Raw genomic sequence first — 60948 nt, 5'->3', positions numbered from 1 at the left:
GCTCATTTGGGCGCATCAGGCAGGAGCTGCCCGCCACTCTACCCCCCCTGCATGCGTAGAGACCGCTTGTGTGTGCTTTTTTCCTCAGGGCCTGTACACTAATGCATATATATATATATATATATATATATATATATATATATGCATGTGAATTACTAAAACTAGAGTGTGCCACTAATTTCCCCTAGGGGATCATTTGAGTATAGAAAAAATAAATAAATAAAAGATAATAATGATGATATTTATCCCATAAAGGTCTTAAACAAAGTTCTAAATTGCTTTTAATGATAGTACCACGTCCTTTTCACATTTTTAGCTGTTGTGTAAAATGAATGCTCAGATAATGGACTTTGTTGCTGTGTTTTTCTGCTATTGTGTGAATACGCTCTTATGTATATATATTATTTTTTTGCACTACATTGTCTTCTCTGATGATTAACACGATTCACCTCTGCCAGGTACAATACCTCCACTTAGAAATGGAAGAATTTATTTTTGATCTTCAGTACAATGAAATACAAACATTTATTGCAAAAGTAGAGTTAAATAACTTTGGCATACAAAAAAAAATGAAAATTTTTTTTTTTTGACAAACATCCATGAGACAATGCTGATGTAAAATGACTATCAATGAAGCGTGGTGGCTATTGCTACTGTTTAGTGATGAATGTAGCACAAGAGACATTTCAGACCTTGATTTCCCTTTTTTGTTAAACAAATAAATATTTAATATGAACAAAAGAAAGAATCGTGATGCCTGACATTTGTGAAGAGAGTAGATTTGACACTGCTGAGATGGATCAAGTGATGAGCTGTAACGAATAAATCCCACGGATTCTACGTGCGTGACTTTGATTTCCTTGAGCATCTTTGGTAGAAAAGGCATGATAGTACAGAAAAGAAATGTAAATGGTCTATTTACACATAATAGAGTCCCGACAGCCAGGCAATGCAGCGATGCTGCAGTTGTATTTGACCACAGATTAAATCTGTGGTTACAGAAGATGGAAGGGAACTGGTCACGAAGCTCCTTGCTTGCCTTGATGGTATTAATAGAGGGGCAGGGGGAGTAAGGTAGCTGGAGCCAGCTCACTCCTGGACATAAAAAGTACTTCGACAAAGAATCTCCCCATTTTACAGTATCATCCCACGCTGGCTGAACTTTGTAAAAGAAGAGGAGGCAAAAACGCCTCAGTGTCCTTAACACTGAGGAGCAGAAAAATATAGTCTTCAAAGCATATCTGCCCCAGTGTCTTTCTGTCCCTTCTCAAATGCACTCAGAGCACATTATTGGTATTCCACAGCAGACAAATCCATTTGGAAGATTTATTAGATTCCAGTCTGTTCCCCTTTAATCCAATTAGTGAAAGGACAGCGGGATAACGGGAGAATCCTGTTAGCTCCCGATGGAAGTGGATGAAATACGGAACGTTGCAACGGCAGCAGAGGTTCATTTCTAACATCTTGTGTTATTCAAGTGGCAGCTATTAAACGTGTCGGAGGTCAGTCCTGGTCGTCTTTACACACGCAGGCACACTCCTCGTGATGATCCAAGGCCACGTCAGTCATCGACTTTTGTAAGCCTCTGCCGCCACTTCGGTATTTCAATAGCAGAACCTAACAAAAAATAAAAAATAAAAAGAGGAGGATGGTTCAGTGTTTAAATGTTTCATTCAAAGCATGATCGGTTGTTAGGTTCATTTTAATCTGAACAGGTTTGTGCACCTAATGCATGTCAGAAAATATACCATTGACTTTCACAATGTTCTAAGCTTTTAAAATCTACTTTCCCAACCCATGATAATTCTAACTGAACAACCAGGTGCATAAATCTTCATTTCTAAGACATATGGTGACTGGAATTGTATTTCACACATGGTTTTCAGCTCTAGGAAGTAACAGTTGGATATTCTGACACTGGCTTTCAGTGTGCACTGATTGATAAAAGCATCATCAGGTTGACATGCACCTCGTGATACTTCTTGGTGGTCCTGGCAGGAACGCATTGGCAGTCGTAGCAGCGGTGAGAGCAGCAGGCGCAGTTTCCACCGCAGCGCTTCACCAGCAGGCAGCTCGGCCAGAAAATGGCATCCGTTCTCTTTAGCTCTTCACGCACAGATACGGAGAAGTTACGCGGAGTGCAACTGTACAGTCGAACGTCCTCCCGCAGCAGATTGAGATCAGCTCCTCCTCAAAGACACAGAAGAACAGATCAGCTACATGTCCAGTCGAAACAAGGTTTATAATAACATATTAAACACTCTCAAGAGTAATATGATACCTCTGGCTTTTTTATTATGAATGAAGGATTTCCCCAGCACATGCCACGTGGGTTTGTACAGCTCTTCCATATCCACTTGCCATCGCTCCGGCTCCAGGTACTTCATGACCTCCTCTACGGTGCTCAGCCCCGCCACGGCGTCCGACAGGTCCTCAATACCTTGTTGGGATGGAGGGAGAAACGCAGGGGTCTCTGGTTCTGATACTTTCTGTAGAAAAAAATCAACCGGTTGATTGAAAATAATTTATTTGTTCAGAAAATACACCAAAAAAAAGCCTCTAGGGTGCAGTTTTCCATTCTTTTGATGGACGTGCACTTCTTATTTTGTTTTGCCAGGGAGGGTAAGTAACCCCGCTCTAAAGTAGCTTACAAGTCCCAAATTTACCCCGTTGCAACATCCTAAACAGGCCGGCCAATTTCTGTGACATTTAATAGCTTGTAAGCACGATCCAGGATATAAACACTAAAACAGGAAGGACGCTGACAAAAGTAGGAATTCTACACTGTAATTTTACCCTTCATGTCAAAAAAAGGGGTTTGAATTGGATCCAAGCTCATTAAATGCTGCAGTTGACTTAATTTAATCAGAAACAATGGACCAGGCCAGCTGGGTCCCATTCGCAGTCCTTTCCTTAGACCTGGCAATATGTGGAAGAGCTGACATTTTACTCAATATTCCTACATCGGCCAATGCACCAGATGAACATTTTACTACCTGATTCTCTGAACTAATGAAAAATGCAGTATTTATTTGCAGCTGTATTCCCATGGCACGTGTAATCTCAATTTTTTCCTCAATTTTCTTCCAATTGCACTTCCTGACGTCAGGTTTTCCATTGAGAAGATTCACTCAGCGATTGTTATACGGTTCCTTTTTTTGATGACGGCGCTTTTCCCGGCTTGTTCTAGAAGGAGTACCAAACTGGTGCAATAATGATCTTGTTAAAAAAAAAAAAAAAAAAGGACATACTGTACACTGCAGGTTTCTTTCATGACACTTGAATTGACACTCTGTGGTTTGACTCTTATTTACTACTTGTGCTAAAATATTAAATCTTAAAAAAACCAACAACTTCTTTCCATAATAATACACAATCAACCATAATTACAGCCAATAAAAATACAAAGTTAAATGTGATTTCAAACACAACAGACAGGCCATTAATTACAAAAACCCGACTGGAATTTTTATTTTGCATATTAGGTGTAGTTGAGGACTACACCCACACAATTTATTGGTTGTGTAAGCCATGTGTAACACATTCAAAATCTGAGTCCCTTTAGGTGTTGACTTGAAAATGAGATGCCGGTGGTTTGACGTGGCGGCACCACAGGCTGCAACAACACAGCTGATGCGCAACTGTGCTCATTCTGCAGATTTGACTCATTCTAATGAGGCCGCCTTCATAACCACTAAACATATCTTTGGTTTATTTGGCACCCTGAGATAAACAGACACAAATATGAGACCAATATTTTCAGAGAGAGAAAAAAATGGCCTCATAAAATCATGGAAGCATAACTAATATTAAATTGAGCGGTCCTCTCTCCGAGCTGTTTTCAGACTACAAAGAAAAGCTGTGATTCTTATTTTGTCGAACCTTGGCAGCGGCTAACACACTGGACTGGAAACCATTAACAGCTCCCGAGCGCTGACAGTGCAACACCACTACCCCCCCAATTGGCAGTGCTCTGCTAGCTCAGAATCAGAGATAGAGAACCCAAGCGATCCTTCAGAGAAGAGTCTCAACGGTCTTTCATTATGAATGAATGACGCATGAGTCGCTGTATAAATGGTTGAACAGCGATTCTCATCTCATTCTGTGTGCATCTTTGAATATAATAATAAATAGTTTACATGCACACACAAGTATTGGCAAGACATAGTGTTTACGACCGACTATTCTATTGAATAGCAAAGCTTTGCATGTGTTTTTATTCTAACGCAATATGAAAGCCTGAATCGTAGCTCTCATCGCCGGCGATCCCTCTTAACCCCCTACCTCTCGTGAAATAACTCGGTTCCAAAGCTGTGATTACCTCATTTCCAGCTCCCTTTGTTTTTTTTTGTTTTTTTTACACAGGACAACCACATGACCTTATTTCTGTACCTAAAATGACAGGTTTTGCCGACTATGTTGAGATGAACTCTGAAATAGTATCTTTGGAGAATGCTGGAAAACAATATCTTCTCCCTTACACGGCGCTGCAAACCACTTCCTTGCACAACAAGAGCTTCGAGTAAGAAGCGAGGACGGTGTTGTGCGTGAATAAAGCACTTTTTTTATTTGACGATACGCCACACACTGCAATTGAGGTCAGTGTAAAAACAGACCTCAATTTCATCATGGCAGCAGAAAGCCTTTAACTACGCTTTTTATTCCTTACTTTGCATTTCTTTCTCGACTCAGATCTGGATGTAAAAAAACTCTCTCCAGTCAATTAAGATAAACAAAGCCGGTGAGGCTTATGGTAGCGGCGGGGTTTAATTTTGGATGGGGGACCTCACAGAGACAATGATGTATGTTCTGTTTGCTCCTTTAACCCACCACTCAGCGCTCGCCTTGCACCATTAAACAGACTCCTTCTCTTCTATGTTTTAACAACCTTTTCGCCTCGGCCCTCTTTCACTCTTCCTAAAATCTCTTCCTGTGAATTACAGATTATTTTTTCCCCCCCTCTCATCCATGCCATGGAAGTTGTGGGGAGGAGTTATAGCCTGTTTAAATAGAAACTCCAGCGCTGGCTCCTGCGTGGCACAGGGTTCCAGTAGCTACTGGTAGACCACATAGGAAACAGAGTGCTGCTGTTCCAGAGCGCTCCTCCTCCCCCCTCAGAGGAAAGTTCAAAAGGAAGCCTGACGGAACATGCAGAGGCGAGGGGTTTCCACCCCCGCCTCCCTGGTTTCCTCACCTTCCACAGTCGGAATATGAAAGACAAACACAAGCTGTTGTACAGTTTTACAGTTAGTGACAGACGTTAGAACAACACAGGAGTCACAACCGTCTAAATGAGATGAGAGACGATATCATTCTAAGAGTATAATAATCAATTCTGGACGGGAATGAGAATCCAGTACAGTATCTCATCACATGACAGCTTTGAATGCTCGGTTCATTAAAATAAGGCTTTTGAATCCCAAAACCTCAGGCGTGTGTGTGTCGACACTTGACCTGGCGATGAACTGATTGAATTTTTGTTTTTGTTTCAATAGATCATAGTTTGATTTCAGAAAAGAAAAACTTTACTGGCATAACTTTCTCTATGCAAGATGTAATTTGTAACAGTTTATTGACATTATATTGGCAGAATAGAAGCATTCATTAATCATTCATGATTGATTCTCAGTGACTTCCAGGAAAAATATTCTTCATATGTTTGGAATTTATCCACCAAATATTCTATATAGTTTATGACTGTGGTTATTTTATTTCAGTGATTAAAAATGCATGGAAATATTATTATTATTATGTTTTTAGTCGAGGTTTTCCTTATCAAATTCCACTCAGAGTGGAAGATCTTGGAAAAGGTACTAAGGAAAAAAACTGCCTTGTAACAGGCAGAACCCACAGAGCAGACCCCAGATTTCCTGGGTGAAGCACGATGAAATAATGCACGATGAATATAAAGCAACATGGGTGAATTCATTTCCCCATTCATGCTTGTCAGATTTGACCGTGCTACAGGCCATTAGGGAGTCATGAGGAATAGAGCTGTTTACTTAAAGCAGGCGAACAGGACTGAAACATGACAGGTCCAAACACAGCAGTCTCCTCAGTTTACATCCGGGATTATGTCAATGATGAAGGGATTCTCTCTTTCTCTCTCTTGCTTTCTCTATCAGCAAAAGCAAATGATGAATGGAAAGGAGACGGAGGAACACAAACATGGCTGGTTAACACACATTTTTATTTTCTTTGTTAATCGCCTGGTGGCAGAGATGCTTTTAAATTTTGTTACTTTCAAATTATCAAGCAGAAGATCTCTTGTCAGGTTGTTTCTGAAATTGAATCTCAAATTATTTTATTTTTTCACCCTCTTCTCTCAACTTTCATCAACCAATTCAAGTTTTGTACATGGAAACAAGCACACTGGCATCTTCATCCCCAAACCAAGTGGTTAAGTAGAGCTGCACTAGCTGTGGAAAGTGGCTCAGGAAAACTAGCTTTTTACATGACATAGTTATATCTTTTTAGGTTAACTGCTCTTGAAATCCTCTTTGCTGCTTTTGTGTCAACTGAACATAACATCTCCAAGAGGCTTAATTCACTCAGTTTTTTTTATTCAGGGGTGAGAGAACTTAATGACCTATTTTCCTCTCGAGGAGTGAAGAAAAATATTTAATTGTCATGGTAGAGGTCATGACATTACAGTTTGCTCTGACAAATACCATGGCTTTGACTCTACCCATTAATATCTTGTTAGCTCATGTCTTTTGCATCACACATGATCGCACACGTCTTGCACGAGGGGGATCAACGAGTTAACACTTATGCTGGGCATAGGCACTAAATTTTTACTGAATAAGCATTTGCCAAGTGTCTAAAAGGTAAATGGAAACAAAGATTACCGAGGGATGGAAGAAGAAGATTAAAGTCCGTGTTGCATGCAAAGACAAGGGAAAGGGAGAAATAACAGGAAATAGCAGAAAAGGACTGGTTTTGCTTTGTGTGCGGAGAACATTTCAGTCCGGAGAGGAGAGCAAAATAACACAGACCTCTTTGAGAAGTGGGGGGGAGGGGGTTGTGTTAACGCACATAAAAGCGGATATTACTTCTGAAATACTATATGTAGTGATAAAAGCACACAGAGAGCAATGCGACAATTTTCCACACATAAAGCACTTCTATCTCTTAATTCCTACTTTCATTTCAGGGGCTTGAATGAATCCCCCCACCCCACCCCCCAGGGGTCAGTGAACCTCTTTGTGAATGTGAAACTACTTCTTTTCTCCATCTTATTCTCAAGAACCACTGAATGCACCAAGACACCTCTGACTGGTTCTATAAATACATGACAGGTTCAGCACATGGATGGTTTTGGACGGTTCAACGGAAGATAACGGATTGATCGTATATTAATAGAAAAAGAAAATGAGAGAGCCACACAGTTTGAAGCCATTTGAAGAGACTTTAAGAGACTTTTGGGTTTTGTTTGTGTTTAAATCTAGGAGCTTGTGTTTGTCCGCATGACTAAAATAAATCAGACGACGTGAGCCAGATGTTCTGCAGTGGTTTAGATGTAATTTCTCCTCATTGATGCCTCAAACCTCCGGCACACATAAAATAAATGACTGCAAATCAAGACCCCATGTTATGTAACAACCAAACCATGGTAATTGTTGCTTGCATGGAAAGACAGTGCTTCCTGCACTTGGAGATGCATGGTCTTGAACTCCTAAATGCTGATAATTCACCTACCGCAGGCAGAAGGGAGAAGCGGATGCAGAATCCCGGCTTAGAGGGCAAGTACTCATCGGATATGAAACGGATCCGGATCTGACTGCCTTCGGAAGTGTGGCTAGCCGGTACCGACTCCGACCCGCACCAGCGACCCAGGATGGTTTTCTTAGTCAGATCTTCTATCTCCACAAAGTCATACCTGTCGGATGGATGCAGAAAGAAACAAACATTTCAGTTTGTCAGACTCAGTGATTGTAATCTTAATTTCCTTATGTGCCCCAATTTTCAGTTTCTACCAGGTTTGCATCCTTAGATTTATCATTTTACAACCATGTCGCTTCAATATAACTACTTTTGCGTTCCTGTCGTGACACGCTCCTATCCTCTTTGCCCTGCCACCAAGGGAAAATAAAGGTTTCATCTCATTAGAAAAAAATTAATTGTATATCATTAACAGCAGGCTACTGACAGATGAGATTTGTCTGTAATTTACTGCCCGAGTTGAGTGCTTTGAAAAAGTTGCCACCAAATTCAGAACAAATCTCAGCTTGGGTTGACAGCCTGTTTGCACGCCGATTATACGGATGCTGCATGTTGTGACCGAATTATTCTTGAGTTCAATAATTATTAACTCCAAAATAAGTTGTCAACCGTTTAAAAGCCTGTTACAGTTCCATGAGTTGTGTACTTGACAGTTTATGCCTTGTTATTTTTCCAAATAATTATGCAATCAAGCGCTTTTACCTTTTCATTTTTTTTTAATATTGAATATTTAGAATCATCTTTATTTTTTTTTAAAAAATAACCCCTACAACATGTCTGGATGCCAACATTGCAGAAGTTCTCAGTCCCTGAAAATAAATAATGTACTTAAAAAAGATACTATTTAGTTTTTAGCGTGATGTGTTTGAGGTATGTTCAGAATTTCACTCAACAAAATAATAATGCTTGTTGTGGGGATCCATCTTAGTAACGCTGTAATTACATGGCAGTCTTTCCTCTGGCCACCCTGCCAACACATAATAGTGGGAAAAGTTATGAAGAGGAGAGTCATGGATGTTTTCCATGACTCTTTTTGGCGTGCCAAGGATAACATTGAACAAAATCAGCGCTTAAGATACGCAGGTCAGGAGTTCAGTTTTCATTATTTATACCTGCATGTGTAACCAGCGGGTACGATGCGTTCAATGCAGCCTTGTTTCACCGACTCCTCGCAATCTGGAAATAATCACTTTGCCATTTGCGTCAACGGGAACGCTAACCTCTCATTCAGTGCTGCTAAATCGGATATTTGGGTTTCGGGGACATTGTTTACATTTTGCGCTGGCTTGACAGATTCGGTCCAAGCTGGTTTCAATAAAACAACACAGAGAAAAACGTGAACAAAGACTAAAAATGGAGTTTCTGTGATGTTAAATAAACTGAACCGGAGGCGCAGAGGTCGATAAGTTGACTCTGCTGCTTTAGATCTAGAAAATTTACACAAGAAGTTTGCGATCTACACAACCAGATTGGGGAAGGGTGAAACTGGCAATGCAAATGTTGAATACATGAACTATACATTATTTATTCACATAGTTTTAAGACTGGAAAGCCATGAAAAAGACTTGTATAAGATTTTCTGCCCTCCTGATGGAGGTCAGTGAGACTTTTCTCCAAAAAAAAAAAAAAAAAATCAGCATTCAGACGGCTCCTGAGCTTTGACAAGATGGTTCATCAATAATGCAGGACACCCTGATCATTACACACCGCCATGTGTTCAGATTCACCGTGTCGAACAGCAGTTTCTCGCATTTACAAAGACTTTACATGCAACCTGCACACAGTCGCGTTAAAACAGGATCACAACAACAAAGCAATTTTAAATATAGTGCAACCGGGGTGGATTAGTTTGCTGCACATTGCAAAGGAGCTGTTTAATATTCACAGAGCCTTCAAAATACAGCTTTTTCACTTGTGCATTATTAATAGCCACAACATTTACCGCTGTGATCACCGGTTTTCAGTCAGTCTTTCTAAGTGCGAGCCGCCAAAGCACGACTCTGCTGCCATGCCAACCGGCAGAAAGACCAATCCCTCTTCAATATGCCTCTCCTCCAGTGGATTTGGTGAGAACGCTTTTCATCGTGCCACGGACAAACAGAATAGCATATGAGCATCTCGGCTGCACAGCCTCCCCTCTCATCTTATCGGAGACTTCTCGCTCCAGGCTTGGCACCAGAGTCCAACACATCGCCCATTGTTGTGTGTTTTATCCCCTGCCATTGCTGTGAATCGCTGGACAGGAGATTACATTCTTGTCTATTTGCATCACATTGTGCAGCGTCACAAGGGTAAGGGCGGCGTATCATTATCAGTGCAAAAAAAACAAAAACAAAACCCTGAGTGTTTCTTTGCTGTAACGCCAGCGGAACAGAGGTCTAAAAGCAGATTTTTACATTTCTTAACACACATGCAATACAGTGGCTTAGAAAAAGAGTCTTTGAGTGCGTGTGTGTGTGTGTGTGTGTGTGTGTGTGTGTGTGTGTGTGTGTGTGTGTGTGTGTGTGCGTGCGTGTGTGTGTGTGCGTTTGTGTGATACGAATGAAGACGAAGGGGGTTAGAGAACAAACAACAGCTAGACTTTTGTGTCTATTTCTGCTTGGGATTGCTAAAATGTGACAGCCGCAGCCGTAGACGTGGCGATGACTTTCGCGACCTGGGAAAAGGGTGTTGTTATTGTTTCTCGCCCCTCTCCCCCGAGGACACCGACTAGCGCGGTCTTGTTAAGGCAGCAAAGCACAAAAGTTGTCAATCTGCACCCTACCCCACTGTGGAACTTTCCCTCACGGGATTGCAACAAGGACTTTTATATCTTGTCTGCATGAGCTTGATCCGCTTTGGGAGGTAAAACAACTTGCAGGAGAGAAAATAAATAAGATAATAAAATCACTGATCAATACAGTTGAGTGCAAAGGAACAAAAGCATAATGACTTCCCCATGATTTCCTCTAAAGCCATCTAGTCTTGCCATGCCTTACATCTGAACATAAAGGTGTCATTCACCCAGTCTTCCATTGGGGGGCTCTCCAGGAGTGACTAGCGAGGTCACCCTCTCTCGGCTCTCCCAACCTCCCATGGATGGGGTTCCTCCATACTAAGCAGTGGGTTGTGATATATTGACAGCGAGGCACTGAGCATAATGCGCGGGGGGGGGGGAGGGAATCGATCCTTTGGCAGTAATTGAAAGTGGGTTCTCAATAAAACCAGGAACATGTGGTGTACACACACATGTGTGTGTTCGTGTTTGTGTTGCCAGGTGTGTGTCTTTCCAACAGGCACGTGAGCGACTGAAGGTATCGACTGCATCCCGTGAAGTATTGCATCATCATGAGTTCCTGGCTTAAACAAATCACTCCGATGCTGGATGTTCAATATTCACGAGCTGCCGGGGCAGACTAAAGGCAATCTCACAAATGGCCACGAGCTCAGACTCTAAATCTTTGTAAATGTACTACAACATAGGCAAGACACATCTTTGCTCCGGCCCAACACCCATATTGTACGCCTACTGGGGAAGACCTCCCTCCCTCCCTAATGAGAGCTGGTCAATAAAACAGAAATGTAAATGAAAAACATGCATTTCTATCGCTAGCCGCTCACTGAGGTAATCCTTCTCCTCTTGGGTAATGGGCTTCAATTCAGGCAACGAAAGCCAGTTTTTCACTTATCTTTCAAAATTCAACGCATGAATGTGGAATGTGTTTATTTTTTTTTAAAGAGTTTGAGGACATGAACACCGAAAGGAAAATACCCGTGTTTCGATATATTTGGTCCACGCTCACATTTAGCACACATTTGACCAAGATAACAAAAAAGTCTGGTTGTGGAAGAAAGAAAGAAATGATGGGAACATCATTTTGATGTGGTATATTATATCACTAACATAATAATAACAAGGCAGTCAGAGACTGCAACATCCCACGACTTATCCTGACCTACTTTCAGGGTAGATCAGTGTACCCTGAAAGGAGCACCTGACTAAGTAGTGCCTGACTAGTACATAGACTAGTGCATATGGAGAATGCCAGTGTGGTAAGACCATAGATCAAAGCTAGTGGATAGGTAGATCAAAGCACTATGGTCTTACACACACTGGCCTTCTCCTTCGTCTTTCTATCTTATCCGGTTCCTGAGAGTACAAAAGTTGAAAATTTGACCTTGATCTAGCATTCTCAAGGTCGAGGTCATCATCTCATTTTTATCCCCTTTGCTGCCCGAGTAATCTGTTTTTTGTTTCATCTTTCTATCTGCAACGGTTGCAAAGATATTTGGTGGACATAATAAACGGACCAACACTTTGAAGCGGGATGTAATAAGTAAGAGCTACAAGTGTTCTTACTTGCATATGTCATCTTCAGGGTCCTCCAGACCAAACTTCTCATCAAAGGTGAGCTGGATTCTCATGTTGTTGGTCGCCACTAGTCTCCAGACTAACATGGTATTCCTGGGGTAAGTGTATGGAAAGTTTGGGCTCTGGACCATTCCCTCTCCAGACACTGTTATGATCTTCTCCTGATGGGAATCTTGCACTCCTGAAAAAAGAAAACAGAGTGTGATGTATTTTTGCTGCACATTTTATGAAATATAATCATGTCTAGCACCTCGGAAAGACACGCGATGTTCTGTGAAATATTGACAAAGGAGGACCGGATTGACCTCATTGCAGTCCAAACTCAAGCTTGCAGCTGAGTCACATTGAAGGCTTTAAATACAGGAGGTTGAGGGGTCAACACCGGGGGTGTAAGGCAGGTGTGGGCTTACAGCTTAAACAAGGGTGAAAACAGACTGCCTGACAAACAACAAATCAATTAAGTTGAATGGCAAAAATTTCCTCAAAAGAACCATCCGACAGCGTGGGAAACACCAAGATGAAAAATTGTTTTCCAGAAGAAAAGGAAGTCTAACTAAAATGAGGGGGGGGGTTACATTCATACACATACAGGACTACCTTATTCTCTATATTTATAGGTGTTGTGTTTTAACTGTGAGCTGTCATCATTACTACATTCGTCCTCTGGAGGTTGCAGCCTTAATCACAGTGGTAAAACCTGTCATCCAGTTGCCCCTAAGGGGAGGGTTTAAGCTCAGTTACCTCCAGGAAAAAACTTTGGCAGAAGCTTGAGACCTGAGCTGCACTACAATAGCATTGACAACACTCTGGAGTCTTGCTGATTATAGGACTGTATGCAATTTGCCAGGTCAAAAATAATAAATCACATTGATTTTACAATGAAAATCAAAACACAATTCCATCAAGTTATTCATAATATCTCAGCATCAACATCAGGAACCATGGCTATCTCCGTCACTGACGTCACTGTGACATAACATTGAATTATGAAGGGAAATTTAATGCAAATAGTAAAAAGTGTGACTGAACTAGAGCAGCGTAAAAATAGTTATAGTTTGAAGAGCACCAAAATCTGCCGATTGAAGTGGATCATCCATTAGACCGCAAGTCTAGACCAGTTAATGATTTTTATTTCAAGCTAAAAGTTAACTTAATATTAGTAAACCTTAAAGAAATTGTGACTCTTTGTGGTTAGCATTTTCCTGCTTTAGCCACATAGCTAAAGCTAAAACATGCTGGTACGCCATCGCCAGTGGTCTCCAACAGGAGTGTCATTTTGGAAGTCATAGGAGAGCTACCCATTTAGCGGTTTAGGTATGAGGAGGTGTTTAAATACCAGCTGGGAATCGTCCAAAGTGGACAAAATATTTGAAAGCAAAAAAATTCACAGTTCCTCCAGGACTTCTCCCTTTTGTGGGACAATAAATTCTTTCAGTATGTAAGTTAACTTTGGATTTAGTTCAAATATTAAGTCTTGTGCTTCATATTCTACTCAAAGAAAATTTACTCCAGAGTGTTTAAGAGAGCTTTGGAGCTTTTTAGTGAAGCGAGGCCTGCTGTTTTCCACTCCATCGCTAAACCAGGCTAAGCTGGGCATGGAGTTGATGATTATGTCATGCGAGTCTGGGTACTTAGTCCTGTTGCCATACTGTTGTTGAAATGTTGGTGCCTTTCGACCTTGCCGTGATCCATTTATCTCGCCCTCAGTTTGTGTTGGCAAAATTCATTTTTGTAAAAATGATAAAATGATGATTATTCGGTGGTCATAAAACATTTCTGTACGTCTCACAGTTATAACAAGCGGCGGGGGATCACCTCACAGGAGAGGGAGTGTGCCGCTGGAAGTCTGTCAGCGCATTAAACGGATGAATAACCATTTCCCCGACATAACTTATAAAGAGAAATTTATATTCCAAACACATTTGAACTTGATTAGTCTTTATTTAGCCATAAATTTGATTTGTGATTCATACCCAGCAGGGTAATTCCATTTGAGGTTATTTGCTTGCAAAGCAACAGAAACAAAAACACAGACATGTTGGGTTTTGTGCCATGTGCTCGCTCTGCATAATGTCATAGTAGAGTTCCAGGGTAACTCCGAGTTCCGCTTTGCTTCCAAAGAAAATAAAGCCATCTGAAGGCATGGGCCGGAATGAAAAATGTAGGCTCCTGTCTGCTTTTCACTGTTTTCTGATTGTTTAAAGTCAGAACCAGTTCAAAGAGAAATTGCAGGTCAGGTCCCCCCTGCTGATTCACTAGTCGCTGGTTTTCTGTCCTTAAAGGGCTCTTATGTGGTTTAGGGTTAGGGTTAGAGTAAGGGACAAAGGTGGAAGATTTAGAACTTATATTTCTGTATTATTTAAGATGGTTCATAATACTTTTCAGAGTTCAGAAACAGATTTTATTAAATGTAATTTACCAGTAATGAATATCAGTGAGGTTTTGGTGGAAAGGATTTTGTTATTTCACATCAACATTTAACTAAATACCGTCTGGACTTTTTTCTTTTTGTCTTGGCATTAACTTTCTTCACCCAATTATATCACTTTGATGTTTTCATTCTGTTTTGAGCCAGCCAGGAACAGAATTAATGACCGAGACCCAGATACAAATAAAAAAACAAAGCCCACGCATGACTTCTTAATGAACTGACCATTTCCTAAATTTATGAAGAATTTGACCTCAAGTACAAACTGTCTGCTCAAATGAGTACCATCAGCTTTGCAGAATACATGTACTCCTTGCAGACAGAAAACAGACAGTGTATCTTGCATTGGATTTTAAAAGCCAATTAAAACCATATTTTTGCTGTCCAGGACTAAAAGTTCTTCCAGGAGTTAATCATTTTCTAATAAATCTCCTGTAAATTAATCTCCCTGAGATATATTATATTTGATTTCTCTGCTGAAACGACTGTAACAACTGGCTAATCATTGACGCGCGTAGCTGCAACCCCAGGTTTGATTGAAGGTTTTAGAATCATTCGCTGGCTCAGGAGGAACCCAGTCGATAGCTTTCATGCTATAAAGTGTGGCCCTCCATCACAATGACATGTTTTTAATTACATCCCCATTACTTTGGGCTTTAACACACCGGCTCAAAAAGTACATAATGAATAATGTGATATACGAGTCCAGATGGACTGCATTGTATTTATGATAGAAACTACATATGGTATTGATAGACGTGGCCGACAAAAACAACAAAAATATACTTGAACTGTTATTAATGGGTGTCTGGTTTTCATGGCTCCTTCTGTCCTTAATTCCTTGGGAAAATATGCTAAATGATGAGTGGAATGCGTCTTTATTGAGACTATAATTAAAGGAGAGAATGTGATAGAGAAAGGACACAAGAGGACAAAAGAAGGCCTTCACATGGTCTTGAAAAAAAGACATTCCGGAGATCTGCGTGCATGAAATTGTGCTTAATCCAAAAAGAAGTGCAAATATCCTGTTTTATCCTTATATGCTCATTAAAAGTAATTATAGTACATGGGGGGGTGTGTGTGTGTGTGCATTCCTGCTCAGTTCAGATCTTTATGCATGACGATCAAGCATCCAAATGATTCCGAGCCGAAACTTCTGACCAATCGGCTTCTTTTGTGCGCATGGACTGACCACCGCTATTTGATTAAAGTGAAATCCACCACCGCGTCTCAAAAAGGAGCTTCCTCCCTTCCTACTTAAAATAAACAATGGCGTCTTTTCATCCCTTCCGTTGATATCCTTTCCTGGCTGATTTATCGCCGGCACGCTGTAAAAAAAAAACAAAAAAAAACGCAGACATGCTACCAGTCGGCCCTGGACTGTGGGTGTGACTGACTTGAAAATGACCTCACTCCCGGGGTTAACCCGTGTCATCTAATGATCAGAGACGCGGTCCCCCAGAGTGAATTACCTCAAACATGACTTTTCCTTGACCTACATTTTTTCCTCTGTGAGGAAAGTAGAGCCGACTATTAAGGGAGGAAGTGACTCTGAATAAATAGGGAGCTTATACACTGCAGTCATTGTGCTTTGTTCACACGTTAGTGGGTGAACCGTTCAAGCAGTTAAACATTAACCTTTCCCTTGCCAAAACAAAACTGGAGTGCACGTAAAGGGAGTCACAGAAATGTACACACCGGGACACAAAATATTTAATAACTGTTGCATTTACTACTACCGATGATGATGATGATGATGATAAAGAGGTTGTTTCCTAGAATGTGGCTATGTAGATACATATATACCCAAACATACAGATATGCACGCATGTAAACCCTCACACGCTTGAATAAATGTTCCATCCCCTATAGAAAAGATTACCCAAGGAGAGCGGCTCTCTTTGTCCACCATTCTCATAGCAAAAGACAGAGTGGAGTGGGGGGTGTGGGGGGAGAGATGAAAACCACACATTCTGGCTTCTGTTAGACTCACAAAATTTATCATTCCTCACTTGATATCATTACAGCGTCTCACTACGCCGGGCCCCTAAGCTTTGGAGTTTGTCTGGTGGTCATACCGCAGTATATCGTAGACACAACTTTCTTCTGGAAAATTCAGAACCTTTAGGCCCCACCCCGGTACCAGCCATGAGAAAGCAATAAATATCTCTTCCAACCTCAATTGGGAGAAGTTTCTTTTTAAAGGGAAAGTGGTCCCGACACGTATTAAAACCCCTCCCTTCCAAGTAGTGCCACGGGAGTCGTACTTGCTGTCCAAATCGGCTAAATTATTATTTTCACACATTATGGCCTGCTTTAAGTCCTACTCTGTGTTCACCCAGCTGCTCCACGCCGCACAGATAACCATTCACGACAGCTATTTCCTGTGCGGTAATGACGGCCGAGTCACCGCGACACTAAATCCAAATTGTTTTTAATTTCGACCCAGTTACCTGCTGATCAAAACGGATGCGAGGCCTCGGGTGACAGAGTTGAAGTGGCTTCAGTGCACTTAAAGAGTACCCCCCCTTTTCTTTTTTTTCAAAGCAATGCGTTTGAGGCTCGACGCAATCACTCCCACATCTGCTGCTTATTAAGACGGTCCTGTGGTTACTACAGGTGCAGTAAATTCCCAACCCTGCTTAGAATATTTATTGCTTTAAGGTTTACAGTCGGTTGGGTAAAAAAGGCTCAAACACGCCATGGGAATCTTTCATACCATTAAATAAAAATTTGGCTGCGTGGGACCCTTCCGTAGTGATTGAATCTGCCAGGCATATGCTCCTGTGTGTTGGGTTGAAGGTGGAGGCAGGTAAGATGCAGGTTTGCCTGCAGAGGGCGCTGCAATAAGGTTGGTAAGACGGAAACGCAAACAAAAACATACGTAATATTATAGTGTACTATAGATAAATAATCTAAATAGGCTCTAAATAAAGAACCAAGCATTAAAACCTTCCCACTTCCTCTTTGAGATCATCTTAAGGGCATTCATTCCATGAATGTCCATCCAAAGCCCGCTGCTGAGTCCTTGAGGTAAAAAATAAAACAGATCAACAGACTCACTCGCGAATGTCACGCTGGAAAAGTGCGTTTGACACTTTCATCCGACCTAATGAAATAAAAGATGATGCTAATGGTGATAATGTTCAATCAGCTGTCACGATTGGCTGCCTTGGAGAGAAGCCAACATTGTCTTCAGCCAAGTCTCTGTTTCACTGGATCCATTACTGGAGAGTGAATATCCATGATTTAAAGTCTGTTTACACTTGTTTATCATCCACAACCAAAAAAAACCCAGAAACAAAAACACACAAAGACTGCACAGCCCCCTGCCCCAATCGCGATTTATTTTTAACACTACCCCCTAGAGGTGAGATCTATACCATCTTTGTTCACTCCAACTCCATTAGGTGTCAAGTCCTGTCATCAACAGGTGGACAATTATGACCCGTGACAGACCTTTAAGTGTAAAGGTCAAAGGTTGGAAGTAATGTAATCAGTCCCAGCTTAGGGGGGGGGAACAGAAATCCTGTGGTTTCTCCGTGTCGTAACTCAATAATGTTATACTTTATTGATCCCTACAATGTAATGCTCCATTTTAGGGGAGGTGGGGTTGGACACAGTCATTTCAGCGGTGCAGATGGATTCCAGCAGGGGGCCACTGTGCACGGAAGTCGCCCAGCTAAAAGAGGGTGTCTGTCTAAACCGAGAGGTCATTGCAGTCAAGTGAGCAGGAAGGACATCTGTTGACACCTGCCGCAGAGGCAAAGGGAAACATCTGCACATCAGATGGCCCAACCTGCTCCACATATATATGTGTCTGTGTGTGTATGCATATGTTAAGCATGTACACACCACCATGTTCTACCTACAGCTTTCCCACAGATGGCGCTTGGTGAATATGCTGATACTACAAATCAGGAATGTGGCGTGTAAGCTCCTTATTGTGGGAAATGTGGGGATCTCTTGACCAAAATAGATTAATAACATTTATAATAACGCTTTCATGAGTAGATATCAACCAATAAAAACTGTTGAGTCTGCAGTGATGTTCCCTTAGTAACCCAGAACAGACAAACCAAACAGTTTTGTGGCTCTAAAGAGGGCCTTTCATGTTTTTAGTGCTGATCATAAGGGAGAGACTTTCGATGGGCGTTCTGGGATACTTTGGGAGATTAACAGGCAATATTTGCAGTTTGGTTAATTTCCTTTAGGATGTATCTTGAGCAGTGAAACATTTCTCCTAAAACAGTTTGTAATGAACATTACAAGATATTTTTAATATAGTAGGCGCACTGGGCGAAGCTCTTTTAAACTGGACCTGCTCCTTATAAACGTTGCCATATATTTGACATCAGACATACAGATCAGCACCTGACAGCCTCCCTGTATGCTTTTACGTCTTTATCATCAACTAAATGAATATACTCGCACTTTTAAATTCACACTTGCGTTGCTACCCTGAGGAACACGGAAAAGCTATCTGGATGCATTAGTGTCAGCAGCACCAGAAATTTTACTCCATGGAAAAGTGGTGTTGGGTGGGTACAGTGGGAGGGATTGTCTACTTCCACTTTAATTTTGACATTTAATTTTTCAAAATGTTGATATTTATGTAAGAAAATCTTGCAGGAACTCACATTTCCAACAAATAATAAAGGAAAACAATCAATAAGTTTATTCTGCAATGCAAACAAAAAAAACCTCAACAATTCCTCGGGCAAGAGGGATCAAGCTTCCATAACTGTGAAATGCACCCACAATGCAATGTGAGCATTGATTTCAAATTGTGATAAGGCTTTATGAAGCCACAGCTGCAGGCTGCTAATAATAGTGAAGTGAAAGCACATACTGTATGATGCTGTGTGAAAAAGAGGCGCACCAAAGCTCAACTGGAATATTTCAACCCCTCAAGCTTTCGCCCGTCCAGCCGACTTGATTCAAACTCGTCGCCACACATCGTCTTCTCCTCAGGTTTCACCGGTTCCCCCGGCCCTGAATGACTGTTCGAGCCTCTAATTAGTGCCCACACTTGTGTTTGGCATCCACAAAAAGGAAGATTGAGTGTCAGTCTTTTCATTACAGCCATGCATTAGCTGAACCACTGGTATTTTGTGTCTGAGGCCCCCAGGCCTGTATTTAGATGTGATATTAGCACAAACCGTTTAGTACACAAGTCACACCATCAATTTTAATCGCATCCGGTCTAGTCTGTAATTCAAGGTAGAAAAAAATCTTGTTTGAAATATGCCAAAAGAGTGAAGCCAAAGAGAGACGCTACCATGGAAACGTTGTTACAATACCAGGATTCCTAAACTCATAAAAGTTTTTTTTTTAAAAAGAAAAAAAAAGTAAAACAGGAAGTTTGAAACACCCCTTTGCTTTTCTGTTCAAATTACAATCAAGACACATAACCTCATTAACGCAGGCTGACCCAGTTCAACCTCAATTTCCTCGTCAGTCGCCAAACTCGGAATCAATATCAAAGTCAGTTATTATTAAGTGGGCTGACTGATGGTTTAGCACAAAAACACAACATAAAATGACTGAGATTTTTCTCACAAACACTGGGAGACATACTTAACCTTATTGTCTGGCTTAAAAACCTGGCGTTGATAGATAAATCATTTCTTTTTAAAACTTCTTTTTTTTTTTTTCCCCACAGCTGTGGATGGCAGCTCCAGGCTGCTTTGTAGTCACATCTGTGAGCCGGACAGCTGGATGTTTGGAGAAAATCACAGTTTGATCCGTGACGAGCCAGATTGGAGGACAGCTTTGAGGTACCAGATCCAGACATCGTAATTAAGTATGAATAAAAAGATGTATTTTATGCAGAGAGTAGCTGAAGCAGCTCTCTGATTCAGGGACAGAAACAACAAATTCTGCCACGAAAAGCTTGAGATCAATAATTTGATTTACCAGTGATTGCTATATTGATCATATATGTGCAGGAATCCCCATCGAGCTGATTGTTATGATTTGGGATTACAGCCAAATTCACACTCAGTGAGAGCATTTTCACACATCATCCTCACTTGCCACTACTTTAATCTTGTCTGAAATCAGGAAAATCCAGGGTAGCACAGACATCCTAATGCTCTGTGTTTTAAAAGCGTAGATTATTGAAGCCATTAAATCAATACGTATCCAAACAGAACAGCTGTTTCAAATTTGGAGAAAAAAACAACAAACAAGCATCTCTAACGCAAGATGTGAACCACTGCAAGCAGATCTGGGCATAGCCTTCAAATGACAAATATTTTATTCTGTGGTAAATTGAATGATTAATCCAAAATGAACATTTAAAGAGCATTTTATCTAGGGCTGAATGAAATTTCCTGATTGATTTCTTTTAGTGGGTTGCCCTGGATCTCTAATTACTAGCGCCTCGCCGAGCCTTCATAACCTTTTGGCCCAGCTGTCTGAAGAAGAGGAGCAGCAGTGTAGCAACCCAGGGTAATGAAAGTATATTGCTTTCACCCTCTATTTACCAAGGGAGGGGTTTGCTGAAACACAACTGCTCTTTTTCTGAACATCCTGCGCTCGTTCACGCAGTGATCGCTTGCTTTGGTCTGAAGCTCGGTGATGGCAGGCGTTTAAAGCGCCGAAGGGGCGCGCCTGATCCGCCGGCCAATACATTTCCCCGGATTCAAAACCGATGGACCTCTTGTCTAAAGATTTCTTTGCTAATAACTTATTAAATTTAATGACTGACTAATTTCCATGGTAAAATAAAATCCATGCCCTCCAAACCGAAAAGCGGCTGTCAATGCTTCCAAGAATAACAATTTGCCACAGGGCCAGCTTTACTAAAACTAAGCAAGTTTGTACCTGGAACTTCACACTTGACATGAGTAGCAATTTGAGGATTAGAAAATGGAAAATTGATGTTTCTGAAGGGGTAAGTTTGTGGGTGGGGGCAGTGACTTAGTGTCTGCCAGGTTAATTCCCTCAAGAGGGGAATACAATTATTGTATAATTACAAAGCTTCTCGCAGCGCGGCTCTTCGCAGACCTATTCATCCGAGTGTTTCACCCGCTGTTTAAACTGGAGTGTGTGAACACTTTAAAAAGAAAAACCACGACCGGTAAAACTCTGGACTCCTCTGTTGAATTGTCGTCTTTCTCTACTCCTGTCTCTCAATGATCTGAGCACCGAAAAATGGAAAAGAACATGTGAGCACTTTAAATGTTGGCGATTTACAGGTAAACTCGTACAGGTGTCGTGTCTGTGAAGGTGTCGTCGCTTCAAGTTTAAGAATTCTTCTTGTTTATGTCATCCATAGATCCAAAAGTCTTTCATCCGTCCATCGCAATCGTCTCCTCTGCAGACGTTTATCTGCCTTGTGGGTCACAGGTCTGCTGGAGAACATCTCAGTCGGCTATGGCCGACAGGTGGGGTACACCCCCGATGAGACACCAGCTTATCACTGGGCCAAAGGAAAGACAAACAACCACACTTATGAACAATGTGGTGTAACTATTTCACCTCAGCTGCATGCTTTTTGAGGTGGGAGGAAGACATTTCTACACATTCAATGTTTCATCCGTTTGTTTGGAGGTTATTTCTGTTATTTTGAGTATTTCTTTAATGACTATTGATGTAATAATTCAGTACCAGATTACAGTGAACTTAAATTTTAGTAGCGGCTCATTACAGTATATAACGCACTGTAAGGCACACCTAAAAGCCTATAATTTTTCATAGACCTACATTGCGTTTTATAATCCGATGCGCCTTATATATGAAATAAATTATAAAATAAACAATTAATTAAAGGTGCGCCTTATAATCCAGTGCGGTTTATAGTGTGGGAAATACTTTTTTTATTTTTTTATTTAAATTTAATTTAATTTAAATTTAATTTTAATTTAAAATTTAAAAAATAAATAAATAAATAAATACAATTAATCCAGTGCAGCTTATAGTGTGGGAAATACTGTATTATAATTTTTATCTGTGGAAAATGCACTTGGTCCTTCTTTGCTTGTGTTTTTTCATGTCCTTGTACACTCCATTTGTAAGGTAATGGCTTGTAAATAAATACATACGGTAGATGTTACCAGGGATTCCAACCGCACAATTTTCATCCGTATGTGTGAACAAAGATGCATTCTAAAGGCAAGGAGATGAAATCTTCATGTTCAACATAATAAAAATACTGGCAGCGACGTAGTGGTGAAAAATGTCCACAACATTCAGACGAACATGTCAGCGATCTGCCTGAGAAAATCCTTCACCACGAGTATCCACTGCTGCAAAACTGCGCCAACAAGTAAACTCAATGGCCTGCTTTAAATCTAAGCGAAGGGCTGTCAACAGGCTGTGAAGACAAACAAAGTGTTGAACAAACTTTGGCTGTCAGGCTGGAAAATGAAAGATAGATTCTGACAAACAGAGTCATGCATGAAAGATCTGCCTTGTCGGTGGCGTCTCAATTTAATGCTGACGTTTGTTAAAAAAAAAAAAAAAAAAAGTCCTTATTAGAGGCAGCTGAAGTGATGAGGTGGGGGGGAGGCGGTGAAAAAGGATGGGAGGGAGGATTAACACCTTCTCCACTAACTGTTAGGTAACATGTCTTTCACCATTACTCATGCAGAAGGTGTCATTCCATTCACGCAATCTCCTCTGGGAAGAACAGAATGGAGAAAGAAAAGAAGGATGTTCTTCATCGTTCTGTATTTATTAATCTATGGCACATGTCTCCAACTCAAGGCCCGGGGGCCAAATGTGGCCCGCCACATCATTTTATGTGGCCTGCGAGAGCATAAAAGGTCAGAGTGCCTTAAAATAAATAGGTCACAAGTTCGCTTTGAGTGAAACTACATTTCCCACAATGCAGTAATTAATCCCATTTTAACATTGATGAAAACGTGACCAAAGTTAATGTCCTAACTTGTGTTTGATGTTTTTCTTTATTCAGTTTGATCCTTGATTGATGGAATTCTGTGGGTTTTTAATAACCTGACAAATTAAAAGTATTTATGTTATAACAGAGCAACAAACTATTTTTTTCTGTGTAACTAATATTTGTAACTTGAATAAGTAAATTGTGAGTCAATAAACATTAAGGAGCAGTTACATTACATTGAGTTACATTTGATTACAGCCATAATGCTGATGTGGCCCTCGGTGAAAATGAATCAGCATCAGTTAATAGATGTGGACAAATACTTGCTTTGTGTGCGCAAGAAATCTGAACCCTTCTTCTAAATCTGTTCAATTTTGACTTCCACACTTTGGATTATTTGCAGCACAGCATCAGACAAAGTTTTTTTTGCCAAGTGCATTCCTGGTTCAACACGCTAAAACCCCCAATTTAACACTAACCTGCTGGCAAACACACCGGACAGCTGTCTAATATGTAAGTGTGTCATACACATTAACATGCAGCCTGGAAATAAAAATAAATTGAATGAATGAATATTTTCCATTTCCTAACAACCATTACTGACCTGAATGGTGAACTACACAGTGTGTGTGTCACGTTAATTTTCACCCAGACGGAAACTAGATTCCCTCTTTCCGAACCAGGGACACAATATTTAACCACGTTCACAATTAAAAGGCCTTGAACTTGTGTCAGGTCATTTTTCAGAGCCGTATATGAGCCAAATGTCTGCTGCCAGTCAAACACCATGTGATTCCAACTCTTCATTACCCTTTGTTCCTAACAATACAGTCAAAACGCTTCCTGTCTCGTAGTAAATTACTGTAACACAATACTTCCTACAATATTGCCTGCTTTGTTGCGGCTATGTTCAGCTTCCAGACATATTTTGGCGTCCTCTGATTTCAGCGTCTACTTGCAGGAATTCCATTCCAGATCCTTTTTGGAATTTGCCTGGGCCTTCAACGCTGGACCGAATTCGTCATACGTCGCGTTCCTCCAGTTGGTACGGGGCCACAAGACATCTGGGTATTGAGTCCTCTCCTCACCTCTGCAGGAAGCGCCAAAACCACAAGCAGACTCAAGACTCTCCCCCCCTTTTTATTTTTTTAATCATCAAATCTGATGCACTTACAGGCATTTAGGGAGGCCATGTGTTCAAATCAGCTAAATGTAGCACACACAGACACACACACACTCCAAGGACTTGTTGAAAGAGTGTCGCTCCTTCGGCAGTCGACTAACTCCGAGTAACAAGAGAACCAAATGTGAGAAATGACTGGGCACCACTAACCGACTTACTGGAAGAGTTGGCATGTTTGATGTGATGCTGTTGAGTGAATAAAGTGCACTCTTTCAATACCGTCGCTGTTGCCAGGTTTGTTTGTCTTTTTACATTTTATAAGAGCGATAATTCCTTACGGTGTAACAGTCACAGATTTCCCCATTGTATCCCTAGGAGAACATTTATATGTAGAAAAGAATCAGTGAAACAGTCTTGGGTGAAATTAATCATTGGAACATGATTCGACTATGTCCTCTCTTACATTGATATCAACCATCTATTTTTTTATTTTTTTGGTGGGGGGGGGGTTTACGGTGTAGTAAAATTCCACATCAACAGCAGCAGGAGCCGCCGGGTTGATGGAGTGTGATGCCGAAGCTACGAGACAAAACATTTTCCACCGCCACAGACGACCCGGCATTACACAGGAGTTGGCTCGAGTCAGAGGTAATTTATTTTTTATTAAATGGCAAATGCTGCAGATCCTGTTCGACAGTTACACACACACACACACACACACACACACACACATAGCTGGCAAAACCATTCCAGACCTAATGGCTAACGTGCATTTTCATTCCATTTGGGCCATAGAAATGGATACCCTCCCATGAGAATTCAAGTGTAAGCATGCCACAGCAGAGCTTATCCAGCCTGCACCGAAAACCTATTTGTGCTTTGGGAAAAGCCATACATTCTGAAAATAGTACGCGTGATTGGGTTACTGTCTCCGTATGCCACTGGCATCATGTCGTATATCACATCTCGCCATGTGCATAGGTGACATAATCCGGTCAGCATGGGACGCCGCGCTGATGATTACTGGGACAGGTGTGCTTTTTATTCCCACCCCCCTTTAAATGCATTAGAGCCGGGATCGTTCACATCTCCATTAAATAGCTTCTGGTTCATTTCTCACTCTGTTCAAATGGCACATAAATAAAGACGCAGCGATCGTTAGATTTCTCTAGACATGCATGACCCGAGAGTCGCTGTTGTAAGTATTTTCAGTTATCAGAAGTGAACACAAGGAAGAAAAAATAAATGTCTTCACATAAACTTTCCAGGGTTGGAAGGTCTGCTGCATACTAGAAGAACAATACATGGAAGGAAAAAACATTCTCGAGCAAGGTTTATTATCTCGTGAAGAAACAGTTTTCATGGCAACACGTCAGGTAAATGGTGTTCGAAACGGAGTTTGGCAATGTATGCAGTGTGAAATAAGACAGAGTTGGACTTGACAGCACATTCATCATGTATACTACCAAGTAGTTTATCAGGTGTTAAGTATGAGAGCAAGGTTTTTAAGAGTTTGGCATTCATGGGGTCATTGTTAAAGCTAATTATAGCGGCGTAACTGAACCCATTCCAAGGAGTGTTCAATGCATTCTGTAAACAGTACACAGTTTTATTTGCATTGTAATGTTTCGAAGTCATAAAAAGTGCAGTAAATTCTACTTAATTCTATTGCTGCTGCTGCTCAAACCGTGACATTCATGTTAAAATCTGCACCAACCCAACCCCCCCCCCATCTATTCTAAACTGCATGACGGTTCTCACGCATCGGCAGCTCTCATTGCCGCTGTCTAAAATTAGCATCATTAATGACGAGCGTGAAATGAAATACTGCATCTGACAAATGTGGAGGCTTGGCAAATATGGAACCCATCGTGGGGAAGATAAGGAAGACGGACGAAGTGTTCGGCGCTAGAGTGAAACCGATTCGTTTGGCTTCTGCTACACTGATGTCTGTGAAACTGTGACCTTTGAGGCAGTTTGGTATTGGCTGTTACTCAGGGGTTCAAGATGGATTCGGTATGTAGGGGAACCGTGGATTATGTTGTGATGCCAAGACCGAGTTTACGTCATTTAATGAATGAAGACTGAGATAAAATATGTCGGATGTCAAAAGATGGATCCAGATTCACCATTGTTGAACTACTGGTGTGAAATACATGATGCGAGAAGTCGAGTAAGTCGAGTAAAGTGACATCATGATGACATCACTGCAGTATATGCTGCTCTCTAGGCACAAACACACACAATTGATGGCATAATGGAATGCACTGATTGTGCACAATCACAAGCATGTCTGTTCTTCTTTCACAGGCTGTGTGTGGATGTGTGTGTGTGAGTGTGTGATCATGCAACAACCTGTCAACGTCTTCATCGACCACTAGGAACACTCCACACATGCATTGTGAAGTGTTGGCCTCAACACAGGGAGAGTTTGGTGGTGGAATCATTTTTCTATATTTTATTATAAGCTACCAAGAAACTTTTATGATATAACATCATAAAAGACACAGCTGTGAGATTCCTCAGCATTTGATCTGGGTCAAGCTCCCTGTCAGTCAAGTGCAAGATGATGCCCATGAATCTCAGCCCATTGAACAGCAGAGTCATTACAGGAAACTTTAAAATACCTCTCTGATAGGAGGCGATGACATCTGCCAAGCTTTGCAGACATGCCCTCCAGAAATGGGATCCAAGGTCAATTCGTCTCGCTACCAAGATTGTCAGTCCGGAGGAATTCCAATAGCCATAAAACAACCAATACTCACAGGACAACTGTATAAAAGCAGCAGCAAGCTGGCAAAGTTTCTCCCCCCTCACAGCCTCGAGCTGCACAGAGTGGCTTATGAATGGAAGTTTCTGTTTAAGAAGGAATTAGCTCTAGAACAACAGGAATGATAATCATTCTTGCCAGCACATCAAACCACTTTTTTTTCATACTGTCAAACTTTTATGCTCCATAGCTTGGGAGTCAAATATGTTTGCATGCTTCAGCATGCTTGGTTTTTAATGTAAAATGCACATAAATTATGTCTTTTTCACATTCTGATGGTCCATTCATTAAAGATGAAGCTGCAGACGGATATGAAACACTGTTCAGAGACATGTCATTCTTCATATGAAGGATGAACTGGTTAGGCAAGGGCAACTTTACTGTAAAACATTCCATTTTCTTAATGGAAATGGTAAATTTGTTACGTTACGAGTCAAATTTCAAGGCCTCCAAGTCCTTCGGAGCCGTTAAAAATCCAAGCACATCCTCCTTTGCGGATGTGTTGTTGACCTACATGATAAGTCAGTGAATGAAACAGTTGGTCAGAGCAGCAAGAGAGAGGGGAAAAGAAAAAAACAAAGCCAGATGAGGAAATGAGACTAAGTCACGGTGAAGGACAGGTATTTGCTCTGACAAGTAATCTTGACTTTAAGCAGACATACTCCACCCTTCGTGTTTAGACTGCACCGGGCAGACACTTCCCTCTGTCTGTCCGAATCAATATTAGCTTTATGACTATTTACAGTGCATTGATTAGAAGTCTGTATTTCTATGCTGTATGAATTTCTGCTCTGGGAGTCTCAGAGGCGTGCATTTGACTCCCAAATGCTCATTTTCCTTCAGCTTTACTCAGTCTGCCTCATGTGAAGCTATGAATGCTATGCACCAGCTGGGCCACACTGTAGCTACTTGACTCACCGCCCTGCTGATAACATTCACAAAGTCCGTCTGCTAAAGGAAACCAAATTACTTTTCAATTTGAGTAATCTCATTTTGCAGATAAGAAGGGGGAAAAATGTTAGAAATGCTATCTTTTTATTTTACTTGCAAGGCATATAAATAATAGTAATAAAAAATAATATTTGCAATGTAAAAAAACGACAAAGCCTAACATTTTCAATGATACTGCCAGTCTGAGGTGACCAACAATCCTTCTTAGCAAAAGGATAATATTCCATAAAGTGTGTTTCCCATTGGAGGGCAGCTGGTGTGAACCGATAAGAAACACAGGTGCCACATCAAATACATATTTTTAACAATATTATTTATCCAGGTGATGTTTGCCGAGCATGAATGAGTCGACTCACCAACACCCTGATTTCTATTCACACTTCCAGACACGCCTTGGAGATGCAAATACGTGCTGAACTTCTGAACATCTTGCTTAAGAGCACTTCAGTACAGTAGTGACTACTGGGGATGTTTCACCGGTGGATAGTGGAAGCAGAACAGAACAAAAAAAGAAAAGTCTCCTCTGACATTTTGGACGATGCAAGTTATTTGGCAGCAAGTCCATAGTTTTGTTCATCCAGTTTTCCTGTTATTGTTCTTTTGTTTTGCTCAACTTTTTCCGATCACTATGATTCACTATGATTCAATATTTGCTGTGAATGACTGTGACTGAGTTTACTGTCTGGGGTTTCTTTTCCAGACAAACTCTTTAACGTTTAAGTTGCAAGTGTGTTTTACATTAAAGAAGCTAGTCCTGCCAGGAAGACTGACGCTTTGCACAATTGGCCTACACTTGATTTCTCATGCCTTTCTGGTTCACACCTCTCACACATGCTCAGTCTTACTCTTATCCTGACCTAGGGCCCTCAACTGTGTTATCAGCTACTCCCATCAGCCAATTACATTTTCCCTCTAGCACAGAGACACACCTTCATTGTCAGCCTCTCATCTTGCTGCTGTCTTCTCAAATGCGTCTGCTTCTACTCCTCTAGTTATTTCTTGCAGATGTTTCTTGTGCCTCCATAACCTGTCATCACCCAGTCTTCACAGATTCATGAATGATGAAGTTTGTGATAACTTCCTGGGGTAACTTGAAGTTGGGGTAACTTGCTGCTGCTTAGAAGACTCATCCCTTAACTTGTTGGCTGGGAGTGTTTTGTAGCAATTCTTCAATTTCTCCGATGCTGCAGACATTTATCGGTCTTTTCTTTCTGATGTTGACCAATCATAAAAGATGCTTCCCTCAAAGCGACACCGTGTTGGCTCATGGGTGAACGCTGACAGACGCAAACTTTGTTCCATCGTAAGCTGCCACAAATTCTCCATCATTACTCTGAATCGCCATCCTCTGCTAACTGGTTCAGTTGTCATTACACTAAATTCCACGATTAGAAGCCAGATTTTCACTGACAGGCAATCACCCACCCCTTCCCATTGAAAAAATGTAGTTGACATCTCTAGATGTCAATGGCAGCCAGTGAGTTAATCTCCCTGAAGTGCAAAAGACTCTCTGCTACCAAAGACTATATGACACCCAAGACTATCTGACACCAAAGACTTTCTAACACCAAAGACTTTCTGAAACCATAGACTATTTGACACTAGTCAACCCTTCACTAATGGAATCCATTCTAAGTGATGTTAATCTTAACTGTCAGCAGTCTCCAAAGACAACTTCTTTCCAGACTGTAAGTAACTTATCTCTCATGCATACAATTTGTGAAATGACATAATGGATATATTTAACAATGTCTTAAATGTGCAATGCCCAAATGTTTGGTTGCAGTGACGAACTAATCACCCAACTTTAAAATTCCCCTCAGCTCTATATAGCTTTACTGATTCGGTAAAATTACCTCACTCTAACCAACCTCATTTTCAGCCACAGCAGGCAACTGCTTTCAGTGGCACCAGCAGCGTCAGACAGTTAGCAATTAGCTGGTGAGCACAATGGAGTAGGTAGCAAATAAAAAATGAAAATTTCCCTCAGGAGTTGGCGGAGACCAAATCACAACTCTAACAGAGATTATTGTACTTAAGACTGTCAAAACGAGAGAAAACAGAACTCGGAGCAAACTTTCCGAGGCTGGACACGGTTTGACGTCATCTTAACAAGTGGCCAAAATAACGTATAACTGCATGTGCACTGTTGGCACTTCTTGGAGACCACTTTTTTTTTCTCACCACCATCACTCAAGCACTGGCTGTGAGAAAAGACAACATCCCTAACAGTAATTCAACCATGTGCAGACAGATTAAGAATGTGACGAGAACATTTCTGTTTCAGTAGAGTCTCAACATATCTCTCAGATCTCTTGAATCTCTCTTGGTTTGCTCGAGGTGATGGAGGAGACGCTCTCGCTGCCTGAAATGACGGAACAGCAGGCAGGCGGTGGCATGCTTTGCTCGCCAAACATATCTGACAGGGGAAACGTACACGCTATGGTTCGCGGCGGTCATCCACGCTGAAGCGAGAAATTAAGAGGGGAAGATCCTGTCAGGATAGACGTGCCTGTAATTGTTCGTCAAAAGTAAAATCCCATAATTGCAGATTTCCCAATTTTCATTTTCTTGCTTACATGTTTACATTGTTTACATGCTGTTCATGTACTATAGTGAGGTTTTTTTTAACCTTACAGTAGTGACATACTTGTTGCCCTCTTTGCTTCCCATTGAATTGTCAATTTCCTTTGCTGGTCTAAATTCAGCCATGCATTCCTGCTGCCATTGCACTGCCCACTACAATGATTAACTGCAGGGCTGCATTCATTCATTCATTCATTCATGCATATCCATCAAAGTACAACTCCTTCTAACTGGAAACAAGCTTTCCCAAGAAAAGCAAGCTCGTGAAACATCTGACCTGTATTAAATATTGAACGGAGATTCTGAAACCGGGTTTTGTTTCGCTGGTTTAAGAGGCGTATCGTGATTTCAAATTAAAACACAAAGTTAAGCACTATGGAAACCACCTAAAATAACATAGTAGAAAACCTGAATGCCAGCTGGCCACACTTGCAGCTGCCGGTAGGAGAGAGTCGCGCTGTATAAATACATCGCTATGTTTGGTCTAGTCAGGAAAGATTTCTGAAAAGAAGAAGGACAAAAAGTTGGATTGTTTTTAAGTTCACATGCACTTTTATCAGTGGACATTCCCGTTTTATTTTGCTTCACATACCTCCATCAATGCTAAAACGTGAACAACGACATTTGAAGCAATTCACATGAAAGCACAAAGATGGTCCACAGCTTCTTGTATCCGTGCAGATTTTGATTAAACCGCAATGATCTCTTTTTGTCCTACACAATCATGCAACACACATTCTCACGTAAAAGACACGTTGACAATTTCATTACCATTTGGACCTATCCAAGAAGAAATGGGTGCAAACATCAAACATGACAGTGCACAAAAGCATGCATTTCTTTCAGAATCAATGAATGCATTTGTTGATATTTAAACTTATTTTAACCTGATAGTTTGTTTTGCTTAGTATCCTAATTAGTGGCAAACCCAACAGAATTTTAAGCTTCTAGCAAAATGTTTCCTGGGAGTGATGGATGTCTTCACCTCCTCTGTGCTGATGAAGAGTATTTTACCAACAGGGTTTCTTTTTACAAAAGAATTTGATATTTTTAACGCATCTGTTCATCTCCACTGATTCAAACTGTGGCGCTTCATGCCCACACAAGCCTCAGAAGTGCTTCACCTGTCACTCAATTAGTGTTGCCTGTGCAAAAAAGTGAACTTGCTAAACCCTGAATGATAAAAGGGGTCTCCACCCACTTCACTGCTTTTCAAGTGTGGTATTAATCATTGTTCACAGCCATCTATAAATGAATGGGTGATGCACAAGACCACCAGAAACAGTCCGGAATAGACCACCCACTCCATTTCCTGTTTTTAAATCCCCACTTCAAACTGCTTATTTGTCAGCATCGTAATGTAATGAATGCACAATCCACCTCTGTATCTTCAGCTTTCCGTGAATGCATGCATACATGAAAAAGTGTGCATGGTCCACATGGGTTCGTGACCTTTATAACCCCGGACCTCCCCCCTAATCTCGTAATCTTCAGCGGAACAGCAGCCTCTGTGATCATTGGCAGGTCTAGCGTTGCATACCTTCCTCCGGTGATGCTCACGGGGGAATATGTGGGAATACATGCAGGTAATCCACATCTTCTCCAAATATTTGCAAGCTGGATTCTTCAAATAAGTCTTAAGTGCTTTTGGGTGGGCTCGGTTAGCATGAAACGAGTGGTCATTACAGGAAAGTGAAGTCAGACCATTAAGTAAGAGACGTGAGAAGAAGAACTGTGCAGTTATAGAACGAGAGAAGTACAGGAAATAGTTTTTAAAAAATTGTGGATGAAACAAAAATGCTGATGTTCCTTTTTGTTGGGACATTTTTCTTGTTCTTGTTGATGATAAACTTAATCTCAGTGACATAATGTCTCTTAACAAAGTCTAACTGTGAGGATTAAATGACGATGGCTTTACCAATCTTTCCAGCCATTATGAAAAAATGATGTGTCAAATGTGAACATGTCCACTGTAAAACACTTACTGTACAGGAGATTCTTTTTCTCAAAGGAAAATAACTGGTAAGCATACCAGAGGTGGTCTGTGTGGACGAGTGTACACATTTTCCTCAACCCCTCTTTCATTTATAAAACCATAAAAATAATTTTGGTGGTGCTCTGCAGACTGCAGGATGTCATTTTTAGCTATGGTTTTGCTTAATAACCATGAAACCTTATAGCCATGTGGTGACCACATGAAAATGGCATGTGCTATACGTGTTATTGTAACTAAACCCTAAGTGGTGGAGGAAGGAAATGTTCACTTTTTTATGACCACAACACATAAAGCGTGCATTTTCAGAGTTTATGCCCATTATTCTAGCCTTTGTCAAACTTTCACGCAAATTGTTCATCACGAACAACGCCGGCCCACGAGCACACAACCGCCTCTGCTATCTTTAAGAGTCATCATGCTTGCCAGGTTTAATACGAATGGAGAGCGTAACACCACTGGCAGGAAGTACTAAACATGCCAGAAAGGGTCTGGCACTGTCCCCTCCCTCAGATCAATATCAGATTGTCTTAAAGAGCTTTAGCAATCACACACACACACACACACACACACACACACACACACACACACACCAGATCGGTGGGCACTCAGACACTCCAGTCAAAGGTTACAGACAGCCTGGCAAGCTTCACCCTCAGCAAATGTGTAACTGCTGTTAAAAGAGTTCTTTGAGAGTTTAACATCTCCCCCCCACCCCACCCCATCCTCCTCCTCATCCACCTCCTTCGTCCCTCTCCCACCAGTCTCTCCTCCCTTTTGTTTTCCTTTCTCAGTCGTCCTGATTAAACCTGGAAATCCCAGCAGGAGGCTCTGATTTCCCAGCCCTGACTGTTAACTGTAGTGAAATCAGTGCTGCATGTACTTTTTTTCTTCACAGGAACGTTCAAACCCACCGGCGCTCCATGACCGAGCACGGAGGAAGTTTGACCAGTGCAACATCTGCAGGGGGAAGGTTTGCTGTGTCAACATGTCAGTCTACAGCAGAAATGTTTGATGATTTATTGCTCATACTTCAGGCCTGTACAATGATTTAATGCAAATTAATAGATGGAATCCAAACTTTATTGTCTTTCTTCATTGTTCCCAAGTTCCTATTTCCAGTTCTCATACCATGCAGACTATATAAAACACGTTTTACACGTGCATCCGCTGACGAACAGAATGGACTGCAGGACTGGGGGGAGTGAGAATCAGTCGTTTTAAAGTTGGATTTCCCCCCCCCCCCACCCATGCGCACGTTCCCGCTGCCAATGCGCACGCCAACACACTCAACCTGAGAACATGGATCACCAAATTGCGCACGATGGGTGATTATTTGCATAATCCAATTGATTGCAGAAGCTCCGCGCACTCCAGCGGAACGTGGATGAAACCTTATTGGCAGGACGGGGGGGGGGGAGTTGGGGGTGGGGGGGGGTTGAATTTGATAGCGCAACTCGGTGCAGTTCAGAGGGTAACAAAATTACATCGCCCCGAGCCACTATTTCTGCATGAATGGAGCCTCTTTATGATCTCAGGGAAAAAGTTCTCCCGTGGGGGCTGGAATTTCAGAGGGTTTTCCCCCTTAAACATACATTAGTACATTTTAAAAAGGTGAAGGGTAATATTGCGCTTCCTATAGGGGGGGGGGGGGGGGGTAATGAATGAAACGTTCGAACAGGAGCAAGAATGAATATTCAAATCCTAATTTCACCAGCAACTTTTACAAAAGTCACACTCACCGTTTTGCTCTTTCACACCTGGGAGGTGAAACTTGCTGACATGACTTGATTCAGCGTCCGAGCCATATTGTTGGAGAAGCGATGCAAGAAGGAATAATAATGGAAGGATCATTTGGATGAGTGGTGGTTGGCGATCACAAAGCGCTGTTGACGGGACGGTCTGTATCACCACACACATGCGCCTTTTCCAGGACAGCCGTGCTTTCTTTGGCACATTTGGAGACGATCAGCACAGAGTGGAATCCACATAATCTTAACCATCAGTCCCTTTGTATAAAAAAATACATTTATGTTTCCCTACATCAAGAGAAATCCTCCTCAAAAGCTTCCAGACCAGCCGCTGCGCAATGCGAGTGCGCACCTGTTGGTTGTGTGGAAAGTTGGAAAACTGAGATGGATAAAGTTTTGGCGTTAAGTAATACAATCCGGGAATTATTGGTAAAAGCGTCCTTTTGCTGGCATATCATCTACTAGATCATCCGAAAAGCGCAGATGCATCTTGGCTGCAGCGAGCGCGTTCCACGGTGCGTTCTCGACTCCGACTGAATTAATCCTCGCAGATCTTTACGCATTAAAATAAAAGCCCTCACGCAGAGACAGCGAGGGAGTTCAGCAACTCGATACGGTCTGCTGGCCTACTCTGGAACAATTTGCAGCACCGAGACGAGTTCCGTTGTCTGGAGCGGTCCTGAGTCATAACTTGGTGCAGACTGCCGTACAGGGGTTGGGTTTTTTGGAGAGTGCAAACTGACGGCACAACAGGTGCTATACATAAAGCACAACTTCCCAGCCGAGGTAACTCCCCGGTATGTTAATTATCCCGTTTGCTGCCTGGACCAATGAGATGTTTCGTCTGGTTTTAGCCTCAAATTGACAAACGTAGTCCAATTAGTTGGAGACAGATGCGCGCGTTTCCGTCATGCGTCTCCAGATAACAATATCAGTTATGAAGAGATCTGATTCCACCGAACTCCTGAAGTAAGCACAAGAGTGGAATTTTTTTTTTTATTATTACTGTTTTTTATTATTATTGTAGAGGATTCAATTTCCTCCGCAATAAAATGTCCCACAAATGAGCTAAAAAAAAGAAGGGAAAAGAAAAAGAAGGAAAAACTTTTATAAACTAAACAACTTTCTAGAACAATTTTTAGAAACCAACAAAACTATAAATAGAAAGTGGTTTCTTTGCATAAAAACATTGAAGTTATAGAATATTATGTAATATTCAATATGCACATAAATAAATAACACTATATCCTAGGACTTCTCTTGCTTTTACTGTCTGTCCCGGTGAGTTCCTGTAATCACACGGCGTGGCCTTGATTCTTTTTCCTGTTGAGAGCTGAAAGATGAATGCGTCGCCGTGGACTTTTCAGCATGCTGCTGTGCATCCCGCCTAAATATTTCTGTCAAAGGAAATGTTTAAGGGCTTCTCAATTTGTCATATCAAAGAGGAGACGGTGCTTGGAACAATGCTGCCTTCTGTTCCCAATTTCCTTTCTCCCTGGCACAACTGGTATCCCTCATCAACTGCGTTTCATGTGGTTCCTTCCATTCTATTGTTGGCAAATTTCTCCAGTGTATACCCCCCTTCACTTACCCCCCCCCACCCTTCACTGTAAGTCTACTGCAGCACAGACACAACAATTGAGGGCGAGCTGGAGACATATTGAACCCATTGAGCCAGACACATGATGCAATGCTGCAGCAATTTACCCCCAGTCTCACATAGTTCAGAAACTACCACCCCAAAAAGGAGTGCAGATTTCCTTCTTCTCTAGCATCAAGGTATGCAGAGAGATTTTGTGGTTTTAATCAAAGTTAATGGCTGGGGTAAAATTTTAAAAAAAAGGTATTGCACTGCAATAGTCATACATGTGTGTAAAGGGCCATGTAGAGGTTCTTGTGCCTGCTGCAAGGGCCAAGGCCCTTTGTGTAAAGGAGAGTATCACATTCCAACCCTGCAAGGGCCTGCAGCAGATGTCAGCACTTCACATTGTGGATTCCCTCTTTCACACACACACACACACACACACACACACACACACACACACACACACACACACACACACACACACACACACACACACACACACACACACACGCACACACACACGCACACACACACGCACACTCATTCAACCCCACAAGGTTTTGTCTGTAAATGCTGCGTATTTTGTCTCCACCGCATTTGATTGTTGCTTCCACGGTGGTCTCGCGAAGCGTGGAGGCTTTGATACAAAAGAATTATAATAAACAGAGGAAATTAGAAACAAGACAGACCTTTTGGGTCAGGGCTAACACAAAGAGACATGCCAGCCAGGAGGACTCTGTATCCACTGAGCGCACTGGAGTTGGAAATGTATACAACTGAGAATTCCCAGTTGGCGGTTCCCCCGGCTAAATCCCATTAGACTTGCTTACCTTTTGGGGACACAAGCTGTCAAACAAACAAATGCCTTCTCCCAATCAATCTGTGTTGCACAAGACTTCTCTCCCAATGTGTGTGAAACTACACTTTTATTCCAGGTGAAATGAACTGAAACACATGGGAGCGGATGCGTGGGCTAGCTTTAGCTGTCAGCTCATTGGTGTTGGAGGTGGTGGTGGAGTTGGGGGGGAGGGGGTCCTTTGAGATGACTTCATTTATATGTTAAATCCTCCTTAAGGAGCAGCAGGAGATTTTCCTGTGTGGTCTTGTAAGAAAAAACAGTTGTCCATTGCATTTCTGTGGAAGTGGGACATGTGCCAGTGAAGGAATTAGGAAAAGAAATGACTCACATTTTCTCAGAATGTCCAACACGGTGATTTCACATTCACGGTTACGCCTGATGACTTATCTCCGACACGGCAGACGTGAGGTTTCACTAACGGCTGCTCACAGGAGATGATGCTCCTTCGTGTGGACGTGCTTTCACCAGTGACGTCATTCAGTCGTGTGGACATTAGGCTCGATTTAGTCTGACAGGATGTGAAGAGTGTGGCACCAATGTGATGAATTGCCCCCGGCTGCACTATGGCTTTGAAACCAGAGCCCCCTGCTGGTGCCCCTTGGGCATGCAGTCAGAGCTTCGCCCTTCCCCCCACATCCCCCATGTGCATTTTATTGATGCCGCCACCAATAATTTTGAAAAATATAAATTTGTTAGATCACTTGAAATTACTTTTTTCTGCCTCGCTGACCTCTTATACATTTTAAAGAATCACAGCCGGTTTCCAGGAGTGATCACATGCATGAGCAGAGGAGGAATCATCTTCCAATCGACCCAAACTACCAACAAAATCAAAATCTCTGATCTTTTTTTTCTTTTTAAAGCAACAGAAGTTGGTAACCTCATTTTAGAATAAAATTTTTTTTGTGCTCCTTTAGTATTCTGCTCCTCACTCCTGAGCAGACAGCATGAGAGAATAGGACTTCTCCTCCCTAACAACTTCCCAGCCAGATGCCTCCATGATTAGTTTAGCGTTGCTATTGCTAAACATCTGCTAATGGGGGAAGACTCAGATTCCATTATGCTGATCTTCTTATTTAATGATCTGAAGGTCAGATCCGCTGCACCTCTAAACTCCATCAATGCTGTGTTGTACTGGAGCGATCACTGCATGACCGTGATTTGCATGAACATCTGCAAGGCTGTCTATAGCTCTGCCTTTACCTAAGGAATTAAGCAAGAGAGTAAGTAAGCAATTATTTAACGCATGCATATGTTCAGTTGCATTAGTATGCACCGTTTATGTAGTTGCATATCTGCTATTTTATTATACATTCTTAAGTAAAAGCTTCATTTAGGTTCATGTGGGATTTATTTGAAGGGCAGATGGAAACAGATTCACGCGGAATGGAGTGATTGCGATTTTCAACTCAGCAACTACGAAGATGACAGTTATCTGTAATGAGTGTGTTGATGCAGAAATACTCCTTTCATCTACTTGTTTGGTTTTCATCAAAGTTCTCCAACCTGAATCTTCTCTGGTTTTAATTAAAGAACTTCTCAGAGCTTCAGAATCGACAGTCAAACATGTACGTTTTTCGCGGCGACGCTTGTGCGACTGTCCTTCCTCTGAAAGTCTTTGCTTTGGTTTTAATGATTTAAATCCTCTGGGCTACAGTAGTAGTAGAAGAAATGTGGTGTGCATGCCAGGTAGAAGCACAATGAATGGGTTCAATCCAGCCTGACATATTTCTGGAATGGCGCTGGCTGTCCATCAGAATCCTGGCTCCTAGCCTGTTTTTTTTTTTTTTTGCAGAAACACAAAAGGATCCTTGTGTTCAATTGCGAGCCTCTTGACTGTAACACCGTAACCACGGCCTGTGACATAAATCATTAATCTCCACGCATATGGTGCTGATTAATTTGTCTATGCAAATGGAATGCCTTGTCAGTTATACTTATACCGGGGGGATTTGGGCACAAAGGCCTCCCAAGTTGTTTGACACAAAGTGATGAATTAGATTTGGATTAAAAATGCGAACCAAAAACCAGCCCGATAGGGTGCTTATATTTATTTTATTTTCCCTGAAAGAACAAAAGAACAGACTTCCTCTAAAAAGAAAAAAAAAAAAAAAAGAACTAAAAAACACTCAGAAAATAAATGAAATGTTATAATCCAAGCAAAATCCTACGGAATGTGGTGCTGCTCTTAGAAATCTGTCGCAAATTTGTTTGGGAAATTCTATTGAAAGCGTGTAAAAGTAAAAGAAAAATCAATTATATTTGTAATCATATCCACTCAAATTCAATTTATATACTCCATAACATTTCTGGATTCGGTTCAACCCCCCCCTAAATAAACTGCAGTTGCACTGTCCAAGGCTCATGAGGGAGGTAAACAGAGCCGGTGATACACCTGGGAGGTGAGCTCACTGAGAAATGTCTGGGACGACGTCCAGGAGGGACTTCCTGAAGCCGCTGCCCCGACCCGGCGTTGGTGTTGAGCGCCGGCCAGGGATTGGATCGGACCCGGGGACGCGGGAAGGAGCTGGCTCGCCTTTAAACAAAGCCCTGGTTCTCGATCCAGACTCCTGGAGAGGTTGGACTCTTTCCTGTACAGAGCTCTGCCAGGTCATAAGGCAGGTGTGGATGGGGGGGCGGGGGGGTTCACCCTCCAGCCCCTGGCTGAGTGCTGCTGTGTTGAGTTTGGCTCAGGAAGTATCACCTGTTGGAGTGTTGTCGAGGGGGGACTGTGTTTGCAAGCAGCAGCTTGGAGTATTCGGCCTCAGGTTCCTGTATGAGAAACCCTGACAGACCTGGGGGGGGTTCTCCTGTTTGTGATCCTCGAGATCATTTGAGAACTCAGCTCCTCTTCAGAGGAGCATCAATCAGACAGTGTAGAAAAGGAACTCCTCTACCTCACAGATGATATACAAGATCAGTTCTGGATTATTAAGGGATGATACGTGCTGATTTGCGACGTTCGGTCCGTGCCAATTTTTTCTTTTTTTAAACACCTTTTCATTCATCACTCACTCAGTTATTGGCCTTAAACTCCTGCACACAAGCAGACTCTGCAAGAGCAATTCAATTTAGTTTTATTGTTTAGTTTTATGTTTGTTTAGAATGATGACAAATGTAAAAGAAGTCTGTAAAATACGTTTACAGCTGTCTCGGAAGAGCACAGCCCCATTTCTCACACAAGAATCGGTCGTACTTGACTGATTTTTTGTAAATAGTCTTTTAGAGAAGTGACAACAACACTTTAATCTGACAATTCTAACTGGAAATCAATTTGTTCAACTCTGTATCTGACATATCTGGTGCTGTTTTTTCCCTATTCTCTCCTTTTTTTTGTTGCCCAGATTGAAATGATTGAAATTTAAAAATGCACAAAACACACCTTTTGACTTTCATTTGAAGCAACCCTGACCAAAACAAATGCGTACATGCGTTTGTAATATTGATATCCTTTGTGTTATCTTCAAATAAAATCAAATTGTGTTCGTTTTTCTTTCCATGTTCACACATGAAAATGATACAAGATTGAGAAATGCATAAATAATCTATGTAAGAACGCGTCTGGTCTTAAAAATAATACCATAACAGAATTTACCACAATAATTTGCGCCGTATTTCAATATTCAATCCCTTAAATGTAGCCTCTATCATCCAGACATTAAATATTTTCACTATGCATGTCATCATCGACGTAACCATAAATAATGAGACGTTTGCGCTCATTTTCCACCCGCCGTCACGTCACGTTTAGCAGCAGCGTCTGTGGATGTGGATGTGGCTGTGGGGGCGGGGAGCGGCTGTCCGTGGTGCTGATGGGAGGACTGATGCTGCGCTCCGGCTCCGTGCAGCCGCTACTGCGCATGTTGCATGACAGGTACACGCAAGCCTCCATCTTGGGCATCCCGAGCTGAGGCGAAAGGGCAGCAGCGTTACACACGCTGATTCCAACAGAACAACAATTTTTTTTTTGGGGGGGGGGTTAAAAAAAAATTGGCAATTTGCCGAGATGTAACTTTTTTTTTTTTTTCTCCCCCCCTCCGAAATCTGTTCAACAAATTGTTTCGGCGCGGAGAGAAGGAGAGCAGGATGGAACAGGAAAACAGCCACCACCGGTCCGGTAGGCTCTGCTAACGAATACTTGCTCGGTCAGCTTCACGACGGGTCAGGTTTTCCAGGGATTTGACAGGGATTTGCCCCCCTCCCCGGGAGGTGAGTGGGAATGCGATGACGCGTAATTTCCCCGCTGCTTGTGATCGGAACGTGCGCTCATGTGAAATGTCATTTTATCACCGAGCGCATGTGTGTTGGCATCTCGGTTGTGTATCCCCTCCTCCTCCTCCTCCTCCTCCTCCTCCTCCCTCTTCCTCCCGTCATGGTGGTCGTCGTTGTTGTTTTTTTCTCCGTGTGCTCCCCTTTTTGCTCAGGTTTTATTTTATTTATTTATTTTTAACCTCCGTTACTTTGGTGACTTTCCTCTCGGAGTCCAAATGCAGCCACAGGTTGCGGGCGCCCTGGTGGTGTGTTGGTTGTTTGCATTGGATGCAAATCAGTCAGATGTATTGATCAGCAGGAGACAGGCCTCTATGGAAGATGAGGACTCTTTGCATTCCAGTCAAAAAAAAAGAAAGAAAGAAAGGAAATACGCAATGTTGAATTTTATTTTACATTATTGCTTCCTCTCCCTTTTGGGGCGGCTCGGCCTCCATCGCAGCTGGGTTAGGGTGTGGGGAACACCCTGGACAGGTCAACACATGGAAACACACACAACCAATCATCCACACGTTCTCACACGTGGATAATTTCACAGACACTGTGCCGTTATTGCATGATTTTAGAAAATAGAAAGCGATCACGGCTTGGATTTGTACCCAGACCTCACAGGGAGCTTTTACAGCATCACCGTTAGCATTCATTCCTGTTTTGCATCAACATTCTAACCTTCTTAAGATAATTATTAGTCATAAAGCAGCATTTGTATGGCCCAGAATTTAAAAGAATGCACTTGTTTATTGACCGTTGACCCCTTGGGATGACAAGACAAGCCTGCTTGAGTCACCGGCGCTGTATGACGAAGCCTCTTCAGTCGGAAAACACAGCAAGGGCAAAGCCCTACGGTGGTGGAAGAGAGTTGACACGGCCGGGTCAAGGTCAATTTATGGACTGGAGCCACGTTTAGGAAAGTCTAGGTGTGAATAGTGGTGTAGATGTCTCCAATCATCTGCAGTCCTGCAATCTGAGCTCCAGTTCAGGATTAAGGAGGTGAAATATTCCACGCCAGGCATTAAAATTCTGATAAAACTTGGAGCTGTGCATGAATCTCATAATGCATTGTCAAAAAAAAATGCACAAAATAGTGTGTATTTGTATATTGCTTTGTCAAATCCTGAAAGCTTGTGCCTTGTTAAACTTTTGCGACTCTTTCCGTTCATTCCTGTTTTCATCCTTACAGGTTTTACATTTGTAAAACTGCACTTGAGCTGAGAAGAGCCAATCAACCATTATTGACATCAGGTCAAATTTATGAGCCCAACACAAGCTGGTGGTGGTGGTGGTTGGGGGGCGGGCGGTGGAGGAAGCCTCGCTGCCCATGTTCAGTGGGCCGTCGGTTCGAAAGAACAACTTGGAAGCTAGAAAACGTTTATTTTTGGCTTAAAGTGCGAGGTGATCCATCCTGATCGGATCTGCGGGTGCATAATTCAATAACCCCCTCCAGTCTGATGTGCGTGAGTTATAGAGCCATCCTCCCGAGTAGAGTCGACGGTCATAGATGGGGAGGTTTCACGCAGAGAGAGAGAGAGACGATGAGGCATACTGTATGGAATCTAGAGAAGTTGTTTCTAAGAATCGTAGCTGCTTGCCAAGTTAAACATCTCTCATCAATCACCGCCGGTGCTTCCATCCGATACCTGTGGGTCAGCCCTGATGTACGCGGGACAGAAGACGCTGAGCGGAGCGCTGGAAACAACTTCCAGTGGAGAAGATGATGATCAATTGTGCAACGTGCTGTCGGGGGGGGGAGTCACCGGGCCGAGGAAAGAGAACGATAGCGCCTCTGTCTAGACAATAAACTACCTCGCTTAATATAGAGGCTTGTTGGAGGAACACTACTGGGGGGGGTTAGAAGGTGGGCAATATTGGTTTAACCGTCTCAATGTCCCGAAGCGGAGAAAGGGCACCCCCCTTTCCCAGATGGGAAATGAATCACACGGGTCCAATGACTGCCACCTGATTAATGGCTCCTATTAAGAAATGCAAAAATACACTGCTTTTGCACAGCAATGTGCATTGGTATGTGTGTTTGTGTTCCTGTAAGGCCTGTTCTTAGACATTTTTATCATTTTTTTTTACCTAAATATTTTAATGTGGCATCACTGATGTCACCAAATTATATCTGCGGCGATAAGAAACAAAGAAGAAGACGCTTTCCTCTGCACGCTCTTGATGGAGCTAGAGGTCATTCCAGGAGCTGTTTATTCCAGCCGTCCGCTGGAGGTCACATTCACCTGACCGACTGTATAATTCAGGTACATTACTCTGCTGATTGGATTTACGCTTGAACTTGCGCTACTTGATTAAACCGTGTCGGATTGATTCATTTACATTTCAGACAATTGGTGCATGTGAAATAAACGCAGATTAAATGAGGATGCGGCACATCAAGGAAGGCGAGGAGACAAAGTCACCAAGTTCACCAAAATAGATCAAGTGTCGGCCACCGGGAGAAAAGTTTAAGTAGCTTCTGTCATCGTGTGATGAGAAAACAATCGGGTTACCGATTTATGATTTTCACGCTGCAGCCTCTTGTCTTTATGTAAATAATTTGTTTTTTTTCCTCCACAGGGTGAACTCACAACAGAATGAGCAGCAAGAAGCTCGGCGTCCTCCTCCTGGTCCTCTTTCTTTGTCTAGAGGGAGGATCTGCCAAAGAAAAGGGAGCAAAGAAGGGAAAGAAAAAAGGAAAGCAGGTTTACTGTCCATCGTAAGTATGGAATAAACCCCCGATGTGAGAATTTAATGTATGGGCTTTAACATTTATGGAGTGATAAATGGATATTTCTCACTTTTCAGGTGGTTGCTGCTAAATTTACCATGGGTTTTTTTTGTGTGTTTTTATGTGGCATGGGAGAGCAGCCAAACTGATAAATAAAGTTTAAATTTGAATTTGAACCATAGTGGATATGTGTGCCAAAATATTTTGAATTATCTGGACTCCTCTCTAAAATACCCTGATTTTAAGGCATAATCTTTTACTTGTCATTGCACTTTTGTGAACTTCAACAATTTAAAAGACAAAAATTGGAAAACAAAATTCAATCGCTTAAATAACAGATCTGACGTTTAGTCACTTTAATCCACCTCTTAAAAACACAGGATCCTGAACATTTCTTTAAAAAATGTTTCTTCAGAACATTTTCCTGAATTTGTTTTTGAAGCCAGACATTAAGAGTGAAATAGGTGTACTCCTCCTTCAAAGCAACACCGTTAAAAATTTGACACATGCACTCTCGTCTGAACCGCAGACGGTCGTCACCAGAAGTCCACAACTTCTCCTGCTTCCTTTTAGCTCTTCCACGTTGCACTCTTTGCCAGCTTTCTCCTGCTGCTGTTGTGCAACATGCAAATGGAAAATAACTCTAAATGGTTCGATCACCAAAAGCCGTAATTCTGTTGAGAACCTGAAAGCAGCATTTTTTTTTTCCTTCTTCTTTTACAGTCTTTTGTCTTTAAGCAATGGAGAGCTGCACCCCTCCGCTTCCTTAAATGGTAAAAATGAAATGTCTCAACAGAGAAACTTCCTGAAATGGGGGGAGCAGCAGAGAGAGAGAGAGAGAGAGCGTTTGATGTAGTCCTGTATTGGCAAGTGAAAGCTGGATGACATATTTCGTGTTTAGTGCTGCAGATGCTTTAGTGGATCAAGGGGAGCACTTGGTTCCAGTTTAGCCGTTGTGCTTGAGGTTGTCAGACGAGTCTGTTAAAAGTGAGATGAAAAAAAAAAAAAAAGAAGGTTTTGTGGATGAGAATTATGTGTTTCACTTTGATCAGAGCAACCGCAAAACATACACAGAGAGAGAGAGGCATTCCTGCAGAGCACTTTAACTCTTCTCAGCGCATGATAAGGTTTATATAATGATATGTAAAATGCTTGGAGAAGGGGAAATTCTTTGGCAGGATAATTCATTGCCACCCACAAGGAGGCTTTCTTTTTCTCTTTTCTTTCCTGCCAGATCCTGTTCTCCGCTTTCACTCTCCTTGTCCCATTGTTTTTACCACAGTCAGTCTAAGAAAATAAATACGTTTGGCGGCGCATCTTAGAAAGTCAACACATGCCATAGCGGTGATTTCCAGTAGACAAATGTTTGTCTCCTGCTTTCTTTCTTTCTTTCTTTTTTTTTTCTTGGTTAAATGTGGAAAATGGTGCCTCAGGATAAAATTCAGACAAGTGAAGACAGAAAATTAGTTGCAATTGTTTACAGTTCAAATGAAACTTTGCGAGATGATGTTGTTACCGTTTGATGATGAGCGTTTTTGTTCGTGCATCTTCAAATATCTTTACTCAACCTGGAATCTGTCCATTTGTCTAAGTTAAGAGCCTCACACTGCAAATAAATGGAGCGAACAGCTTCATGAATGTTCCAAATGCTACCTAGCTGCTACCTAGATATCTGGGGTGGATCCGGATTATCCAAAAAGTTGGAAGAAAAAAACTTTGTCACTGTCCAGTGGTGCTAAAACACCCTAGGGCACATGTTTCAAACTCAAGGCCCGGGGGCCAAATGTGGCCCACCACATCATTTTTTGTGGCCCGCGAGAGCATAAATGGTCTCCAAAAACTACATTTCCCACAATGCAGTAACTCAGCCCATTTTACCTTTGAAAAAAAAGTTATAAAGGGACTTCTAAAAGGATTTTTCTTATAATAAGCAATTTTTTTTGTGCAACTGTAATGTTTGTAACTTGAATAAGTAGTAAATTCAGAGTTATTTAACATTAAGGAGTAGTTATATTCATGTTATGTTACATTGAGTTACATTTATAAGTTACATCAGCCGTTATGCTGATATGGCCTTCAGTGAAAATGAGTTTGACACCCCTGCCCCATGGAATGCGTAAGTGTAACTAACTGTAAGATTAAATAAGTTGCTGGTTCCATTCTGAACATGGTAACTCCCTCTGTTACAGGTCTAGAAGCGACACAGAGTAGAGCTGGGTTAGCCGTGCTATTCATTTACCAGGAATTTGATCTGCTGGTGTAATCGTGCCAAAGGTTTCCTCTTTGTCTTTTTTTGTTTACAGACAGCTGTCATCCGAGGATTTGGCCAGAGTCCCTGCAAATTCAACCAGCAACATCTTGAACAGGTTACTGATCACCTATGATCCCAGAATCAGGCCCAACTTCAAAGGTAATTCTCTTATCCCCTTCATCTGTTTCTGCCTATTTGTAATTTCCATTTCTGCAGCGGTGCTGTCATGCTAATTTAAGGAATGAGTGTACCTCGCATCTGTAGCTCCAGCTTATCCCATAAACCCCATCAAGGATAGAGGCCAGACACATTTATGGAAATAAATGATCTGTCGTCTATGTATCCATCCATCCATCCATCCATCCATCCATCCATCCCATTTACATACTCCTTGCTACCCCAGCGGTTGCCTTCGGGGGGTTGTAGGATTTTTCAGCACTTGGCTGAAATCCCATTGAAGCTGCTGTCCTGGACGGTTGCCATGGTTACCTCGTGGTCATCACGGTGTGATGTGCGTTACGTAAGCCATCTGCTCCGATGGACGACCCTCCGCTCAAGGGATCTCCACCCACAATTCTGTTCTCTATTTTTGACAATCCAGGATGACTATCCGTTTTGGAACCACCGGGAATATAAATTGGGGTTAAAGTCGGTGATTCGCTTAATCTATCCAGATTAATCACGAGTGTTTCCGCCTTAATATCACTCAGGAGTCTCTTGAAGGAAAAAAGCAGATTGGTCCTGAGAGACCTTTAAGCCCTAAAGGAAGTTCTAGCAAATCAGCCGTAACTCAGGAAATAAAAACAGAGCTGACGTACGTTTGGGGGGGGGGTCACTGACCTGGACTGAGGATGAGGTAGAGTGGTGGAAAACTTTGAGGAGCTCCTGATCATGACTGATGTAGAGGTCTAAGTTCTGACGGATGTTAATGAGGTTCCCCAGAAGCTGCATTCCAGGTATGGATGACATCCTGAAGGACGTCTTTGCCTTATTTTGACCTCTTTTACGTCACATGGAGGAGAGTCAGGATCAGGAAGATCAACAGGAACTCCGTCCCGGTCGTTTGCATGTGTTTTGTGGATCCGGGGACAAATCTTGCAACCATGTCCCACAGGGTGGTAGTGGTGGTGGTGGTGGGGGGGGGTTCCTGTGTGAACCGGGGAGCTCGGACATCTGGAGGGGGTTTCTCAGCAGAGCTGCTGCTCCTTCCTGCCGAGAGGAGCAATTTGAAACAGTTTACGGATTTCCTTAAGATGCTCCCCGGGGGAGCCTCCGTTTGGAGGTTTACCGGTAGCATCAAACTGGGGGGAGACTCAGGGGGGAACACCGCAACTCGCTGGAGGGGAATTCACATCATATCTGGTCTGGGAAAGCCTTGAATCACCCAGTATTGAACTGGAAAGTAACCTTTTTCCCAACATAAATTAGAATTATTGAAATTCTACGAGACAAAAGAGTGAATATCTGCCTCTGAGACCTCCTGCAGTTCTATTTATCTATTTATTCTTGCCGTTCACTACCGATCCATTTTGTTTTAGTGCAAATGTCACGCTGTAGGGAGTGCAAGGCCTCAGGCTTGTTGCAACAGCCATAAAAATAACACAAAATCGATCGCCCACCTCTGTACCTGTATTGACGGTGCTACCGGTCCTCAGGTAGGCCGTGGGTTTCCATCCTTTACCGTTTGGTGAATGAATATCTGTCACTCACTACTTGATATGTACCGAGCAGAACCCTCTCCATAAGCCTGTGACCGATCCAACGGCCAAACATCTGCTCCCGATTCCAGGGTAGGTCCAAAAAGCTCCTCGTCCATTAACGTCCATGCCATAAACTCCCAAATTACATCCTAAACTGCTCCTCGTACACGACGCTGCCCAAGCCCGTAAAATGGTGAGCAGCTTTTACAGCTCACGTGGACAATATTTAAGCCAACGCCAAAAAAAAACGCTTCTTGAAAGTGAGTCGGTTTGCACGGTTGCATAAAAGCACAGAAGGTTTGCAAAATTTTCTTTTTTTTTTGATAGAATTCACCGTGTGAAAATCCCCAATCCTCCATCGAACGCCTCAAAGGAAGCCATTTATTCGGAACGTAGCGAGCAGTCTGCATTCATTATTGGGTTTATTAGTTTGTGCAGGAGCTGCAGTGTAGAGAGGTTTGAGTCGATGTGTTTACAGCTTACAGCTTAGCAGGGGGACGGGAGGGCACTTTTTGTAGCTTCGCAAATCCTCATCAGTAGCGCAATTTAATCAGCAATGTGTAAAAATAAAGATACACAGGTTTTTGCAAATAATGCTGACACGTAATGAAACGCAAACACAAACGGTGCGTCATTCTCCTCGCATTCATCACATCCTTTGTTTCTATTTCTAAATTCTAGGCATTCCAGTGGAAGACAGAGTGAATATTTTCATCAACAGTTTTGGCTCCATACAAGAAACGACCATGGTAAGATTTCATTCTTATTCCCGCTTCAGCTTTGTGGTATTGGTAATCAATACTTCTGCCAAACAGAAATGAGCAGAAGATCAGAGCTGAAAGCTGACAAAAAATAATAATAAACCCGGCGGTGTGTGTGTGTGTGTGTTTGTGTGTGTGTGTGTGTGTGTGTGTGTAATATCAGAGCGTTTAGCAGTGAATCATTAAGAACACTCGAGTTTCATGCCTCATTTATCTGATGGTTTGATTGCCGTTAGAAGGAGCGCAGTTTGAACGGCGCCAAAATGGATTCAAGTCAAGGACGGCACGACTTAATCGCTGGAGAGACAGTTAAGGGAACGCACCTGACGGTTTCTAACAAGATGCATTACTGGTGCTTTTAATTCAAAGCTGCAGGGAGGAGCCAGTGAGCATTATGTCTCTCTCTCTCTCTTTCTCTGGAAATATATTCAACCTTATTACAGGATAAATAAAATGAAAAGAAAAATGACTGGATTCTGTCTGATGAACTTTTAAAAGCTGCACACTCCGATTCCAAACACAGGCCCGGATTCTACCATGAACATTTAGAACAAGTTTGACCAAACAGCTGAGCTAACATGCATTCGCATTTCGCAGGAGTTAGCATGTATAGTATGTATTGATCATCGATAGAGACGGTATGTTCTGTGTCAAGATTATTATCAAATGTGCAGCTTATACGAAAAAAAAAAATATATATATATATATATAGGAAACCAAACGTGAGAGAGAACAAAAGTTTTCAACCCACAATCCTCCTGCACGTCTGGATAGCGTCTGAGTCCAACGCCGTGATAAATGCTCTCCTACTTCAGCTCATGAGGAATGACACACCGAACAAATGCCTCGGATCCTATGTCTTCGGAATTCGAGCTGCATGGAAATCTACTCTGGAAATATTTCTTTTGGCCGCAGATCAGAGAGCGTTCGGTGATAAAATTGTCCTGCGGAGCGCTTCACACCAGAACCAATTACAGATCGCTTAGGCTGAAACATGTTGAAAGAGAGAAAAAATGCTTTAAAGTCAAAGAACACACGTGACATTAGAGGAAAAATATGAAAGAGGGTTTGGGGGGAAGAAAGAAGAGACAAGAGAAAATAACCGAACAAAAGAAGAGAGTGGGGATCGGACAGAAGAGAGTGAAAGTTAATGGAGAGGAGGAAGGAAAGAGATCAGAGGAAAGAAGACACAAAATGAAAAATGCAAATGAGAAGCAAGGATGAGGAAACTGAGCAGCAGAAAGGGGACCGGAGACGAGATGATGGGTAGAAAAAAAACCAGACAAAAAAAAAAGATGAATTTAACACAGAACAAGAGCGGGAAGAATCAAAAGAAGCCAAGAGGAAAAAGTAAAAAGAGCAAAGGAAGAGGTGATAAACTCCCAGATGAAAAATTCTGTCTTCTCTGTTGTCCCTCCCCCTTCCCCCTGGACTGGGAATGAAAATCAGTTTAAAAATGAAAGTAAAGTCAGATCAAAACAAACCCAGGACAAGACAAAAGAGACCCCCCTCAATCCATCACTCTGTGGGGTATCTGATGCCTCTTTTATCATCTCCACCTCCCTCTGACCGAACACCAGCCTGTGTCTGCTGTAGTTAACGCTTTACGATTGCATCCATCAGAAGGGAAGATGGCGAAGACGATCCCAAACTGTGTTTTAACACTTCGACCAGTTTGGTCGCATCTTTCTAGATATAATAACAATTTTTTAAAAAAAATACAGCAACACTGACAGATTTGAAGGTGAGCAAAGACAGATTTATTTCCTCGTCTGGTTTCCATAAATGTGAAGGTGTAAAACTCGGCCCGAGAAAACCCAACAGCTGCTGTTTGTACTGTAGCCTGATCGCCGGTAGGACATGGGGTTCCTAAAATTTAGGATGTGCAGAAAAAGACGGCTTGCTTTTCAGAAAGGAGATGCTAATCGTTTGAATGTTTACTGGAAAATAAAGCACTTTTCTTTCCTCAGGTAATGTTTCCTAATTGAAGGAAAGCCTTACGGCTCATTACATTCCCAGAAACATGACATGACTTTAAATAGGAAAACACAGGAGCTCCTGAAGCGATGACATCCGTTTGTCTTTCAGCAGCCTTTACATGAGCTCCCGTATCAACAGTTTAAAATAAAGAGAGGCGGTGTTGTAAAAAAGCTGGGAACAATGAAGAGATGAAAGCTGGAAATTACTTCCTTAACCACACACACACACACACACACACACACACTGGTATTTTGATGTCTTTATTTGACATGGCATCCGTCATCACGCTCCACATTAATTGTCCTTCCAAAGCACCTGGTCCCACAGCAGCTTGAGGCGCGCCATGGAAACGGGCAAGGAAAGCCCCCGCAAACGTCCCGGAGCGTCGCTGAGCGAGACCTCCCCATCAACAGGAAGGCGAACATTTCTCTAATGAAGCGCACGCCATCTCAAATTTTGCTGCATTGATAGCATTTGACCTGTGGACATTTTTCCCATTTTCTGTATTTTCAGTGATTTGAAAAATGCAAAGTGTTTCCAATGTGATGGGAAAATTTAAAAAATAAAAAATTCACTTAATTTTTGATTTTTAAGTTTTTTAATTAAAAATATTAAAAAATTTAATTTAATTTAATTTAATTTAATTTAATTTAATTTAATTTAATTTAATTTAATTTAATTTAATTTAAAAATGCTTCCTTTTAATGGGCTAAAAGCAAAATATACCCAGCAGACATTGTCCATTATTTCCTTTGTCTTTCCACCTTCCCAACAGGATTTTTGTGAATTTCCCAGTTTGGGATCATTAAAGTATCTCTTATTTTATCTTATTTTAGGATTACAGAGTCAACATCTTCCTGCGGCAGCGATGGAACGATCCCAGGCTGAAGCTGCCGCAGGACTTCAAGTCCGACTCCTTGACCGTCGATCCTAAAATGTTCAAATGTCTCTGGAAACCTGACCTGTTCTTCGCCAACGAGAAAAGCGCCAACTTCCACGACGTCACCCAGGAGAACATCCTGCTCTTCATTTTCCGGAACGGAGACGTCCTCATCAGTATGAGGTGATCTGTTTTAAATACTCATAATTGTAGCCGTAATTGTTGTTCAAGGAATTATGGAATTATCCTAGGAAAACTAATAGAACAATTTAATTACCTAATGCCAATCAAATATGCAAATATAGGCCTCCTTGTAATGATGTAATTGTTTTATCTGGTTCAAAAAAATCAAGGCGGACTCATTTTCAGGAGATAACAATGATAAAAAATGTTTGTTATAAGACACTTCATTCATCATGCATGCAGACATGACTTCTGTGTGAGTACAATGAGATGTAAAAGTGACAAAACCAGAAACTTTTTTTTCCTCGTCTACCCCCAGGTTGTCCGTTACCCTTTCTTGTCCGCTTGATCTGACGTTATTCCCGATGGACACTCAGAGGTGTAAAATGCAACTTGAAAGCTGTGAGTAAAATACCAACGTCCCCTCAAACCACCTCATTAGCGCTAAAATAAATGATACTTTCTGATTTATTTAATCTGCCTGCGAACCCTGTGCTGCATACTTCATAGGATAGTTGTGCGTTTGCAGACACACTGATGGGGGTGTTGGCATCGTGTGTGTCCGTAATGGGATGGGAACGCTTGATTTGACTCACGGCTTTGGAACCTTTTTGTGCAGTTGGTTACACCACAGACGATCTGCAGTTCATGTGGCAGACAGGAGACCCCGTGCAAATGGACGCCATTGCTCTGCCACAGTTTGACATCAGGCAAGAAGATATCGACTATGGGAACTGCACCAAATACTATTCAGGAACAGGTACCGACGTTGTTGTGAATTTTGTTGGTTTTCTGAGGCATAACTGAGGTATAATCTGGCGACTGACCACCCAGTACCTTATAATCTAATATAAAAACACATTTTAGAAGCTGTGAATGAAACACATCACATCCTCAGCGTCTGTTCTTATCCAGTATGATAGTCTAGGCCAAGTTGTTGGTCGTTGCTATGGAGAAAAATGGATCCATAGTGGATGGGAAGTTCTCCAAGTTATAAAGTGCTGTTTTTGTCACACTGCACACGAGGAGCTCTGAATTTGACAAACCAGAAAACTAATTCACTGCAAATAATAAACTCACTTTCCACATCATTTTTTATCAGCTTGCAGAGGCTTTCAGCCTAACGAGGTTTTCGACTCCGGGCGCCGTTCATCTTTGGGCTTCGCTTTCATCCATTCATTTATTATTCTCTCTGAAATGAGGAGATCTTTGCTCTGGGTAGGCTCAAAGCAGTCTGTCTTTAAATTTAGACCACGGACGTGTGTTTGTCTTCCCGTTCGTTTGTCCGTCCTTGTTATTGTTGTTAAAAAAAAAAAGGATCTTTGTGTTCTCTCGTCTGGCGTAATTTCACTTTGCATGTCGAGATATCTCCAAATTTGGGCGACTAATTGCTCTGTCTTGGTCTTGTGCTTTACTAATTCTGTCGGGCTAGCTGGTGCTTCTCTCTTAATAAGATGATTAAAGTGTGCTTGATTGAAAGATGACATCTATTCAGGTCAAGACCCAGCCAGCAGCGAGCTTCAAAAACTTCTCTTGTGACCAATTGAAATGCTGCACGACCGTCTTCTGGTGGAGAGATCAATACATATAAATCCTTTTTGCTTTCATTTGTTTAAGGAAATTAAATTTAACAATTCAATAGTCGACATCGTTTTTCAGACGAACTGCAGATAATTATGCCCTGTGGAGCTATTCGGCCTTTTTATGAAGGTGTTTTTGCTGTCATGGGATCATCCAGGCGACTGAAATCACATTAACTGATAAGCGAGTCAGGTGTAGAGATATTAATACTTTAAGCAGCTGCGTTAAAACTGTCAGCTCCTCCTCCGTACGTCCGGGTAATTACCAGAACACAAATCAGATCACAAAGAAATCTAAAAAAAAAAAAAGTATAGGCAATAAGATCGTTTGACTTGTCTTAGCAGGAAAACCACAGATGTAACTCACGTTAGTAATTATGTTTGATTCCCTTTCAGTTGTGTCAGCACAAAAACCCTGAAAAGAAAGCGTTAATTGTTATCTGTCGACAAGTTTGATTTTTAGAAAGCTGTGTGTCGGAGTCGCATCGGGCTTATTTCCACGACCTCCAGATTTGCATATTCTCTTGATAATCAATCATCAGTCAGGCTGTGGTGGGTGTTATCTAATGGTTATATGCAAAAAACACATGAAAAGAAGGGGAAGCACGTTGACACATCACTCTTCAGATTTTTTTCTTCCTAAAGATTTGAATAGTTGGAGACATTAAAGGTAATCAGTTCATCTTTTGTCGTGGAAGGTTTTTACTTTCAAGTATTTTATTACGTAAAACAAATTTTTTCTACAATATGATCTAAACCACAATAACATGTTGAGGGAATGATTTGATTATCCCATCTGTCAGGGGTTGATGTGTTGGAAACAGGGAGATCCAAGTTCTAATGGCATGTTGACTGGGGGGCTGTTGGGTGATCCTGGTCTGCAGTGATCGCTATACCCACCGAAAGCGGTCCAAAGGCAGGAAAACAACAGAATCCTTGATGCACATGAAGATTAGCAATGGAATGGATTGGTTTGAGAAACACAACAAGTTTGAGCTGTTGATTGGCCTCCTTGTTCCCCATTCAATCTCAATTCAATTGTTTTAAGGATTTGTTGCTAACGTATTGGCGCCAGATGCCTCAGGAGGCCTTCAAAGGTCTCGTCAAGGCCGTGCCTCGATGAGTCAGAGCTGTTTTGGCAGTGGAGGTGGACCGAGACAACATCAGGTGGTTGTAGAGTTCTGGCTAATCAGTAAAGCTCAAGAGGTGCAAGAGCAGCGCGGCAAAGTCGAGACATCTAGTGAACGGCTATCGATCTTTAGATTCGACAAAAGACATCAATCTTCCCCCCCCTGATATTGACAGGAACAAGAGAATTCTCCTGCTAAAGTAGAAAGAAAACTACAAAACGATACTCCTGGTTGTGTTCCATACATGTTCTGTAGACCGGCGCACAAAAACGACATCTGCAGTAAAATGGAAAATTTCTATCAGCCAACAGAGCTGCTATGACCTCAGAGCGCTGTTGTTACTTTGGGAGGCACACTGCTGGCTGTGAGTCAGCCTTTTTAATGGGTCGCCATGGCAACCCAGCCAGACACAAAGATCACCTCTGTGTACAACTGGTTCTAGCCTGCTACGCGCCACAGGCAGTCCTTATATGCCGTGTGAAGCTCACCCAGAGATCCCCTTGTTAAATATTACTTTCGCCCGTCCGCTCCGCCATCCCCGCGGATGCGGCGAGAGGGCTGGCAGAGTGGAAAGTCGACGCCGCCGTGGAAAGCCTCACGTGTACCGCTGTTTATTTCACGGTGTTTCAGATCCAGTTAATGAAGACCGTATCTCCAGAAGAAATTGATCGGTTCCAATTGATCGCGTCTGAATGGAAACGAAGGCTCCAATTGTTAGAAATAATAATCGTCTGAACGCGCTCCTGAGTCCCCTGAACGTCGTTTGCGGAAATGACGTTGTATTCTTTCTTTCCGTGGGCTTTTTCAATTTCTTCTCTTGTGCTTTCGCTATTGCTAACGGCGAACGCAGCTGCGCTTCGCTTTGTGTTGAGCGAAAGGAGGCAGATCCCGAACACGACCAAAAAAAAACCGCGCCGGCTCCTATCTTTCCTTTTTAAATGCCTCATCAAGATTTTAATAGACCAAGTCACCTGCTCTTTGTGAATTCTGGGGCGGGATCCTCTTATGTTCACAATTTCTAGGTCCTGAATTGATGACGCCGCCGTCGCTGCATTCATAGCGTATTGTTCAGATTTGTAATTACAAGGCAACAGGAAGTTGTCTACTCAGCCACCTTGTTAATTCTGAGTCAAACGTGACGGTATCTCCTCCTCGGCGAAGAGAACAACACTCGAACACTAATTCAATGTGAAGTCAGCTAATTTTCCAGCACTGTGTGTTTGTATCAGGATACATTTCAGATTCCCTTCATAAAGAATTCAGCTTCTGACCTGGATCACAGTTGCGTCACAATGACGCGGTTTAACACGACAACATCCTGCGTTACTTCAAGCCTGGTTATCAAATTCCAACATTTTGTCTCATTTAGGGTACTACACTTGTGTAGAGGTGATCTTCACCCTGCGGCGACAGGTTGGCTTCTACATGATGGGTGTTTACGCCCCCACGCTGCTCATCGTCGTCCTCTCTTGGCTGTCCTTCTGGATCAACCCTGATGCAAGCGCCGCCAGAGTCCCTTTGGGTACAGATTATTTATCCAATTCCACCATCTTTCACCATCACTTCAGCTCTACTTGTGATCTGTAAATGGTCCCGAAGTGGTTGTACTGGGGTGCAGGATATGGTTGAGTGTAAGAAAAGGTGGGAATGTGTTATTTATTGAGTTGATCACAGGTAAAATATAAAAAAACAAAGAAAAGAAAATGCACAATGCAGTAAAGATTTGGTCAGTCAGATTCAAACCTATATTGAGGATTTATGTTTTCAGGGATCGATGACATTGTGGCCCCAATCATCTCCATCAAGGTATCATTTAACACCGTCACATGTGATGTCATGTTCAGTGTTGTTTTATATGTGAATCACTATATAGAGCTGTAATTCACAGATACGCCCCTTAAAGCATCGGTTCACTGGGAAAAGAAGCGATTTTACGTTGCACTTATTCAGTGTAGGTTAAATTCATGAGAATCAAAGAAAGGGATTTGATTCCTGATAACATTGTCAGGTGTTTCTCTCAGACTCACAGCGAGCTGTAAAATAAATATATAGAATACGATATATCATTATTTGAGCTGTTTACACAGCAGTAATTTATTGATTTTAACTTAGTCAAACCCTGCAGAAGGCGCCGGTTTATAATTACTTCCTGTGTGTTTCTAGTTGGGTTTGTTGGATTGTCAGCAGGATTACAGATTACCTACCAGGGCTGCTTTTTTTTTTTTTTGATTGGAGGGTGTAGTATGATCATTCTAAACTTTAACAGAAGGATTACAGCCTACGGTATATTTTCTCCAATAAAACCACTTTGTTAAAAAATGTCACCAGGGGACAGAAAGCGCCCCTGGTCTTCATTTGTTCCTAATCCACTTGCTATGATTTATTCATACATGATTTTCCAGACATGCAGGCGAGCATTGGGCAGAACTGTCGCAGGGTATTAACAATTAAGACGTGGTGTGTTTGCCGGCAAGAAGAAGGTCCATTCCACTTCTTACCTTTCCTCCTCCTCCATAATTCAACCTGTGTGCAATATGTCGGCGTCACGTCCAGCGTCACGCCGGCGCCTCTGTGTGTGCAGGGCTGCACGGATAAGAAAACCCATTGTTGTCCCACTCCAGTCATCCGCTGCCTCCTTTCCTCCCTCCTCCCTCCAGTTGTTTATCTTCACTTTCATCCCATCATCACTCCAACTCCTGGCGGAGGCCTCCTCTGACTCCTCTCTAAATGGGATCAGTGCAGGTCAGTCGACACCCAGGTGCAGGACTACTCTTATTTATCGCTCCACGCTGTGTGTGTTTGTGTGTCGGTGCTCATTTAAGCATTTCATGCGTATCCATCCTTTTTTTTTTTTTTCTGTGGCTGTAAAAGTTACTGTTGCATCACAGGAATAACTGTTGTTCATGTTTATCCATCTGATGCAAAGGCCGGGTTTATTTTCGACAAATCTATTTTAGCATCGCCATATTTCAAGGTTTCTCTCAACACCCAAGTTGTTCCGGAGCAGTTTGATTAAAAATCTTGAACCCTTGATAAACTCTCCCTTGATGAGCGACCATAATGAGACGTGGAGGCAAAACCTATCAGTCATCACATTGTGTTTATTATCTCTCCTAAGAAGCGTTATGATAAAGAAAAAAGGGGAGTGAAAGCCTTCGTTTGTTATTATAATACCCTCAAAAGAGTTGTTGTAATTACTGCTGTAGCCTGAAAGAGCGCCTCTGTGCTCTGGGAATCTCGAACCTGTAATGCTGCGAGCTATTACGGATTAAGAAATAAATAATTAAATAAAATTACTATCATTAGAGACCATCTGAGCCCCTTGGAAATGTCCAAATGCAGGAGGTGAATGAACGGTCATAAGTTTAAAGTTAAAGCTGTGTTCACGTGAGAATTTATTACAGCTTTTTTTTTTTTCCGTAGTGGATAAATCTTTTTTTTTTTAATAGTTTTTTGTCACTGGAAGAGGAAAATACTTTTATTCCCAGGAGTTTGTGAATCAGATTTCAGAACATTTAGGCTGTGTTGTAGTAAGGTATTGATTCCTTTTCAAAGCACAGATGACAAAGCCAAGATGTAGACCCTGAACGCCTCGTTTGATTTATTCTCTTGTCTAACCGATGCTTTCAATGCAAACCAGGTTCTGGAAGGATTTTTATCCTTTTTCATTTTGGTTTTGTGTCACTGAAGTTTATATAAAATGTATTATCAAAATCTTCTTGTTTAGGTTTGTGTGCTGAGTAGATTTTTTTTTTTAAATGCAAGAATGGATTCACACAACCAGAAATGTATATTTCTTTTACATTTATCATCCTCTGACTGAGCTCTTCATCTCCCCCTCCCCATGCAGGAATCCTCTCTGTTCTCTCCTTGTCCTCTGAATGCACCTCTTTGGCTTCGGAGCTGCCGAAAGTGTCGTACGTCAAGGCCATCGACATCTGGCTCATTGCTTGCCTGCTGTTTGGTTTCGCCTCGCTGGTGGAGTACGCTGTGGTTCAAGTGATGCTGAACAGCCCAAAGCGTATCGAGGCAGAGAAGGCCAAAATAGCATCCAAGGAGAAGGCTGCAGGAAAGGGCCCCGCCGCGAGGAACAACACGGTCAACGGGACCGGAGGGACGCCGCTTCACGTCAGCACTTTGCATGTCAGTGGAGTCGGTTTGATGACTTTATTGTGTTTTTGTCACTAATTATGCAGGAGGTACTTTATATCCTTATCCTAATGAAGCCCATCGACTCCAGACATCCAGCAATCAACCTGATTAACTTTCAGTTGATGCATACGGTTTGATCAATCCCAGAAGAACAGTAGGCAGCGACTGTAGGTCGGTCAGGGACCAATCCCAGAAGACCAGTGTCTTGAACAAGTGCAATGACGGAAGACACTTGAAACTGTTGAATGCATGGATCTGCTGGGCTTCTGTATGTGTTGGATTTGTAGCTTCGTTGCAGCAAATCCATATCTGAAGCATCATATAGCTCTCCAAAAACTCAATGACTTTGCGGGAATTGATCTCTTGTTCCCGCTGCATGTGGTAACGCCATCTCACTTCTCATGACGTACATGTACATTACCTGTTAGGATACACACACGTAACACCTCCATATGTGTTTTTTTGTGCCAACCTGCTCAGAAAATGAGCCCTGAATGTATTTCTGACTTATCAAAGCAATATAGATGCTGATTTGGCCGATATTGATTTACATGTGATTTTTGTTGCTCTAGCTTCTTCCATTGCTCACTGCGTTTATCACATGAATCTAGGCGGACAGAAATGCAGAGCGATATGACTATGAGGGGATAATTCTGGCTGCATTTATGTTTCTGTTTCAACCGACCTTGGTAAAGTGAATTCATGCATAAGGTTTCATCTACAAGTCTGACTCGCCTGGTGCTGTATTTTTTCTGACAACATTCTTTTTACATGTGTGTGTGTGTACTCTGTATCTATATACATCTACAACTCTGTAAATGTATAGATTCTCTGTATCTGCCTATATCAAAATCTCTATTTTTCTTTACTTGCCTCTATCTGTCTGTCTCTACCTATTTAAACCTCTGTCTACCTATCTCTACCTGTCTCTATCTCTCTCTACCTCTCTCTACCTGTCTCTACCGCTCTCTACCTGTCTCTATCTCTCTCTACCTGTCTCTATCTCTCTCTACCTATCTCTACCTTTCTCTACCTGTCTCTACCGCTCTCTACCTGTCTCTACCGCTCTCTACCTGTCTCTACCTCTCTCTACCTATCTCTACCTTTCTCTACCTGTCTCTACCGCTCTCTACCTGTCTCTATCTCTCTCTACCTGTCTCTATCTCTCTCTACCTATCTCTACCTTTCTCTACCTGTCTCTACCGCTCTCTACCTGTCTCTATCTCTCTCTACCTGTCTCTATTTCTCTCTACCTATTTCTACCTCTCTCTACCTGTTTCTAACTCTCTCTACCTGTCTCTATCTCTCTCTAGCTATCTCTATGTCAACCTCTCTCTACCTGTCTTTGCCTATCTCGCTCTAGCTAAATCTATCTCTGTCTACCTCTACCTCTGTCTATCTCTCTCTACCTCGGTCTTTCTACTTCTCTCTCTTCATCGATCTCTGTCTGTCTCTTTCTACCTACCTCTGCCTGTCTCTATGACTGTCTGTCTCTCTCTGCCTATTTTTTATCACTCTCTCTCCTGTTTTTGCCTCTCTCTCTCGTTCTCTCTCTTTACCCATGTCTACCCATCACTATCCATCTCTATCTGTCTGCCTCTGTCTTTTTCTCTCTATCTCTTTACCTCTACACAGATCAATGGACTTTTTTAATATTTAAAGTATCCATCTAACATCAAAGTATAAATCACGTCTCCTAGGGTTTAATCACGGCAGCGATACAGTGATGGGTTGTTATGTTTGTGGGTTTGTGAGAGTGGTCTGTGTTTGTTTGTGTCTGGTTCACAATAAGCTGAAGTAACAAGTATTCCTGATCCAACAGCCTGGGGCGTAGAGATCAAATCTAAGCAGAAACAATGGAAATCCAGTCATTAAAACTCGTGTTGTCTCAAACACACAGAAAGTATAAACAGTCAGCTTCAATCCTGCGCTCACATGCACGTCAGGTTTGCACTATGTTGTACGTGTTCGCCAATTGTGCACCTAATTGAAATTAATTTACCTCTGGGTTTGTCCGGACCGCATTACGTTTTAGAGGATTACATTATTCCATTGAGGTTTAATGGGTTTTCTTGTCAAAACAAAATCAAAATAATGAAGCTTTAATGAGCTTAATGACTTTAGTGAGTAAGCATCCGCAGTCTGATTAGATCCCGTTCACCCACAGGCCTTCAGGGAAATCGATGAAAGGAATTTTTTTGGATGACATTAAGCTGCATCCTTTTGCTGATTCTTATAAACACTGGTTGTCCAATCACTGCGAAGGACCATGCTAGAGAAAGCAGAGGAAAAGTAATTTGGGGCTTTGAAGGATTGCCTTTATTTCTATTGAAATAATCCAAGTTTTCTTGTGTCTACATGACTTCT

General features: G+C 42.0%; 2 protein-coding genes across 4 annotated transcripts in view; one reads left to right on the top strand and one right to left on the bottom strand.

Annotated features, from left to right (window-relative positions):
- Nucleotides 1-460: 460 nt before the first annotated feature.
- On the bottom strand, nt 461-35403 carry pdgfc (platelet derived growth factor c). 2 transcript variants are annotated; one of them, XM_068325587.1, is made up of 6 exons: nt 34521-35403; nt 12065-12257; nt 7702-7882; nt 2282-2489; nt 1970-2190; nt 461-1617 (listed from the first exon to the last, which is right to left on the bottom strand). In XM_068325587.1, the coding sequence occupies exons 1-6, from the start codon at nt 34696-34698 to the stop codon at nt 1504-1506; spliced, it is 1095 nt and encodes a 364-aa protein (XP_068181688.1). In that variant the 5' UTR covers nt 34699-35403; the 3' UTR covers nt 461-1503. The 2 variants fall into 2 exon arrangements, with proteins under 2 accessions (XP_068181688.1, XP_068181689.1); XM_068325588.1 differs by having other exon boundaries at nt 1970-2187; nt 34521-35395.
- Nucleotides 35404-41003: 5600 nt separating this feature from the next.
- The window catches only part of glrbb (glycine receptor, beta b), a 21092-nt gene continuing 1147 nt past the window's right edge, over nt 41004-60948 (top strand). The window contains exons 1-9 of one of the 2 annotated variants that reach the window (XM_068325822.1): nt 41004-41182; nt 43814-43952; nt 46268-46374; nt 48597-48664; nt 51493-51719; nt 52039-52121; nt 52339-52479; nt 55799-55951; nt 58280-58572. In XM_068325822.1, the coding sequence (XP_068181923.1) occupies nt 43831-43952; nt 46268-46374; nt 48597-48664; nt 51493-51719; nt 52039-52121; nt 52339-52479; nt 55799-55951; nt 58280-58572 (1194 nt within the window). In that variant the 5' untranslated portion in view covers nt 41004-41182; nt 43814-43830. Of the gene's footprint in view, nt 41183-43784; nt 43953-46267; nt 46375-48596; nt 48665-51492; nt 51720-52038; nt 52122-52338; nt 52480-55798; nt 55952-58279; nt 58573-60948 lie in introns of those variants that run through there. The other variant, XM_068325823.1, reaches the window with a different exon arrangement.

This window comes from Antennarius striatus, chromosome 10 (assembly GCF_040054535.1).
Source record: "Antennarius striatus isolate MH-2024 chromosome 10, ASM4005453v1, whole genome shotgun sequence".
Classification (NCBI taxonomy): domain Eukaryota; kingdom Metazoa; phylum Chordata; class Actinopteri; order Lophiiformes; family Antennariidae; genus Antennarius; species Antennarius striatus.
Note: the sequence above shows the minus strand (reverse complement) of the source record. Positions and strands in the feature narration are given on the sequence as shown.

Excerpts from the sequence above, each read along its gene's own strand:
- pdgfc (XM_068325587.1), bottom strand. The coding sequence starts at position 34,698 with ATGTGTGTGGTGATACAGACCGTCCCGTCAACAGCGCTTTGTGATCGC. Across the intron at positions 2,191-2,281 it reads TCATAATAAAAAAGCCAGAG|GAGGAGCTGATCTCAATCTG; the intron begins GTATCATATTAC and ends TGTGTCTTTGAG. Across the intron at positions 1,618-1,969 it reads CCACCAAGAAGTATCACGAG|GTTCTGCTATTGAAATACCG; the intron begins GTGCATGTCAAC and ends ATTTTTTGTTAG.